Source organism: Podarcis vaucheri, assembly GCF_965113315.1.
Source record: "Podarcis vaucheri genome assembly, chromosome: 6".
Taxonomy (NCBI): Eukaryota; Metazoa; Chordata; class Lepidosauria; order Squamata; family Lacertidae; genus Podarcis; species Podarcis vaucheri.
This window is the reverse complement of record NC_138764.1, coordinates 102,132,450-102,204,229: the sequence shown is the minus strand read 5'-3', so window position 1 is coordinate 102,204,229 and position 71,780 is coordinate 102,132,450. Positions and strand designations below refer to the sequence as shown.

Here is a 71,780-nt window from a genome sequence, read left to right as displayed (position 1 = left end):
TCTTTCCTTCATGCCACAAAAGAACAGTGACATCAGGGCCATTTTCAACTTGAAAATGGGTTAAACAAAGGGGTCACCAAGAAGCACTTCAAAATACAAGATTTTGAGACGGTGGGTAGAGAAAAGCTTTCCTCTCCCTCTCAACACTAGACCTCGACCTCCAATGAAGGTGAATGTTGGGAGAACCAGGACAGATAAAAAGAAAGGACTTCTTCAAGCAGCACATAGTTAAACCATGGAACTTGCTCCCACAGGAGGCAGTGATGGCCACTGTGACGTTTGCCCTCCTATGTGCGTGACGACATACTAGGTTCATAGGGAAAGGGTTAACTAATTGTAAAATAACTAACCCATGGGAACCCAGGGGGCAGAGTTAACTGTGTATAAGGTTTAAGCACAGAGGTTTTTTAGAGGGTTAGAGTTGTTGAGAAGACAGTCTGGGGTTAGAAGAGACAGAGAAGATAAGTCTCTGGGTTGGGCTAGTCTGGTGTGAGAGAGGGAGAGAATTTGTTAAGAGGAGTCAGTCAAACAGTTGAGACAATCAGTCAGAAGGTATTAGGAAGGTAAGGTAAAGGGGACCCTTGACCATTAGGTCCAGTCGTGGCCTACTATGGGGTTGCGGCGCTCATCTCACTTTATTGGCCAAGGGAGCCGGCGTACAGCTTCCGGGTCATGTGGCCAGCATGACTAAGCCGCTTCGGGCAAACCAGAGCAGCGCACGGAAACGCTGTTTACCTTCCCGCCGGAGCGGTACCTATTTATCTACTTGCACTTTGATGTGCTTTCGAACTGCTAGGTTGGCAGGAGCAGGGACCGAGCAATGGGAGCTCACCCTGTTGCAGGGATTCGAACCATGACCTTCTGATTGGCAAGTCCTAGGCTCTGTGGTTTAACCCACAGTGCCACCCACATTCTTATTAGGAAGGTATAGGCCGGTAAAGAAATTAAAGTTAAGATACTGACAGGAATATTATCCGAGAAACCATAAACTTGTTATTGTTTGTAAAATAAACTTGGTTTTTTTGGTTCACTTTTAACAACTGACTGGACTCAGTGTTTTACCAGAGAGTAACTGGTTGGTTGCAGCGGGGAAGCGATCACAGTGGTGGCACAGGGATCAATAGACCGTTAAACGTCCGGGGACCCTGTGTGATCGCCACAGCCACCAACTCGGATGGCTTTAAAAGAGGATGACAAAATTCATGGAGGAGACGGATGGCGGCTAGCTAGGATGGCTATGCTCTGCCCTCCACAGTTGGATGCATTGATGCTTCTGAATGCCAGTTGAGAAGAGAGTGGTACTGTGCTCAAACTTTTCTTGCGGGTTTTCTGCAGGCATCTGGCTGGCCACTGTGAGAACAGGACTAGATACTTCTGGCTTTTCTTATGCTCCTACAGGAGACCCTAACGTCCATAATCGTGGTGCAAAGGAAAGTGGCCGTGGGCACATCTAGCTCTGTATAGCCTGGGCTGTCTTAAGTACTGTATTTTTCGCTCTATAAGACACACCAGACCACAAGACGCACCTAGTTTTTGGAGGAGGAAAATAAGAAAAAAAATATTCTGAATCTCAGAAGCCAGAACAGCAAGAGGGATCGCTGCACAGTGAAAGCAGCAATCCCTCTTGCTGTTCTGGCTTCTGGGATAGCTGTGCAGCTTGCATTCGTTCCATAAGAGGCACACACATTTCCCCTTACTTTTTAGGAGGGAAAAAGTGAGTCTTATAGAGCAAAAATTACGGTATATCCGGCACCGTGGTGCAAAGATCCCTCTGGCGTCCCCCCCCCCAGAGTTGCTGACCTTTTTACAGTGCTGCCAGCAGCTTTGTGGGGCTGGAGGAGGCAGCAAGCGGATGGAGGGCAGCTCCTCTGGTGGGGAAGAGGTGGAAGCTCCAGGCGTGGCACTGCTTCAGTGAGGCGGGCGAGGGCAGCGAGCTGAAATTGGGAGGCACCATGCCCAGCCTCCGCCTCTTCCCTGGCGCCCGTGCCGAGGTGCCCATGGCAGGCAGAGGCTCCTGGTGCTGCACTGCTTCGGCATGGCATGGCGAGGGCAGCGAGCTGATGCCGGGAGCCTCCGCCTCTTCCCTGGCACCCTCCAGAACTTGGTGCCCTGGCGCCCCGCACCACTTGCCTCTATGGGCAAGGCGTCCCTGTGTATAGCTGAGCCATTGGTTTGTAGCTAACAATTCTGACTCAGAGCCTCTACGTGCTTCCTGCTCATTGTGCACCAGAACAGTTAATGCCCTGCTCATTTGATGCTGGCTCATTAAAATACCATACTTGTTTTTCGGAATTTAATCCCCCCGCCTGCTGTGTAATGGAAATAAACATGAGGGCAAAATACCTCCTGAGCCAGGGACAGGCTAAAATTGGGGTTTTGTTCTATGTAATACTGGAAATCTGTTTTAGAGTAATGTGCTTCTGACTGGCTTCCTCTTTGGGTTGTCTTTCACAGAATCATAGAGTCATAGAGTGGTAGAGTTGGAAAGACCCCAAGGGGCATCTAGTCCAACTCCCTGCAATGCAGGAATTTCAGCTAAAGCATCTAAGACAGATGGCCATCCAATCTCTGCTTAAAAACCTCCAAGGAAGGAGAGTCCACAACCTCCTAAAATGCAGAGTTCACACAGATTGTATGGGCTACATGCCTGCATGTTGTCGTCGTTATATTTATTTATATCCTGCCTTTTCCCTGTACATCCCTGTTTTATACTGGGACGCGGGTGGCGCTGTGGGTAAAAGCCTCAGCGCCTAGGACTTGCCGATCGAAAGGTCGGTGGTTCGAATCCCCGCGGCGGGGTGCGCTCCCATCGCTCGGTCCCAGCGCCTGCCAACCTAGCAGTTCGAAAGCACCCTTAAGTGCAAGTAGATAAATAGGGACCGCTTACCAGCGGGAAGGTAAACGGCGTTTCTTTGTGCTGCTCTGGTGCTGGCTCGCCAGAGCAGCTTCGTCACGCTGGCCACATGACCCGGAAGTGTCTGTGGACAGTGCTGGCTCCCGGCCTCTAGAGTGAGATGAGCGCACAACCCTAGAGTCTGGCAAGACTGGCCCGTACGGGCAGGGGTACCTTTACCTTTACCCTGTTTTATGGGATTTTTAAAATAGTCTACATTCCTTAGTAAGAATGGACAAAAGAGAGAAAAAGTGGTGGGATAGGTTTTGCAGGCTTCCCACCCTTATTACTACTTATTCCTGCTTCCATTCTGGATCTTAAGTGTGCTCACTGAGTGCTCACATATGTAGCTTTAAGATCAGCCACAAACAAGTTGGTTGGTTCACTTGCTGTTAAAATAAAAGGCTGCTTATTGGACTCCAGCAGTAATAACCACTTGTATCAAGAGATTATCTAGCAAATTTGCCCTGGAACAGTGTGTGTGTGTCTGTGTGTAGAGAAATGTCTGGCTTTTGTGTGGCTGGAATATTAAAGGTAAAGGACCCCTGGATGGTTAAGTCCAGTCAAAGGCGACTATGGGGTTGTGGCGCTCATCTTGCTTTCAGGCTGAGGGAACTGGCGTTTGTCCACAAACAGCTTTCCAAGTCATGTGGCCAGTAGGACTAAACCGCTTCTGGCGCAACAGGACACCATGACAGAAGCCAGAGCTCATGGAAACACCATTTACCTTTTTATCTACTTGCACTGGTGTGCTTTCGAACTGCCAGGCTTGCGGGAGCTGGGACAGAGCAACAGGAGCTCACCCCATCATGCGGGTTCGAACCACCAACCTTCTGATTGGCAAGCCCAAGAAGCTCAGTGGTTTAGACCACAGCGCCACCCACTTGACAGAGGTATACACTGCACCTGTTGCTCTGCCCACCTTTGCATCTGGAAAGTTGCCCATGAAAGAATTTAAACTGCAAGTTGGGAAAATTCCTGGCTCCTGGTGTGAACTGACTGCTGGTGGCTCTGTCTGAAGATGCTAGAGATTGAACCCTGGGATCTGCTGTGTGTCACCCAAGTGTGGAAACCAGGCAGGATACAGCCAATTAGAGACTTCTGAAGATGTGCAGGTGTGTTTTGTTGTAGTTGGTGAGCTGTGGCAAAAAATGCCGTCTTGTGCATGCACCAGCCCTTGGGGAGAACCAGAGTGGTCCAGCAGAAAGGAAAATTGGGCAAGTTAACTTGAGTACATCTTTAATATGGCTCCAGGTGAGCAACAGAAATGAAAGCTAAACATTCCACAGGGCTCTTGACTTTTGGGATTTTACATACCATGAAATCTAGGCAAACAATATTCATTTAGTTACACCTAAACCACAGAGCCTAGGGCTTGCCGATCAGAAGGTCGGCGGTTCGAATCCCCGCAACGGGGTGAGCTCCCGTTGCTCGGTCCCTGCTCCTGCCAACCTAGCAGTTCAAAAGCACGTCAAAGGTCAAGTAGATAAATAGGTACCACTCCGGCGGGAAGGTAAACGGCATTTCCATGCGCTGCTCTGGTTCGCCAGAAGCAGCTTAGTCATGCTGGCCACATGACCCGGAAGCTGTATGCCGGCTCCCTTGGCCTGTAAAGCGAGATGAGCGCTGCAACCCCAGAGTTGTCCACGACTGGACCTATTGGTCAGGGGTCCCTTTACCTTTAATGAAAAATACCATGAAATATATGGGACGCGGGTGGCGCTGTGGGTAAAAGCCTCAGCGCCTAGGACTTGCCAATCGAAAGGTCGGCGGTTCGAATCCCCGCGGCGGGGTGCGCTCCCGTTGTTCGGTCCCAGCGCCTGCCAACCTAGCAGTTCGAAAGCACCCCCGGGTGCAAGTAGATAAATAGGTACCGCTTTATAGCGGGAAGGTAAACGGCGTTTCCGTGTGCTGCGCTGGTGCAGGCTCGTCAGAGCAGCGATGTCACGCTGGCCACCTGACCCGGAAGTGTCTCCGGACAGCGCTGGCCCCTGGCCTCTTGAGTGAGATGGGCGCACAACCCAAGAGTCTGTCAAGACTGGCCCGTACAGGCAGGGGTACCTTTTGTTGTTGTTGTTTAGTCGTTTAGTCGTGTCCGACTCTTCGTGACCCCATGGACCAGAGCACGCCAGGCACTTCTGTCCTCCACTGCCTCCCGCAGTTTGATCAAACTCATGCTAGTAGCTTCAAGAACACCATCCAACCATCTCATTCTCTGTCGTCCTCTTCTCCTTGTGCCCTCCATCTTTCCCAACATCAGGGTCTTTTCCAGGGAGTCTTCTCTTCTCATGAGGTGGCCAAAGTATTGGAGCCTCAGCTTCACGATCTGTCCTTCCAGTGAGCACTCAGGGCTGATTTCCTTCAGAATGGAGAGGTTTGATCTTCTTGCAGTCCATGGGACTCTCAAGAGTCTCCTCCAGCACCATAATTCAAAAGCATCAATTCTTCGGCGATCAGCCTTCTTTATGGTCCAGCTCTCACTTCCATACATCACTACTGGGAAAACCATGGCTTTTACTATACGGACCTTTGTTGGCAAGGTGATGTCTGTGATGTCTCTGCTTTTTAAGATGTTGTCTAGGTTTGCCATCGCCTTTCTCCCAAGGAGCAGGCGTCTTTTAATTTCGTGACTGCTGTCACCATCTGCACTGATCATGGAGCCCAAGAAAGTAAAATCTCTCACTGCCTCCATTTCTTCCCCATCTATTTGCCAGGAGTTGATGGGCCCAGTGGCCATGATCTTCGTTTTTTTGATGTTGAGCTTCAGACCATATTTTGCGCTCTCCTCTTTCACCCTCATTAAAAGGTTCTTTAATTCCTCTTCACTTTCTGCCATCAAGGTTGTGTCATCTGCATATCTGAGGTTGTTGATATTTCTTCCGGCAATCTTAATTCCGGCTTGGGATTCATCCAGCCCAGCCTTTCGCATGATGAATTCTGCATATAAGTTAAATAAGCAGGGAGACAATATACAGCCTTGCCGTACTCCTTTCCCAATTTGGAACCAATCAGTTGTTCCATATCCAGTTCTAACTGTAGCTTCTTGTCCCACATAGGGATTTCGCAGGAGACAGATGAGGTGATCAGGCACTCCCATTTCTTTAAGAACTTGCCATAGTTTGCTGTGGTCAACACAGTCAAAGGCTTTTGCATAGTCAATGAAGCAGAAGTAGATGTCTTTCTGGAACTCTCTGGCTTTCTCCATAATCCAGCGCATGTTTGCAATTTGGTCTCTGGTTCCTCTGCCTCTTCTAAATCCAGCTTGCACTTCTGGGAGTTCTCGGTCCACATACTGCTTGAGCCTTCCTTGTAGAATTTTAAGCATAACCTTGCTAGCATGTGAAATGAGTGAAATTGTGCGGTAGTTGGAGCATTCTTTGGCACTGCCTTTCTTTGGGATTGGAATGTAGACTGATCTTCTCCAATCCTCTGGCCACTGCTGAGTTTTCCAAACTTGCTGGCATATTGAGTGTAGCACCTTAACAGCATCATCTTTTAAAATTTTAAACAGTTCAGCTGGAATACCATCACTTCCACTGGCCTTGTTATTTGCAGTGCTTTCTAAGGCCCATTTGACTTCACTCTCCAGGATGTCTGGCTCAAGGTCAGCAACCACACTACCTGGGGTGTACGAGACATCCATATCTTTCTGGTATAATTCCTCTGTGTATTCTTGCCACCTCTTCTTGATGTCTTCTGCTTCAGTTAGATCTTTACCACTTTTGTCCTTTATTATGGTAATCTTTGTACGAAATGTTCCTTTCATATTTCCGATTTTCTTGAACAGATCTCTGGTTCTTCCCATTCTGTTGCTTTCCTCTATTTCTTTGCATTGCTCGTTTAAGAAGGCCTTCTTGTCTCTCCTTGCTGTTCTTTGGAAATCTGCATTCAATTTCCTGTATCTTTCACTATCTCCCTCGCATTTTGCTTGCCTTCTCTCCTCCGCTATTTGTAAGGCCTCGTTGGACAGCCACTTTGCTTTCTTGCATTTCTTTTTCATTGGGATGGTTTTAGTTGCTGCCTCCTGTATAATGTTGCGAGCCTCCATCCATAGTTCTTCAGGCACTCTGTCCAGCAAATCTAAATCCTTAAACCTGTTCCTCACTTCCACTGTGTATTCATAAGGGATTTGGTTTAGATTGTATCTTACCTGTCCAGTGGTTTTTCCTACTTTCTTCAGTTTAAGCTTGAATTTTGCTATAAGGAGCTGATGATCTGAGCCACAGTCAGCTCCAGGTCTTGTTTTTGCTGACTGTATAGAGCTTCTCCATCTTTGGCTGCAGAGAATATAATCAATCTGATTTCGATGTTGCCCATCTGGGGATGTCCATGTGTAGAGTCGTCTCTTGTGTTGTTGGAAAAGCGTGTTTGTGATGACCAGCTTGTTCTCTTGACAGAACTCTATTAGCCTTTGCCCTGCTTCGTTTTGATCTCCAAGGCCAAACTTGCCAGTTGTTCCTTTTATCTCTTGATTCCCTACTTTAGCATTCCAATCCCCTATAATGAGCAGAACATCCTTCTTTGGTGTCACTTCGATAAGGTTTTGTAAGTCTTCATAGAACTGGTCAATTTCAGTTTCTTCAGCACCAGTAGTTGGTGCATAAACTTGGATTACTGTGATGTTAAAAGGTCTGCCTTGGATTCGTATCGAGATCATTCTATCATTTTTGAGACTGCATCCCAGTACAGCTTTCGCCACTCTTTTGTTGACTATGAGGGCCACTCCATTTCTCTTACGGGTTTCTTGCCCACAGTAGTAGATATGGTAGTCATCCGAACTGAATTCGCCCATTCCCGTCCATTTTAGCTCACTGATGCCCAGGATGTCAATATTTATTCTTGCCATCTCATTTTTGACCACATCCAACTTGCCCAGGTTCATGGTTCTTACATTCCAGGTTCCTATGCAATATTTTTCTTTACAGCATTGGACTTTCCTTTCGCTTCCATGCATATCCACAACTGAGCGTCCTTTCGGCTTTGGCCCAGCCGCTTCATCAGCTCTGGATCTACTTGTACTTGTCCTCCGCTCTTCCCCAGTAGCATGTTGGACACCTTCCGACCTGAGGGGCTCATCTTCCATCTTTCATCTGAGGGGCTCATCTTCCCTTCATGGATCACTGCCTTGCCGTGGCGAAGGGGCTTGAAGAACTCAGAGAAGCTATGAACTACGCCGAGCAGGGCACACAAGATGAACAGGTCATAGTGGAGAGTTTTGACCAAACGTGATCCACCTGGAGTAGGAATCGGCAAGCCACTCCAGTATCCCTGCCAAGAAAACTCCATGGACAAAGACAACAGGGGTACCTTTACCATGAAATAATTACCTGTTCTAGGACAGATTATGACAAGGCACATGATGGTGATTCGCAAATTCTTTTCTTCCTATTTCAAGTGTTCCTTATCTCTCTCCATCCTGCTGTGCTAAAAAATTGTCAGGAAACGATCTCTTAATTTTGTATTTCAGGAAAAACCAACACTAGATTAGTGTTTAACAATTGTTATACAAAGGTGGATGGAGGAGGCTGGGGGCTCCCACAACTAACATTACACCATGACAAATTTCAGTTGAGTCAACTCAGTTTTATTCTAGGAAGGCTGATAAAAATTGGATTTCCATTAAACAGGAAATGTTGCCACACAGAGAGCTACAGTAGTTTTCCATTTTTTCAAATGATCTCCTTCAGGTGTACATCTAATTTACTACCCATATACTCCAAACCCATTCAGGATTTGGAAGAAATGGCAGCATTGCCTTTCTCTCCTCTGTTTGCCACTGCTTCCTCTTGGGTCACTGACTTGACTTTACATAAAGTTGTCGTATCGTGGGTGGAGGGGGAATCTTTTTAGATTGTGTGATATTTATGTTATTGACAATCTTATCTCTGTGGAACAAATTAAACATAAGTGTCCCGTGATTAAATTGGCTACATTTCTACCTGCTTTGACACGACATTGACGGATCAGGCTTTTAAAGCCCTGGCTGCTACAGCTCTAACCAAATTCAAAACACTTTGGGGCCACAGAGGACAGGCATTGGTATCCCTTGTTTAAGCCGAGCTCATAGGATTTACTAAATGTGGGAATAGAGAGACTTTTTCCTACTCATGGTGGGATTCTACCATGCTTCATCATGTTGGTGTGGAGTTTATTAAAAAATAAAGTCCAATATAATAAAATATTCTGTCCCCAACCCTCTTGCTGAAGCTGTGGGATGATCAGATGAAAACTTTTCATTCTGAAGAACCTTTGACATGGACGCTGGCTGCGACCAGGATTTCCGTAGCTCAACAATGGAAAATGCAACAATATATTCATCTTTATTTATGGTGCATAAAGTTTGTGGACTTTGGCTGTTGCAGAAAAAGTAACATAGAAATTGCTGGTTTCTGGAGGGATGGGAGACCCAAAGTGCTTCTACCGCATCAGGTGGGACTTTAGTTCTTAGATTTTGGACTTGGGTGCACAATACTCACTAATTGCTCCATCTCAGGAAATATGACTCTCTTGAGCTATTCTTGTAGCTAACCTTTCTATATGCCCTGTCCAGCTCTTGTAATTTCATTTAATTTCCCAGTATTCTTGATTTGCATTTGTTGCTATATTTCAATAAGTTGCCCCCCAAAAAAAACACACTGAACCAGTCTATTTCCCTCCCATATGCCACATTAGTCAATCTTTTAATATCCAATGTATACCTTTTAACTCTCTCTCTTTTTTAATGTAGCTTGATCTCGTTTTTATTTACTAAATTGGATTTGTTGTTGTTGTTTAGTCGTTTAGTCGTGTCCGACTCTTCATGATCCCATGGACCAGGGCACACCAATAATAGTATTTATATACCTCTAAATCACAAAACATATCAATGTGGTTTACATTAAAAAGATGGAAATCATGCAATAAAAGCATTAAAAAGACCACTTTCAATGAAGAGAGAGAGAGAGAATTAAAAACAAGCATCAATAAACCGTTTTGGGGAGATGTACTCTTAATTGACTGCATAGGCCTGGCGGAATAAATAAATAAATAAATAAAAGCTTTCAGCAGGCATTTAAAAGTTGGCATAGAAGGCTGCTGCTGAATTTCTGTTGGCAGAGCCAATGTGGTGTAGTAGAGTGTCAGACTACGCCTTGGAAGACCAGGATTCGAATCCTCACCCAGCCCTGACTCTAACTGGGTCACCTTGGGCCACTCACTCTCAGCCTAACTAACCACACAGGGTTGTTCTGAGGATAAAATGAGAAAACTATGTGCACCACTTTGAGGTCCTTGGAGGAAAGGTGGGTTATAAATGCAGTAAATGAGACTGTTATAAGAAAACCCCCACTCCTTTCCCCTTATGGGGCACCCAAGAGCCCATATAGAGTCCTTTTGTGGGTTCTCTATCGGCAGGAGAAAATAACAGAGGCCAACCAGAGATTATTGAGAAGCAAAGCGGCTAGTAAGCCTGATCTTTATTAAACTGTTGCAACAGGGTCCCCACTCACCCCACGCAGGAGGGAGGAGAAACCCAGAACAATGGTTCACAAGCCCTTATATAGACTTTTGAAATTGTGGCTTAGTCCTGCTGGCCACATGACCCGGAAGCTGTATGCCGGCTCCCTCGGCCAATCAAGTGAGATGAGCGCCGCAACCCCAGAGTCGGCCATGACTGGACCTAATGGTCAGGGATCCCTTTACTTTTACCTTTAGCCCAAGACCACCCCCCCAATACATCACTGAAGGGGCAGTCTACAGCAGAAATCCTGTCTGGCAGGAAACCTGTTGATGGGTTTACCTGGAGAGCCTGGCCATTCTTTTGTGACGATAAATACTTAATTCCTGAGTCCAGGTCACGGGCTCACCCTATTCATGCACAGATGGGCCCTTAAGACAGGATTTGTGAGCAAAGAGACAATGGTTGAGGTTTTCCCATTTCCTTTGACCTTACAGAGAAACATTTGAGGTCAATTTGGGAGAGACAAAATGGTTCCAGGACTTTTTTCCTGTACTGTTTCAGACATGCGATTTATGTATGTGTTTGCCTGGTACATTAATTTCATAGCTTATAATTCTCATAACAGAGATGAAATAAAATATTTCACAGGGCTGGGCTGATGACACTAAAAGCTCAGGCTGACATCTAATTTCCCAGCTAATGCAGAACAGCTGGGTTTGTAAAAAGTCCCTTGCTATCAGCCCTCTCAGCCACTTGACTTCCTCATCATCACCACCAGAGTTATATATCAGCTCTTTCGGATGACAAAGCGGTTTTTTAAAGGAAGTTGCATATAAGGGCCTCTAAATCAGAACGTCTCAGTCATGTATTCTAAACGGAAAGCCTATGAAACCAGTTATAATCATTCTGACATGTGTGGCCCCTTTCGAGACAGCGTCTCTTTTTATTTTTAGACCTCTGACAGGATTGTCACGGTGGCCTAGTTCTCATGAAGTGGTAAATCTGTGTCGCCTTGCCTGCAATGCATCTGGTGGTCCACATGATTTAATGTGGTTGGAGGTTGGATGGCGGCTAACAGATTGAGGTTGAATCCTGACAAGACAGAAGTACTGTTTTTGGGGGACAGGAGGCGGGCAGGTGTGGAGGACTCCCTGGTCCTGAATGGGATAACTGTGCCCCTGAAGGACCAGGTGCGTAGCCTGGGAGTCATTTTGGACTCATAGCTGTCCATGGAGGCACAGGTTAAATCCGTGTCCAGGGCAGCCGTGTACCAGCTCCATCTGGTACGCAGGCTGAGACCCTATCTGCCTGCGGACTGTCTCACCAGTGTGGTGCATGCTCTGGTTATCTCCCGCTTGGACTACTGCAATGCGCTCTACGTGGGGCTACCTTTGAAGGTGACCCGGAAACTGCAATTAATCCAGAATGCGGCAGCTAGACTGGTGACTGGGAGAGGCCACTGGGACCATATAACACCGGTCCTGAAAGACCTACATTGGCTCCCAGTACATTTCCGAGCACAATTCAAAATGTTGGTGCTGACCTTTAAAGCCCTAAACGGCCTCGGTCCAGTATATCTGAAGGAGCGTCTCCCCCCCCCATCGTTCTACCCGGACACTGAGGTCCAGCACTGAGGGCCTTCTGGCAGTTCCCTCACTGCGAGAAGCCAAGTTACAGGGAACCAGGCAGAGGGCCTTCTCGGTGGTGGTGCCTGCCCTGTGGAACACCCTCCCACCAGATGTCAAAGAGAACAACAACTACCAGGCTTTTAGAAGACATCTGAAGGCAGCCCTGTTTAGGGAAGCTTTTAATGTTTGATGTATTATAGTATTTTAATATTCTTTTGGAAGCCGCCCAGAGTGGCTGGGGAAGCCCAGCCAGATGGGCAGGGTATAAATAATAAATTATTATTATTATTATTATTATTATTATTATTATTATTATTATTATTATTAAAATGAAAATGATCTTTAAAAATAAAACATGCTTGCACGTAGATAACCAGTGTGTCAGTGGGAGAAGACAAGCTAGAACCCTTCTCCTAGAAATCCTTGTTTTCTTTGCAAAAGGACATGGGCAATTATGGAAGAGCATTCCACCACACACAGCCTCACTACGATCTGACGTTGGAGAGCCTTGCCAACACAGGTTGACAGGAAGAACTAGGATTATGAAGGGGTTCCGTTCCGTCTGTCTCAACAGAAATCAATAGGAGTCATGGACTTCTATGAGGAAGGAAGCAAAAAGGCTGCAATCCAGTTGATGGAGGTAGCAAACCTACAGCTGGGAATGGTGTCTGAGCAAGTGATGTGTTTATTCATTTTTGCAAATAACTTCAGAAGAGCAATTCAGATTGGGGGGAATTGCATAGCAAGGGAAGCATGTGTTTGCGTGTGCGTGTACACGCTAAAATAAAAAAAGGCACTTCTGCCGTGATCCAGTTTGTGTCACCCCACATTTAACTAACAGTGGAAAACATCAGGAGACAGATCGATGGGATCTTACCATACTTTGCCCTTCCTAATGGTTACACTATGGAAATTTTAAAAATCCTTCAAGTATCACTTTAAAAGCTAAAGGGTAAAGGGACCCCTGACCATTAGGTCCAGTCGCGGACGACTCTGGGGTTGCGGTGCTCATCTCGCTTTATTGGCCGAGGGAGCCGGCGTTCAGCTTCTGGGTCACGTGGCCAGCATGAATAAGCCGCTTCTGGCAAACCAGAACAGCGCACGGAAATACCGTTTACCTTCCCACTGGAGCGGTACCTATTTATCTACTTGCACTTTGATGTGCTTTCAAGCTGCTAGGTTGGCAGGACCAAGCAACGGGAGCTCACCCCATCGTGGGGATTCGAACCACCGACCTTCTGATTGGCAAGTCCTAGGTTCTGTGGTTTAACCCACTGCGCCACCCGCATCCCAAGTAAGTAGCACCTTAGAGACCAACTAAGTTTGTTATTGATATGAGCTTTCATGTGCATGCACACTTCTTCAGATACACTGAAACAGAAGTCCCCAGACCCTTATATATAGTGAGAGGGTGGGGAGGGGTATTACTTAGAAGGGTGGTGGGAACCTAATCTTAAACAACTCCTCACCCATAATAATACAACAACCAGACTTAACATGGACACTGGTACCAGAGCCTGCAATAAACCTAGATGCCAACTTTGCTGCCACACACACCTGGACAACACCATTACTGGCCCCAAGAACATCAAACATACCATCTCAGAACTATTTCATTGCTCATCTTCTAACTGTGTATGCCATAAAATGCCAACAGTGCCCTTCAGCTCTGTATATTGGACAAACAGGCCAAACCCTATGCCAAAGGATAAATGGACATAAATCTGATATCAGGAATCACAAGACAGAGAAACCAGTAGGAGTAAACTCTTTTTCTCCAAAGAAGATTTTGATTTCCTGGTACTTTTTGTTCCCTCCGAGGTCCAGGGGATGGCGTGGCTAATGGATCCCTAGGGGAGAACACTCCAATCTCCCAGGACATTCTATACAAGATCTCAAAGTAGCTGTCTTATTACAAAAGAATTTCAGAAATAGACTGGAAAGAGAAGTTGCTGAATTGCAACTTACTACCAAACATAAAACCATGGAGAGAACTGATCTAACAAAGACATTGGATTCTTATCTCATTATACATGATAAAGCTATTTTTAGCCATCTCACCCCTTGCTTTTTCCTTTAAGACCAATTGCAGTCGTTAACAGGTTTACCACACCTATCAGTTAATCACCCATTCCCACCCCCCTTCAGAGTAATATTTCTTCCCACCCTTTCACTATATATGAGGGTCTGGTGACTTCTGTTTCAGTGTATCTGAAGAAGTGTGCATGCACACGAAAGCTCATGCCAATAACACTCTTAGTTGGCCTCTAAGGTTCTACTGGAAGGAATTTTTTTATTTTGTTTTGACTATGGCAGACCAACACAGCTGCCTACCTGTAACTAGAACTATGGAAATACACGGCTTCAATTGTTACACTATTTCTATGCAATCATTTCTGAAATATACTCGGAGTCGAGTGTGAATTTCATGCTCTTTATTCAGCTCGTAGGAGCAATGAATGAAACTTTCCCCAAAACATCTAGCTATATATACATTGTTTACACAATGGGCCCCATGTAATTGGCTAATTCCGGGCTGCTCCTGTAGGCCAATCAGGTTGTGGATTCACTTCCTCCAGAAACCTGATTGGCTGCTCCTGCAGACTAATCAGGTTGCTGATTCAATTCATCCAGGAGCCTGATTGGCTGCTCCTGCAGGCCAATCAGGTCACTGATTCACTTCCACCTGGAGCTGGATTGGGTGGCTCCTGCGGACCAATCAGACTGCTGCATTCTGGATCCTATTGTTCTAGGATTCAGCTCAGTACATAACACCTATTCTGTGGAAATGTAAAGGTTTCAGGGTGGAACAGTCTCTGCCCTCTAAAGAACCACCTTCCAGTAGACTGACTGAAGGGGCTTCCGATGACAATGGTCTCAATGGAAGGGCTTGCCTTCAGCCCTGCCTAGCTAGGAGGCAGAAGGCTGCTGCCCAACTTCTGGAATCCCAGCTGTTGCAACACCGCTTGACCTTTAACTTCAGCAGCTGGTTTCTTTTTCAACAGAGGTGCTCTTTTGGGCAACGACTTCATTCTGCCCCACCTCAGAGTCTGAGGGACGCCGTGTTGTGGAGGATGACAGAGCATTCCTGCAGAGCCACTGCTCCCTTGCAAGATGGGAAAGCAGCCATTGAAACAAGAAGCATGTGGGCACTGGGCATGAATCTTCTAGCTGTGCACCATCCCCTGAAGGTGGGTAGGGAACTTTGTGGCAGAGCAGAGTTGGTCGGGTCAGAGGGTGGCAGGGCCCAATGGCAGCATTAAGGCCTAGCGTTGGAGAAAGAACAAAATGGAGAGGGATGGTAGCTTCTGGGCTTACCTCTCCTAAGCAGCCACCTATCAACACTGTTCCGGGGGAAAGCTGTAGCCCTGTTGCCCAGAAGCCAAGGCAAATATTGGAAATGGATCTGCACTTAGATAAATTCAAGCATGTGGGCTTTAAAGGTAAAGGTAAAGTTAAGTCCAGTCGTGAACGACTCTGGGGTTGCAGCGCTCATCTCGCTTTACTGGCCGAGGGAGCCAACGTTTGCCCGCAGACAATTTTTCCAGGTCATGTGGCCAGCATGACTAAGCCGCTTCTGGCAAAACCAGAGCAGCGCACGGAAATGCCGTTTACCTTTCCGCCAGAGCAGTACCTATTTATCTACTTGCACTTTGACCTGCTTTCAAACTGCTAGGTTGGCAGGAGCTGGGACTGTGCAACGGGAGCTCACCCTGTCGTGGGGATTCAAACTGCTGACCTTCTGATCGGCAAGCCCTAGGCTCTGTGGTTTAGACCACAGCTTCATGCAAAAAGGTTTCTCTGACTTTTCAGGGTTTTTTTTAAAAAAAAAACTAGGGGATTTTTGCATGCAAATAAAGAGTGTGTTCTAATCAAAGTGTGGGCACTTTATCCTTCTTCCTTGACATAGACCTTTCTTTTCATTAATTTACTGTAAAAGGAGGACCAGTCAGAAGCCTGAAGAATTCATGAATTTTTAGACCAGATATAGGACTGGCAAGAAAGGAAAGCTGTCATGTAAAATCAAAACATTTGGGCTATTTGCCCTCAGAGAATGGTGGATGGCAAGCTCTCCAAATCCAGAAGTTATTCCAGATGAAACAAATTCCACAAGGTGCAGAGCCCTGCTTGCTTTTGAATCTACCCAAGGTGAGGGTTGAAAGTCATCTCACCACTGAACTCTCAGTGACAACACTGGGCAAAGTTCTTCCCTCTTCTCCTTCTGCCTGAATATACCTGTTCTTGGAAGAAGTTTACTTTCTTGGTTGTCCCTGGGTTTTAAGCCAGAAAGAGTTCCCTCTTGCTTCCTGCTGCGTCTCCTACATTGAGGAAATGCTTCACTTTCTCTACTTTTCGCACCTATGCTGCTACTGCAGCTTCTCTCTCCTCACAAACTTATCCTCTTCTTTGTAATTTGCAGAGGAAGTAAATGCATCCAACACAACTGTGAGGCTCAGCCAAAAAAAAAAAAAAAAAATCTTCTGAAAATCACCATGGGTCATCTAAGGATACATACCCAGATTTCTCCGTTAAAAAAACCAGAGCGCACTAAATCCACAGTTTCCCTCTGTAGCATGAGGGTAGATTTGTCACAGCAATGTACATTTTGGCCACTCAGCCCAAAATCAGTTCCCCAGATCAACCAGAAAGCCTTTTTCGCGTTTGTGGTGGATTTCCAGAAAACCAGGAACATTGTTTGGTTCCAGCAATTCCAGCCCTAAGGTTCTGCTCACTTAAATCTAAATGCTGTGTCAGAGGCTGTCTACAGCTGGGAAAGGTCAGAGGCTTGGCATAGCTAACCTTGTTTCTCTCAGCCTGATTAAATTCCGAGTTGCAAGGGCACATGTACTTTAAAAAAACCCACATAATCCTGAAAAACAATTTCCCATGAATTTCCATCTTCAGGGTTTCCAGTGTAGGTGCGGTCTTTCTGCTCATATTTTAAAAGTGAAAACCTGATATTCAGGGGTGCATGCCTGTGGCCTGTGGTTTGTCCTTTACCTGAAGATCATAGAATCATAGAATTGTAGAGTTGGGAGGGACACCCAGAGTCATCCAGTCCAACCCCCTTCAATGCAGGAATCTCAGCGAAAGCAGCCGTGGCAGATGGCCATCCAACTTCTGCTTAAAAGCCTCCAAGGAAGGGAGGTCCACAACCTCCCAAAGGAGACCGTTCCACTGCCAAACAGCTCTTACTGTCAGAAAGTTTTGGTGATGGGTGATATTCCCCATGAGGATGACATGAGGAAGGAAGAGGCAGAGGTCCACTAAAGTCTTTGGCCACCTCTCCTGGAGGAGAACTGATCCCTCTCACTAGATCAACCCTGCCTGTGGTTGGGGATGATTTGGTCTTTGTGTTCCTCTCATGCTAGTTTTCCTCAGCCCCAAATTTCCTTGGATTCCTTTGCCTTCTTCATCCATCTATGTATCCTGCGTGTTTGGGATAGAAACACTCAGAAGAGCCCTGGTGGATCAGGCCCATCCAACACAGCATCCTGTTCTTACAGAGACCAGCCAATGCCTGCAGACCCTCCAAGTGTCCCTACTTTCCAGGGACAGTCCTGGATTTACAGAGGCTGCCCTGGTTTCAGATTTGATCCCGGAATGTCCCAGTTTTCCTTTTTCCTCTCCTCCACGTCTCAGAGAACAAGGAGATTAGTAACTGTACAACCTTTAGAAGATATCTGAAGGCAGCCCTGTAGAGGGAAGTTTCTTAATGTTTTATTATGATTATATATGTGTTGGAAGCCACCCAGAGTGCCTGGGACAACCCAGTCAGAAGGGTGGGGTATAAATAATAAAATAATAATAATAATCACGATTATGATATCTTTACTGTCATTGTCCCTTGCAGAACAATGAAATTGAAAAACTACATAAAACTACATAAAAACTACATAAAACTACCACAAAACTACATAAAAACTACATAAAAACTATATAAAACTACCACAAAAATACAAAAAACTACATAAAAACTACATAAAACTACATAAAACATTCATAATGGAATAGGACATCCCTATTTTCATAGGATAAATGTTGGAGGGTATGTGCGCAAGAGTACTCTCATCTTCTTTTGTCTTCTGGTATTCAGATGCGTTGCTACATCTAACCATGGAGGCAGAACAGGACCATCATGGCTGGTAGCCATCGATGGCAGCACCCTCCATAAATTTGTCTCATCCTCTTGTAAAGCCATCCAAGTTCCATGGGAGGGAGTTCCATAATTTAACTATGCGCCACATGATGAAGTGCTTTCTCTTCTCTGTCCTGAGCCTTCCAACACTCTGCTTCACGGGACGCCCATGTGTCCAGGAGCGCCGTTTTATTTATTGCCCATCCTCAAATAGCACCAGCCTTTCGTTTCACACAGAAACTGGCGCTTGAGCACTTATGTCCCATGGCCCTTATCTCCCCTTCCCTTTCCATTTCAGAGGTGGTTTCAATTAGTGCTCAGCTCTTCTTACATTACCTAACCCACTAAGAATGCAAGCATGTGGCGGTTGAGAGAAGTCCTGACAGAAGGGAGTTCCTGCTGTTTCCCGCTCTTTTCCACTGTGCAAGCTCCATTTTAACTTCATGGCTTCTTCGTCCATCATCGTTGCTCTCACCAAGGTGGCAGCCTTGAAGGGAAACTTGCTAGGTTCCCTGCCTATGGTTAGGAGCAGGATGAGTTCATCTAGCTCTCTTTAGAGGCTTGTCTTTTGTGACCCCTCACATCCTCTTATTTGTGGGTCTGACCATTCTGACTCTGCGTTTTGAATTTTCCCACACACATTATATGCCGCCATGTTTTTCTGCCTGCCTCTCTGTGTGTGTTCGTCCTTTTTCTAGGAGGCTATTTGAATGCTTGCAGCTTCTCTTTCTTCAGGGTGTCTTTGAAAGTCACAGTTGAGGTGTGGAGCTTTGTCAGGTCCTGTCAATACACTTGCTAAACAGGAATGCCATGGGCATAGCCGGGGGGGGGCATGGGGGTGAAGGAGGTGAGGACAGGTGCCCCACCGAGGCCCGAAGTCACACACCCCCCCCCGGCCTCAAAGCCTCAAGCACTTTTCTTTTTTTTAAAAAAAATTCTTTATTAAATTTTAACAATGCAGAATATAAAGAAAAATGCAAAGACAAAGACAAAAAGAATATAAAGACACAAAATACATACTACATAATACAACAATACAAACATTCAACACAAAAATACAAAATACAAAAATACATACATTAAAGCACATATAAGAAAAACACAAAAATTCCCTCTTTCTTAATTTTACATCTTAAATTCACATATTTTCCTGACTTCCTCACGTCCCCTGTTCTTGTATCCCTTTTAAAAGTTGGTTCAGCAAATTCATAGCCCATTAATTTATCTGTTGTTGGATTAATCTTAGATTTTACCTTGTTGCTAGAACCCCAGCATTTCATTTCAATGTCATCAACATTCAGAGAGTTTACAATATTTCTGCAGATAGGTTTTAAATTTCCCCCAATCTTCTTCCACCACCTCTTCTCCCTGGTCTCGGATTCTGCCAGTCATTTCCGCCAGTTCCATGTAGTCCATCACCTTCACCTGCCAGTCTTCCAGGGTGGGTAGATCTTGTGTCTTCCAATGTTTTGCAATAAGAATTCTTGCTGCTGCTGTAGTGTACATAAAGAAAGTTCTATCCTTCTTTAACACCGATTGGTCGACTATGCCCAGGAGGAAGGCCTCTGGTTTCTTTGGGAAGGTATATTTAAATACCTTTTTCAGTTCATTATATATCGTTTCCCCGAAAGCCTTAATCCTTGGGCACGTCCACCAAAGGTGAAAGAATGTACCTTCAATTTCTTTACACTTCCAACATTTATTATCGGGCAAATGGTATACCTTTGCTAGCTTGACTGGGGTCATGTACCACCCAAAGCTTCAAGCACTTTTCAAATTGCACTTTTCAAATTATTTTCTCTAAGGCTAAAAAGCATTTAGCTAAGCATCTTGCTCTCTTGCTCTGCTGTAGCGAAACGGTATGTTTCCCAGGCTTGTTGACCTTGCTAACCAGATTGCAACTTTCTTTCCGGGAACTGGGCCAATAGAGCAAGAGAAAAGAAACGTATCTTGGACACGCTGAACGCAAGGCTCGGCGACCCCCCTTGGCTTCTCACCCCCCTTTCCCAAAGACAGGAGCTTTCTGTTCATGCTCAGGAAACTCAACATGGGGCAGGACTCCAGAGGAGTCCCACCCGAGGGCAAAGCCTCATAAGGCTACAGGGGCAGTTGCCCCCCAAATCAATCAAAATCAATACAAATCAATAGAAATCTGAGGTTCTGCCCCCTAACGAAAGCCTGTCCCCCTTCCCAACAAAAATCCTGGTTACGCCCATGAGAAATGCCGTTTTTTGCTTGGCCAGTGAGGCCCATGGCACATAATACTAGTGTTTTCCTTCTGCCCCATTTTGCACTGGTGTGTCCAGCATGCCTGATCTCCCCTGCTCTGTGGCAAGAGCTTCAAGGAGGGACTGTTTGAGCAATGGAGGGTTGGTGCTGAATCTTACCAATAAATTGGCTCAGCAGGAACATCATGTAACACCACCGCTGGTGTCTAGAGTTTTGCTCAAGTCAAGAGTGATCTTGCCTTCTCTGCTCCATTTATTTTGGCAAGTTCCATGCTAATAAACCTGCGGGATCGCCTGTTTCCCCTCTCACTGTTGTGTGAGAGACACTTTCTAATGTGCCAGTCTCCTTCCTGGGAGAAGGTGATTTTCCTAAGTTTCTATTCTAGCTTGGAAGCTTCATTTCCCAGAAGGTTATTTCCTCCTCATTCATTTAAGTCTGACAGGGGGAGATTTTCTATGCACAAAGCAAAAGGAAACTGAGATCCAAAAGGCACCAGAGCTCTCACAGATTGCCTTCAAGCTCTGTGGATTCTCTTCTTTTAATTTCCTCCAGGAGTTTCCGTATTTATGCGAATCTAATGCGCGCCTCGGTTTTCAAAACTTTGAAACCCAAAAAGTATTTGCTATGTCAGCGGTGTTTTTCAACAATCAAAACTAACATGCTATCAAATCTAATACACACCCTAATTTTCATGACAGAATTCGGCCAAAACAGGTGCACATTACATTCGAGTAAATAAAGTACCGTATTTTTTGCACCATAACACTCACTTTTTTCCTCCTAAAAAGTAAGGGGAAATGTCTGTGCGTGTTATGGAGGGAATGCCTATGGGTGGCATGCCTACGGATTTTCCTCCTTTAAAAACTATGTGCGTGTTATGGTCGGGTGTGTGTTATAGAGCGAAAAATACGGTATCTTCCAGTTTATGAGGAACCAACTAATAAGGCCGTTTGGACTGCTTCTGCTATGAGCTTACAGAGGAGCAGTTGAAATCTGCTCTTTCTCAAGGCAGACTTTCACCTTAAGTTTTTTCCTGGCTCTCTGGCAAAGGCCAGATGGATTTTGCAGCTGACAAACAGCCTGTGGCGTCTGAGCTCACATCATAATCCCTGGCTACACATCTAAAAGTTTCCCCCTTTTGCTCCCACCTAGCCACCTACAGTGTTTTTCCCGCAAAACATCAGTAATGTTTTGGAAGGCTGAGTGGACTCTTTCCAAGACGTCTGAGTGGTCTTGTTTTGCTTTGTTCTTGCCTTGATGGCTGATGTTAGGGGTTTTTGCTCAGAGTTTCTCTGCCAGGGCAAAGGGAGCCCACTGGGAGATTATGCATGAAGGATAATCATGGAGGATTACCGGTAATATAAAGTCAGAATGCACTGACAAAGTATCGCCATCCTCTTTGTCATCATCCCCCCAAAACACCAGGGGGACAGGTTCAAGGAGGGGGACTATGGATTTATGTGGAATAATCACTGAGGAAAGGCCACATGGTATATGTTGTATTGCAGCTATATGGATTTCCAGTGTGTTCTCAACTTGTCTTCACAACTTGTCAGCCTTTAAGTCAGGGGTGCCCAAACCTTTTTCAAATTGATGAAGTGAACATGCGTGAGGGCTGACCAAAGTTGTGGGTTTTTTAGGTTTGAAGTTGTTGAGCTTTTTTTTTTGCAATTTTACCTCAAAATTGTTGAGATTTTTAAAGGATTTGACCCCAATAAATCAACTGCCAGATAAAACCGGCCCCCAGAATGGACTTTGGACATGCCTGCTTTAAGTGATCTGTGTCGCTTATCGCCCTCCTCAGAAAGGCATAAGACCTTTGGTGAGGAATCTCCTTGAAGTGGCACTTTTGTGGGATCTCCTCTGGAGTTCCATGTTTATTTCTGCAGAGAAAAGTGAGACACTTTTCTCCTCAGAATAGACAAGGATGTGAGCAATCGTGTGGGCAGAGACATGGCAGTTGCCCTCCAGCTGAGGAGTTTCCCACTCTTTTTCTCCCTGAAGGTGCCAGAATATAAGGATTAAATTGCCTCCCTTTAGAGATCCGACTCTCTTTCTTTCTCCCCACAAGTCCTGAAAGGGTCAGAGGGGCATTTCCAAGGGCAATACTCCTCAGAAAGCCACAGTCCAACAGACAAACAGACAAATATTCCCTCAGGAATTCCCCCTGAGGATTCAAAAGGGCTTTGTTCTAAGGGAAGACCCCGTAATATATCAATGTGGAAGCATTTATAAAAGCAGTTAACTCTTCTACATAGCAGCAGTTTAAAATAAATTATAGAATTATGTCATGAGTCTGTGATGAGTTTGAAGACTTTCCCTGGAGGATGAGTTGAGTTACTGGGTGGATGAAACTGAAAGATGGGCTTATCCCTTTTCAATTTTCGTGAGGCTTTGACCATAGCCTCTTAAGAAGACATATCTGCCTGTGTTTTATCAGGTTTTCAATTAATTGGCATAAGAAACTCCTGAATTATGCAGCTTCAGCAGAGTTTAGTTTTCTGTAGAAAAGTGTAACTTGGCTAAGGCTTGCATATGGTGCTACCCTGTTTTTCTGTCAACATCTCACCAGTCCAGAATTAAATTACATGTTTACTTGTAAGCAGCCCTGTGGTCTTTTGATGAAGGGTGGTATATAAATTTAAATAATAATAATAATAATAATAATAATAATAATAATAATAATAATAATGAAAAGACACTCCCAAACCTTCTAATAGTGCATTCTGTCCCCTTTTAAACATTAGTTTAAGTGTGAGGATGGCTGGAATATGTCTTACAATAAATTTCCGTTTACTGGGGATTATGGATGGCATTCTACCTAGCTCTCCTTTTAGCTTTGGATTATGAAATTTATAAAAAGATTTGCATACATTTATTTTTTCTAAAGATAGAATCCAATGTGTTGACATAGTATGATTCTGCGGGTCAAATACCAGAATTCAGTTAAGTTCCTGGTAGGCCTGGCCTATACATGACTTCTGATCAGGTAGACATGTCTTGGTGCAATATGTTTTACTGGGAAGGCGTAGTCGGGCAGAGAAATATTGGAGCAGTTCTGCTTTGTGGCAGGACTGACAGCTGAATTTCCCCAGCCAAGTCCCTCAGGGAGGACTTTCACACACATCTTTTGGTCTTCTGAGGTTTGTGCATGGACAAAAACAAAGATTCTGGCATGGAAACTCCCAAGCTTAATGACTGTGATGGAGAACTAGAAGTCTTTGTCTTCCTCTTCTGCATCCCTGTTGACCCAAGTGGAACAAGAACAGGCGAAATAATAAATTCACCGAGTCTTGCTGGGAAATATACAAATGAACCAAACTGCCGGGAACTGACTAATTTCAAAAGCTGCACCCTTAATTTCTGCGGTGACCTCATTATGTTGCAAAGGCCTCATACCTTAGTGGCAAATCAAATGTTTTGCATACAGTGCATGTCCCAGGTTGAACTCCACCATCTCCAATTAAATGGCTCTAAAGTAGCAAGGGTCAAAGAGACTCTTCTGCCCGTGAGCTGTAAGAAATAAAGCCAGTTGGAGGACTAGCAGGCCAATGGTTTGACTTGGGGGTCGACTTGCATAAGGCCTAGCTAGGTTCAGATCCTGACCTTTCTAGGTTGCACAGTTCTAGGGAACGGCTGTGAAAGACCACTCCCCTATACACCAGAGAGCTCATTATAAGGGGCTTTGTATAGCGTGCTGAACAGCTTTCTACTGTGTGTCATTCCCATTTTGCAATACCCACCTTACAAAGGGATTAGAGTTCTTTACAATTCTGTGAGGTAGGGCTAATTTGAGAGTGACTCACAAGGAAAAGGAAGACTGCAGCAGAGGTTTAAATGAAAAAGAGTTTGGGTGAATCCCAAAACTTGCTATTGTGCCTCTTTCATTTTTAAAGAACTTCTTACACCTGACAAGACCCTGTTGCAATGTGCAGCTCTTTATCAGAAGAGATGACAGGCAGTATGTAAAAGAACGTTATTATAGTGCTATTTTTCTAGTAAAAGTGGTGCCAGAACTCCCCATGAACGCCTCCCTTGTTCTCTTACAATGGCAATGGCACCCACCTGAGAGGTGCTGGAACTGAGTTACGGCTGGGGAAAAAACCCTGATTATTATTATGAAAACAATAACCATAAGATAACTGTGGAGCCTGGAGACAATCAGTTAGGTCACATATCCATAGCAGTGACCAGAGAAGGAATGACCGCTGGGAGGAGCGCAGAGAGAAGAAAGGCCATGTTGCAGACATCTTCAGCTGCCCAGCAAAACATCTCTCCCTTGCATTTCTCTCTACAGCCACAGCAGGCGCTGTAACTCTCCAACAGTTTGACTTCACCCCAAAGGCGCACTCTTCCATTGTCTCCTGATACAGATGAATGCCAACCAAACCTAAGATTAAGCCCCCTGGAGATCATCATATGCCACCTAGCTCTCAAGCAGCTTTGGAGGCAAGTCCTAGAAGTATCACTGCTAAAGTCACCTGGCAACTGCCATTCCGCTCCTCCTTTCCATGACTATCAAAGTGGCACAGCTTTCTTCTGGAGAGCCTAACCTCTAGCGGGCAAGCACAGCCGCAGCAGTGAGACCAGTCATAGTCTGATTCAGCTTTGGAAACTGGGAAAAGTTATCCCTTCCAAAACAAAAGACAGGTTATAGTATTCATTTGCAGGCTCAAGTCAAGGGGCTGTTCCTCATTTTTAAAAGCTCTAAAGCAAGGGTTGTCAAACCTAGATAGCACCTTTCTGACAAAGGTCTGTATAGTTACAGCTATAGTTTTCCCAGTAGTGGTGTATGGATGGACCATAAAGAAGGCTGATCGCCGAAGAATGGATGCTTTTGAATTCTAGTGCTGGAGGAGACTCTTGAGAGTCCCATGGACTGCAAGAAGATCAAACCTCTCCATTCTTAAGGAAATCAGCCCTGAGTGCTCACTGGAAGGACAGATCGTGTAGCTGAGGCTCCAATACTTTGGCCAACTCATGAGAAGAGAAGACTCCCTGGAAAAGACCCTGATGCTGGGAAAGATAGAGGGCGCAAGGAGAAGGGACAACAGAGGACGAGATGGTTGGACAGTGTTCTCGAAGCTACCAGCATGAGTTTGTCCAAACTGCGGGAGGCAGTGGAAGACAGGAGTGCCTGGCGTGCTCTGGTCCAGGGAGTCATGAAGAGTCGGACACAACTAAACGACTAAACAACAACAAAGCAAGGGTTGCGAATCTTTCTTGGACACATGGCCATATCTACAAACCAGAGAAACTGGGCAGGATCTTTTCACTTGTGGCACCAACCTTGTAGAACATTCCCCTGCCTCCTGTGGCCCCATCCTTAGCTGTATTTTGCCATGTGGCTCTTCCAAGAGGTTGCTGAGCACCTGACTGCTGCTTCACCTTCTCTGCTGTTCTGATGCAGAATGTGTCCCTCATTCCCTGCTCTTTGGCCTCATCTAATTTATTTTGTTCTATTGGCTTATTGATGCTTTTAGTCATCCTTTTTTTTTAAGGTACCTGAGGGAAAGCAGGATACAATGTTTATTTAAAAGCAATAAACTACAAATAAGGAAATTAGTAGGCAATTGTATTATTGTATTTATTTATAACCCACCTTGTTCCCTGACGGAGACTCAAAGTGGCCTCCAGATAAAATAGGAACAGTTTAAAATATTGGAGAGTCCATTTAAAATCCATTAAACACAATCCAGTAAACCGCATGTGTGTGTGTGGTCAATTAAAACATACAGATAACAAACAGAACAGCACCAACCCTTCCATTAAAAGCAGTCAGTTCCCCCAAACCTGTTGGAACAATCAAGTCTTCAACTGCTGGCAGAAGGACAAGGAGGGAGCCAGTCTGGCTTCTCCAGGGAGGGAGTTCCAAAATCTGGGGGAGCAGCCACCAAGAAGGCCCTATTCTGCATACCCACCAAGAGTGGGGAATGCTCCTCTGCCCCTGGTTGTAGGAAGAGACCTCGTTTGGAATGCTAATTACTACCCTACTCCTATTATTAATTACATTTGTATCCCACTTGTCCTGCAAGGAGTCCAAGGAGGATTGCATAGTTCCCATTTCATCCTCACAACTAGGCTGAGTAACTGGTCCAAGGTTGAACTGGTCCAGTGAGCTTCATGGCCAAGTGGGGGATTTGAACCCTGGTCTGCCCGGTCGTAGTCTGACACTAATCACCACACCGCAGTGGCTCTCACAGGTTGTCACAAGAGTCCAAGGATTTCTAAAGCAGGTTGCCACAAGGATTTGTGCTGTGTCTTTGTGTAAGAATCCTTCCCGATAAAGAGCTGGAGATTAGTGGCAGAGGGCCTGGTTTGCATGCCAATGGTCCCAGGGTTCAATTGCTCACATTTCTTAGAATCGTAGGGTTGCAGAGTTGGAAGGGATCCAGAGTGCTGGACAAGATCCACCTGAAACTGGGGAGTCACTTACCAGTTTCAGTAGCGCCGAACTAGATGAACCAGTGACCCAACAATGTTCTAAGGCCTTTTCCAAGGAAGAGGAAGCTGGGTCAATGGCTGCGCGGCTCCCACTCACAAGGGCACGTACTGGGTTGCCTTAGAAGCGACAGCACAACTGGCTGGCAAGGAAGCACAGCACAGCACAGCACAAATTATTAATATCTGCATTGTGCTATTCTGTACATGTTCCCAATTGGGGTTCCGCTTCTCTTCCTTGTAAGGAAGAAAGCTATCACAGATACTTTCCCGGTTCTGGTGGCAAAGTTCACTGATAGGCTATCCTGGTTTTGTAGAGAGAGATTTCTGGGGAAAGTATTTAAAGTGCTGGGTGGGGAGATAGATTGGCCCCTGGGGTTTTTTGTTTTTGTTTGTGGGGAGGCATAGAGTTCAAGCATTACTTAGTCCCAAGAGAGGCAGAACTGAGTTCCCAAGTCTTCCTTTGGGTGGTAACAAGTAATTTCTGATGGCGGAGAGCAGGGCCAGATTTAGGTTTGATGAGGCCCTAAGCTACTGAAGGTAATGGGGCCCTTTATATGTCCAGCTGTCCTTTGTCAACAACAAATTGTCGCTGTTTTTGTGTGTTGAATATATGCTAAATGGTAATTTATGGACCTGATAGGTATCTAAAGCCATTTGCACGTGTTGCCGTGCAACCAGTCCATGCAGAATGTAGGCACCCTATATATAGAAATGAGCAAACCAGGGATATTTTAGGGAGCAGGCTAGCAGGCGGAGCCCATGACTTACATCATAGGAGCCTACACAACACACAAACACTGTTGCTGGGTGTAGGTTTTATTTATTTATTTATTTATTTATTCGATCTTATATTTTTGAAAAGTACCGTACATCCAGGGGGCCCCTAAAGTATAGCTTGTTTAGCTTATACTACATAAATCCAGCACTGGCAGAGAGCCCAAGCTACTTAGTTACTGGTTTGATCAGCAGAATTGGCACTTTTGCACGTGCCGCAGAATACCTGCACCACATCTGTAAGAATGCACTCATTTAGTGTGGCAGCATCGACACTTTGGAACTCCCCGCCTCTTGAGACCGGGCTGGCACCTTCACTGTATTCTTTTTGGCACCTGCTGAAGACATTCTTATTTAGACAAGCCTACCCACATGTTAGGGACGTGGGTGGCGCTGTGGGTTAAACCACAGAGCCTAGGACTTGCCGATCAGAAGGTTGGCAGTTTGAATCCCCATGACAGGGTGAGCTTGTTAAATATGATTAGAAGGGACCAATTGGTAAAAGGTATACAAGTGGGAGCGAAACAGTACAAATTGAAAGCATTTGCTGATGATTTAGTATTGACTCTACAGGAGCCAGAATCTAGCACTAAAAGAGTATTAGAATTAATCCAAGAATTTGGCCAGGTGGCAGGTTTTAAGTTGAATAAGATGAAAACTAAGGTATTAGAAAAGAACTTAACAGAGATTGAGAGAGAGAAGTTTCAGGAGACAGGACTGACACTGGTCAAGAAAGTGAAATATTTAGGGGTTAATATGACTGCTAAGAATGTGAATTTATTTAAGGATAATTATGAAAAATGTTGGACTGAAGTGAAAAAAGATCTAGAAATATGGTCAAATTTGAAGTTATCTGTGCTGGTCCCGGGGGGGGGGGGGAGGAGGTACTAATACCGTGTCCGAAGTTCAGTCCAGAGTCACTAGCAGGGTAGACGATCACTAGATGAGACGCGAGGTCCGAAACAGGAAGCCGGGCGGGGGAGCAGGAACGCTGGTAGGGCAGCAGCAGGAAGCCAGGCAGGTAACAGGAACACTGGTAGAGCAGAAGCAGGGAGCCAGGCGGGGAACATGAACACTGGGGGGTCAGCAGCGGGCAGCCGGGCGAGGAACAGGCACACCGGGAGTGCAGATCTAGGTCTGGGTAAAGCAGGTACTCCACAATGACGTTGCTCCCGCAACCTGGGACCGGGCTGCCTGACCTTTATCTTCTTCTAAGGCCGGGGGCGGTCCCGGCCCCCAGGAGCCCCGCCTCTCCTGGCCTTAAGGCGAGCACTCCTCCTGGGAGAGACCAGTTCCCTTCGCCTCTCTGCCCTAAGCCTCTGCAGTTCAGGAGAGGCCGAAGGGTTACTGGGCCCCGGGGGAGGCTCACCTGTAGCCACTGAGTCCTCCAGCACCTCTGGGGCCAGAATGGTCTCACCTGGTGCCTGCCCCTGAGGATCTGGCACAGGTGCAGGCTCCTCAGCATCTAGGCCTTGCCCCAGTTCAGCCGGCCCTGGAGGCGGGGACTCCTGTGCCCACTGGGATTCCTCCGGTTCACTCTCAGACTCGGAATCCCAGGCCATCACATTATCGTTGTTAGGCCGAATTGCTGTGATAAAAATGAATGTATTGCCAAGAATGCTGTTTTTGTTTCAAACACTGCAAATTTTGGACAAAATGGACTGTTTCAAGAAGTGGCAGAGAGATATCTCTAGATTTGTCTGGCAGGGCAAGAAGCCTCGTATAAAATTTAAGATATTAACTGATGCTAAAGAAAGAGGTGGATTTGCCCTGCCAGACTTAAAACTTTATTATGAATCAGCCGCTTTTTGTTGGCTGAGAGAATGGATGCTTCTTGAAAACACGGATGTTTTGGATTTGGAAAGTTTCAATAATGTATTTGGTTGGCATGCATATTTGTGGTATGATAAGGTTAAAGCACATAAAGCGTTCAAAAACCATATTGTAAGAAAAGCACTGTTTAATGTCTGGATAAGATATAAGGATTTGTTAGAAAATAAAACTCCAAAGATGGCTGTCACCAATGGAAGCAAAGGCTCAGAAAAAAACTCAATATGGAGGCCAAATGGCCGAAGTATTGGGAAATTTTGGAACAAGAGGGTGACAGATTAAAATTGCAGAGTTTTGAAAAATTAAAAAACAGAGTACGAGATTGGCTCCATTATTATCAAATAAGGGAGGCGTATAATTTGGATAAAAAAAATGGCTTCCAGATGGAAAAATCAAAGTTGGAAACAGAATTGTTAGACCCTAAAGTTAAGAATTTGTCAAGAATGTATAACTTGCTGTTGAAATGGAATACTCAAGATGAAATGGTGAAATCTGCTATGATTAAATGGGCACAAGATGTTGGACATAATATTATGATGGCTGACTGGGAACAGTTATGGACCACTGGTATGAAGTTTACGGCATGCAATGCCTTAAAAGAGAATTTAATGAAAATGATTTACAGGTGGTACATAACACCAGTCAAGCTTGCAAACATTTATCATTTGCCCGATAATAAATGTTGGAAATGTAATGAAACTGAAGGTACATTCTTTCACCTTTGGTGGACATGACCAAAGATTAAGGCATTCTGGGAGATGATCTATAATGAAATGAAAAAGGTATATAAATATACCTTCCGGAAGAAACCAGAGGCCTTTCTCCTGGGCATGGTCGGCCAATTGGTGAAAAGAAAGATAGAACTGCTACAACAGCAGCAAGAATACTCATTGCAAAGTATTGGAAGACACAAGACCTACCCACCAGGGAAGAATGGCAGATGAAGCTGATGGACTACATGGAACTGGCGGAAATGACTGGCAGAATTCGAGACCAGGGAGAAGTGTTGGTGGAAGAAGATTTGAAAAAATTTAAAGTATATTTACAGAAACAATGTAAAATTAATGAGTGTTAGAAGGATGCGGGAATGAAGTTACATGGTTTTAGTAGAAATGCAACAAAGAATTAAGTAAAAGTTGATTGATAATGGGTTAAATTGAAAAAATTCAAGGTTAGACCGTTAAGAAAAACTATAGAATAAAAATTGAGAAAGATGGGAAGAACTTGCTGAAATAGTGAATTGAACTAGAATACAAAAAAGGGAGGTGTGAGGAGGTCGATGAAACAAGTAAAGGAAAGGTAAAGACATGGAATACTGGATGTGTGTTTTAGTTTCTTTTTTGTTGTATTGATATGTTTTGTTATTGTTCTTTTTCTTTATTATTGTTCTTTTTTCTTTCTTCTTTTCTTCTTCTTCTTTCTTCTTTTTTCTGTAATTCTTAAACTTTTAATAAATATTACACACACACACATATATATATATGTGTATATCAACATCATATGCGGAGTACGAAAGCAAATATATATATATATATATATATATATATATATATTTGCTTTCGTAGATTTTCACGGGTACAGGAATGTAGGTTTTGGTGTCTTCGGGTGTCTTCCCGTGTAAGAGTCGGGGTGTCTGGGCGACGTTTCGACGAGGTCTCACTCGTCATCTTCAGGCTGGTGCTTTCGGCTTCTTGTTACTGGAACAGAGCAGAATCTGGTGTTTGAGTTCCTATAAATACTGTTGAGGGGTGTGGTGTATAGCCTCCAACGTTCTGGGCAGAGAGGAAGTTCCTAGATTAGTGTGCCTTTTCTTCTTTTGTTCCTTAATTACTTGAGGGATATCTTGAGTGATTTCATGAGTGATATTCTGAATACCACTGGGTGGGTCATTAAGTGTAGATTAGTGGTAAAGCTTTCGTGTCTTGACCTCTTGAGCTTGTGAAGAGTTTTTCTGAGAAGATGGCTGTGCTGCATTTAGTTGTGCTCTGGCTTGGCTTCGTGTATAGGGGCGAGCTGTAATTTTGTGCCTTGTGCCAGCCAGATCTGTGTAGGGATTGCAGGGGGGTGCAGCATCCGGAGGTGCCACTATAGTTTGGCTACTGGATGGAGTCTGTAGTATGTCTGTGGAGAGGGTCTGGGTTTGGGTCTGGTGTGGTTGATTGGTGACGGCGTTCTGTGTGCCTCTGGTTCTGGTGTCGGTTTTTGTGGGGAGGGCTAATTTCCAGATGTCAGGCAGGCGGGACGTGTCGTCACGCTTGTTCATGTTGTGAGGGTGTTTCTCTATCTCGATGGCTTCCATGATTATTCTCTTGTGGTGATGTTCCATGTTAAAGAGCAATTTGGAATCTGCAAAATTAATTTCGTGTCCTGTTTCTTTCATGTGTTGGAAAAGAGAGGAAGTTTTTTCTTCTTTTTTGACGGCATTCTTGTGTTCTGCGATACGTGCATTTATTCGTCTGTTTGTTTGTCCAATGTACGTGGCTGGGCAGACTTTGCAGGGTATTTCATAGACCCCTTGGTTTTCGAGCTGGATTTTGTCTTTTGGGTTTCTGAGGATATTGGCTATTTTTTGGTTGGTGCAGAAGGCTGTTTTGATACACCACACCCCTCAACAGTATTTATAGGAACTCAAACACCAGATTCTGCTCTGTTCCAGTAACAAGAAGCCGAAAGCACCAGCCTGAAGATGACGAGTGAGACCTCGTCGAAACGTCGCCCAGACACCCCGACTCTTACACGGGAAGACACCCGAAGACACCAAAACCTACATATATATATATATATATATATATATATATATATATATATATATATACACAGGGTGAGCTCCCATTGCTCGGTCCCTGCTCCTACCAACCTAGCAGTTCAAAAGCACGTCAAAGTGCAAGTAGATAAATAGGTACCACTCTGGCGGGAAGGTAAACTGTTGTTTCTGTGCACTGCTCTGGTTTGCCAGAAGCGGCTTAGTCACGCTGGCCACATGACCCGGAAGCTGTACGCCGGCTCCCTCGGCCAAAAAAGCGAGATGAGCGCCGCAACCGCAGTGTCTGCCACGACTGGACCTAATGGTCAGGGGTCCCTTTACCTTTTTACCCACATGTTTAGGAAGCTTGAAGGAGTTTCAATTTGTTTTAGTCTGTTCTACTGTGGTTTTAACCTTCTGTATGATTCAAACTGCAACTGTAATTTTTTAAGTGGTCATTTTATTGTTGTTGTTGTTTTGTAAACCACCTTGAGGTTTCCCCCCCTACCACCAAGCAGTATATTCATTTAATGGAACGAATATAAATCAATAGATAAAACTCACTTGAGCTTGATATTTGTCTGTTGCCATCAGAGCAAATGTAAATTCCTTGCCCAGAGTATCTTACAACCTAAACTGGAAACATTTGAATAAAAGCTCAAAATAAAGCAGGGGAGTGGGGAATCAATGATATAAATGAATGGATAAATTTTCAACAGTGATATGAGCTGAAAAGGGACAGGAGATGCAAGGATTTCAAATGGAGAGAGCAAGGGGTGAGCTGTAAGTGATGAGCATGAACAAAACCTTGGGTACTTGTCACAGGGGTTGGACTAGCTAATAACACACACTGGGGATTTTGGATAAAGGGTTTTTGAATTTCAAACAAGGGTGCTCGCCTGACGCTTTTGTGCATGCTTCAGGGCAGGCACAATGATTATAAAGTTGTGGTATGTTCCGTTCACCAATCAAACTGAAACACCAGAACAAGACTGCAAACTAACAATATATTTAGCTTGATGTGTTCTTAATTTGCAAGGGACGCGGGTGGCGCTGTGGGTAAAACCTCAGCGCCTAGGACTTGCCGATTGCATGGTCGGCGGTTCGAATCCCCGCGGCGGGCTGAGCTCCCGTCTTTCAGTCCCAGCTCCTGCCCACCTAGCAGTTCGAAAGCACCCCTAAGTGCAAGTAGATAAATAGGTACCGCTTTATAGCGGGAAGGTAAATGGCGTTTCCGTGTGCTGCGCTGGTGCTGGCTCGCCAGAGCAGCTTTGTCACGCTGGCCACGTGACCCGGAAGTGTCTGCGGACAGCGCTGGCTCCCGGCCTATAGAGTGAGATGAGCGCACAACCCTAGAGTCTGTCGAGACTGGCCCGTACGGGCAGGGGTACCTTTACCTTTACCTTTACCGTTCTTAATTTGCAGCCTCTGGGTGCAATTCTACATCACGACCTTCCAATTCTTTGGCCTGTGCAAGCATTTCAGCTTGCCAGATGGAAGGAGCCCCACGCCCTGAAAGGGACTGGCTGGATACTGAGGAGTGGTGGCCAGATAATGACGGGTAGGCACCTGGAGAAAGGAGGCTTGGAGACTTGACTTGGAAGAAGAAGCCAGTAATCTAGGGGAGCCTGTGACAGCCAGAGGTGAGACTTAGAGGCAAGAGAAGCTGCAGGTTTGGACAGTGAAGAACAGGTGCAGGAGGAAGGAGAGATGGGTCAGGCTGGTGTTGAGTCAAGGGCTTCCACACCTCCTCCTTCAGCCCCCCACTCTCCTCCTCCACTGTCTCCCAGGACCAAGAGCGAATGGAAGAAGGAGGAGTAGAAACAGGTTTCATGCAGGCATAGTCTTCACCTGCTTGCACACAGTTCAGGTGGGAGAGATAGATAACTGCCTCATTAAGTGCTCAACTAGGAGTAACTAAGAGACGTGTGACTGATGGGCATGCCTTTCCCTAAGTATAAAGGTAAAGGGACCCCTGACAATTAAGTCCAGTTGCGAACAACTTTGGGGTTGTGGCGCTCATCTTGCTTTACAGGCCGAGGGAGCCGGCGTTTGTCTGCTTCCGCAGACAGTTTTTCCGGGTCATGTGGCCAACATGGCGAAATCAGAGCAGCACACGGAAACGCCGTTTACCTTCCCGCCGGAGCGGTACCTATTTATCTACTTGCACTTTGACGTGCTTTCAAACTGCTAGGTTGGCAGGAGCAGGGGGAACTCACCCCGTCACGGGGATTCGACCCACCGACCTTTCAGTCTGCAGGCCCAAGCGGCAGAGTGGTTTAACCCACAGCGCCACCCGCGTCCCTTCCCTAAGTATACTCTTGGTAATTAATAGTTAATTCCTCACTCTGGACACTTTTTTGTATGACAGTGACATGGCACTCCCACTTTGCACTATTCCGGGAGTTCTGCCAGAGCCACTTGTAAGGGGGCACAGGGGAAGGAAGTGGGGAAGAACCATTGTGTAAGCAGCAGTCCTTGTGCAGGGCGTAAGAACATAAGATAGCCCTGCTGGATCAGGCCAGTGGTGCGTGTAGCCCAGCGTCCTGTTCTCACAGCGGCCAGGCAGATACCTGTGGGAAACCCGCAAGCAGGATTCGATCACAAGATCACTCTCCCTTCCTGTGATTTCTAGAAACTGGTACAATGGTACCTCGGGATGAGAACGAGATCCGTTCCGGAGCCCCGAACGCAACCCACGATCTGCGTGCACATGGGTCGCGATTCGCCGCTTCTGTACATGTGCATGACGTCATTTTGAGCGTCTGCACATGCGCAAGCAGCGAAACCCAGAAGTAATGTGCTCCATTACTTCTCGGTCGCCGCGGAGCGTAACCTGAAAATGCTCAACCTGAAGCACATTTAACTCGAGGTATGACTGTATTACGAAGCAATAATGCCTCCAGACTGTGGTGACAGAGCACAGCCGTCAGGATTAATAGCCATTGATAGCCACCTCATCCATGAATTTGTCTAATCCTCTTTACAAGTCGTCCAAGTTGATGGCCTGGGAGAGTGAGCTCCATAGATAAACGATGCACTCTGTGAATGAGTATCTGCCCTGAATCTTCCATCAATCAGCTTCACTGGATGTCCAGGAATTCTAGTATTCCAAGGGAAAAGATTTCCCCCCATCCACTTTCTTCATGCTATTCATAATTTAATAAACTTATATTGGTAATCCTCCTTTGGTAATCCCCACAGAACTCTAGCCCAATGGTTGCCATTAATTTGATTTTCAACTCATTTTAAAATGAATTGATTTTGGAATGTTGTGTTACTTTTATTGTTGTTAGTCGCTCTGGGCCCGGCTGGGGAGGGCAGGATTAATAATAATAATAATAATAATAATAATAATAATAATAATAATAATAATTTTGCCTCTTACTCCCCTTTTCTCCAAAGCATCTCAAACACTGCAACCATTCTTCATAGAAGAGTTGCTCCATTATTATTTTTTGAGGTGAGGCTGCCAGAACTGCACACACTATTCCAAAACACAGTCACATGATAGCTTTTTGCAACAGCATTATGATATTGGTGGTTTTATTTGCAATTCTTTCTCTAATCCTGGTGGGGCTTCTTACGTGAATCCCAGCCTCTGAAGCTACAATTTGGCCAGGCTAGTAAAAACGAGTTAGCTAACAAAAGCTGTAAAACAACTGAAAGTTTGCAGGTGAGGTTAATTTGCATATTTTGCTTTTATATTACCAAATAAGACGGAGGATGTTTTAAGGGGAAACCACCACTATTTCAAATGATGATGATGATGATGATTGTGCGGGGGTGGGGGTGGGGGAACTGCTCAAATTCTCTGGCAATACGAAACAAAGGGGGTGGGGAGAAATTCCACCCCAGGAAGAAAACACTCCTACAGATTCCTGAATATATTCACACCCTTTCCCAACCCGCCTGCGCCCAAAGCTGACTCAATTTTATTTACATGATGTGTCTCAAATACACTGCTGAGGGCAAGTAATTTGAACACTTTACAACCAAAGAAAGTTCCCCAAGTTCCCCCAATCCATCCCTAGCAATAAACGTTACATCTGCCAGCATTTACACAACAAAAGGCACAGGATGATGTTCTGCTGGATCTCCTCCAGGTGAGCAGGCAATGTTTCGAGATCAGTAGGCTAACTTATGCGAAGGGTGGCGCTGTGGGTTAAACCACAGAGCCTAGGGCTTGCCAATCAGAAGGTCGGTGGTTTGAATCCCAGCAACGGGGTGAGCTCCCGTTGTTCAGTCCCAGCTCCTGCCAACCTAGCAGTTCGAAAGCACGTCAAAGTGCAAGTAGATAAATAGGTACCGCTCCGGCAGGAAGGTAAACGCTGTTTCCATGCACTGCTCTGGTTCACCAGAAGCAGCTTAGTCATGCTGGCCACATGACCTGGAAGCTGTACGCCGGCTCCCTCGGCCAATAAAGTGAGATTAGCGCCACAACCCCAGAGTCAGCCACGACTGGGCCTAATGGTCAGGGGTCCCTTTACTTTTACCTTATACTAACTTAATGCTGATCTAGTAAATTTTCTGCTTTCGTATTTCTCAACGGCACATTCTGGAGGTCCTGCAGTAAGGATTGGTGACCACGGAATGCCCCGTTATAAAAGTACTGTGTGATGTTATCTCTGGAGCAGCACTGGCTGTTCAGACATGGGGAAGTGAGCGTTTCCCGTTATTGTCCTCTGAACAGCCACAATCGCGTCGGATTTTTTAAAATCTATTATGTTCCTGAATTTACTCGGGTTTCCTGCTTCTCCAAACCAACCTTTCATTTTGTACGATCCCTCTTAAACTGGGGAGCTAGGGTTGGGTGTGTTTTTTCAGCCCAAGGTCCATGTTCTCTTGTGGGCAACCTTCCAGAGGCCACATGTCCAGCCATGGGCAGGACCAGAGAGGAAAGTAGGCACTCTAAGGAAGGCGACCTTCTAACAAAACTTAAGCCAGAGGTTTCTGCAAACACACAGAGATGCAATGTTCCCACCTGCGAAGCCAAAGACATTCTGACAGTTCAAGGACATGGTCCAGCCAGACTAGCTGAAATATACTCAGAGTCAAGTGTAGATTCCATGCTCTTTATTCAGCTCATAGTAGTGATGAATGAAAGTTCCCCCAAAATATCTGCTTTATATACATTATTTACACAATGGGCCGCACGTGATTGGCTAATTCTGGGATTCTCCTGTAGGCCAATCAGACTGCGGATTCATTTCCACCTGGAGCTGGATTGGGTGGCTCCTGCGGACCAATCATACTGCTGCATTGTTCTAGGACCAATCAGACTGCTGCATTCTGGACCCTATTGTTCTAGGACCAATCAGACTGCTGCATTCTGAATCCTATTGTTCTAGGACCAATCAGACTGCTGCCTTTTGGATCCTATTCAACTCAGTACATAACACTAGCACACTCAAGGACAGCTCAGAAGAGGGCTGGCAATGGGGGGGGGTGACCTGGGGAATGTACCCTGGGCTGGACAGAGAGACCTAGAAGACCACATTCAACCCCTGGGTCTCAGGTTTCCCACACAAGAGATTGCACCACCTGAGCTGCCGCCCCCACTTCTCCTCTCTCCCCCCCCCCAACTCCTGTCCACTTTCCCCTCTTTTGCTGCCAGTTCAGCAGTGGCAATAGTGATGCATCTCCTCCGCCTCCCTACCTATTTTTAGAAAGGGCCAAGTGGGCCCTTCCTCAGGTGATGAGGAGAGTGCCTGTACTGCCACAAGTAGAAATGTGTTTTCAACACTTTCACTCTATTTGGGGCAACCTTTGAAGGTAACCCGGAAACTACGACTAATCCAGAATGTGGCAGCTAGACTGGGGACTGGGAGTGGCTGCCGAGACCACACAACATTGGTCTTGAAAGACCAACATTGGCTCCCAGTACGTTTCCGAACACAATTCAAAGTGTTGGTGCTGATCTTGAAAGCCCTAAACGGCCTCGGCCCAGTAGACCTGAAGGAGCGTCTCCACCCTCATTGTTCTGCCCGGACTCTGAGGTCCAGCTCTGAGGGCCTTCTGGCGGTTCCCTTCCTGTGAGAAGTGAGGTTGCAGGGAACCAGGCAGAGGGCTTTCTTGGTAGTGGCACCCACCCTGCAGAACGCCCTCCCATCAGATGTCAAGGAAATAAACAACTATCTGACTTGTAGAAGACATCTGAAGGCAGCCCTGTTTAGGGAAGCTTTTAATGTTTGATGTTTTACTGTGTTTTTAATATTCTGTTGGAAGCCACCCAGAGTGGCTGGGGAAACCCAGCCAGATGGGCGGAATATAATTAATATATTATTATTATTATTATATAGAAGAAAAGCTTAAAAGTAACAAGTAACATGTGAGGTTGGTAACAGGCGAGCGGGTAGCAGAGGGCCTTGCTGGGTGTGCAGCTGGGAGCAGCAGCAGGAACAAGGCAGGGAGAAAATGAAGCAAGTACACCAGAGTCCTGGGATGGTGGCGTTGCCAATTTTCTGCTGCCTGAGGGAATAGTCTCCACATGCTTCATGGAAGAGATGGTTCTGTTCTGGTATTAAACTGAAAGCCTGCTTGGAAGGGCTGTGTTGTTTAGTCTTTGCTCATAGCTGCCAGAAAACTTTAGAGATGCTTATTAAATGTACGTGCATCACAAAGAGCCAGTGTGACATTGTGGTTGGACAGCTGGACAATTGTTCCAGAAACCTGGCTTCAAGTTTTCACCCTTACGGAACACGCTTACTCAGAAGTTTCATTGGAAGTGAAGTAACCAGGTGTTTGTGTAATGCTAATGTTGGAAGATCCAGCAATAGAAGTAGTTTGACCCGGCTAAGCCAGATGGAAGGACCGCCTCCTTTAGCATCTTGCATTGTTAGCCAGTTCCGAGTAATTCCAAGGATCCTGTGAAACAGAGTTGGAAGGGACAGAAGTTCAGAAGATTTGGAGTAGATTTGGAGTAGTCATCAAGGATTATTTAATGGTGACTAAAACTCCTGAGGCAAAACAGCTCACAGCTAAAGCATGATACATGTGTACACCTATTGCTTAGGGCACGGGTCGGCAAACTAAGGCCCGGGGGCCTGGATCAGGCCCAAATTGCCTTCAGGATCCAGCCCCTGGACTGTCTGTGGATCGGCATGGGGATTCTGTTCATTCGGGCTGCACCATTTTCCCCCCACATCATTCCATTCCTCCCCCCCACACACACCGTGGCAGCGCCTCCTCCCTCCCTCCTTTGCAGGGCATCAGTTGAAGAAGGAGCAAAAAGGGTTTTCTTGTGTGTGTGTGTTTCTTGGTGGCTGATTAGCTGTTTTCCCTGTGTAAAGGTCAGAGGGGGCAGTTAAATCCATCTTTTAGATTTAGGGGAGCTAGTCTCAAACGTTTGTTGGGGGAGATCTAGGTGTTTTTTTTGTGTTATTTGTCCTGTCTTCAAGCTTTTTATGATGGAGGACCTCTGTAGCCAACCCCAACGACACGATCTCAAGATGGAAGGGGAGGGAACAGCTGCAGTCGCCTGCAATTCCTGCGCAATGTTTGCCATCTTGCCAAAGGTTGCAGGCAGCTTTACCTGCAGCAATTGCATGTTGATTGCCCTCTTAAAAGACAAAGTCCAGCAACTGGAGGAATGTGTAGCTACGTTCCAAAGAATTAGAGAGCTGGAGCTCTTCTTGGAAGCAACAGAGCACACCGTCTCCACCAAGGAGGAGACAGGGGACTCCCCTGAGAAGGAGTCTAGTTCACCAACACAGGAGCCAGATATATGGAGAAACGTGACTCAAAGAAGTAGGAGGCCCAGGGTTCACTCTGATTGCTTAGAAATACACAATCGCTTTGAGGTCCTCTCCCCTAGCATGGAAGACGAAGAGCAGACTCCATTTGAGGATCTCTCCCTCATTACAGTCGATCAGGTATATGAAGACGAGCAGCAAAGTCAGTCCTCAGGGAATGTGCAGGCGACCTTGGAACGGACAGCGCACGGAAGAACCCCGACCAAACCCAAGAGGAGGCGTGTAGTGGTGATAGGGGATTCCCTACTGAGGGGAACAGAAGCAGTGATCTGTGGGCCTGACAAGATGTTTCGGGAAGTGTGCTGTCTCCCCGGGGCTAAGATCCAAGATGTAACTGAACGACTGCAAGGAATCATAAAACCCACTGACAAATACCCCTTCCTCTTGGTTCATGTGGGAACCAATGACACTGCAAGCAATAGCCTCCAGAAGATCAAAAGAGACTACGAGGCTCTCGGCAGGAAATTGAAGCAACTAAATGCACAAATTGTCATCTCATCTGTCCTCCCAGTTGAACGACGTGGCCCAGGGAGAGAGGGGAAAATAGTGGAAGTGAACAGCTGGCTTCGCAAATGGTGTAAACAGGAACGGTTTGGATTCTTAGATCACGGACTGCAGTTTCTTGAAGATGGACTTCTGGCAAGTGATGGGCTGCACCTCACAACGGTTGGGAGAAATGTTTTTGCCAAAAATCTCAGAAACCTCATCAGGAGGGCTTTAAACTGACTAATGTGGGGGAGGGAGACAGTGCTCCTGAAGGTAGGAGTCTATCAATTAATGAAGATGATCATCCAAATGTCATAGACCAAATGGAGCAAACAGCACGCGGACCTAGTGGTGGGAGGAAAAAATCCTTAAATAAGAGACACGGGGGAATGATTAATGGACTTCAATGTCTGTACACTAATGCGCAAAGCATGGGAAATAAACAAGATGAGCTTGAGCTCTTGGTACAGCAAACTAAATATGACATAATAGGCATCACTGAAACCTGGTGGGATAAGTCCCACGATTGGAATGTAATAATGGGGGGATACAATCTATTTCAGAGAAACAGACCAGACAAGAAAGGAGGAGGAGTGGCGTTATATGTCAGGGATGTGTATACCTGTGAAGAGATCCAAGATTTAGATCCTCAAAGCCAAAGTGAGAGCATTTGGGTCAAAATTAAGGGAGAGAAGAATAACAGAGACCTCATTGTGGGAGTTTACTATAGATCCCCAAGCCAAACGGAGGACATAGATGATGCCTTCCTGGAACAGATGGCCAAGCATGCAAAAGGAAGGGAGATAGTAGTAATGGGGGACTTCAATTACCCGGATATTTGTTGGATGTCAAACTCAGCCAAGAGCATAAGGTCAAACAGATTCCTCACTGGCCTTGCAGACAACTTCATTGTCCAGAAAGTGGGAGAAGCAACAAGAGGAACAGCCATTTTAGATCTGGTCCTAACCAATGTTGATGACCTGGTTAGTGGGGTAGAAGTGGAAGGATCATTAGGCGCGAGTGATCATGCTCTTCTGAAGTTTACTATACAGCGGAAAGGAGCAGCCAAGCATACTAGGACTCAATTTCTTGACTTTAAGAAAGCCGACTTCATAAAACTTAGGGAAGTGCTGGGTGAGATCCCATGGACAACAATACTAAAAGGAAAGGGAGTTCATGGTGGCTGGGAGTTTGTTAAGAGGGAGATACTAAAAGCACAACGTCAGGCAATACCAATGAGACGGAAACATGGAAGGTGCCTAAAGAAGCCAGGGTGGCTATCTAAAGAACTTTTAACTGAATTAAGATTAAAAAAGGATGTGTACAAAAAATGGAAAAGGGGGGAAACCACCAAAGAGGAATTCAAACAAATAGCCAGCACGTGTAGACACAAAGTCAGAAAAGCTAAAGCACAGAATGAACTCAGGCTTGCTAGAGAGGTTAAAAGCAACAAAAAAGGCTTTTATGGGTATGTTCGTAGCAAAAGGAAGAACAAAGAAACAATGGGGTCACTCAGAGGAGAAGATGGTGAAATGCAAACAGGGGACACAGAAAGGGCTGAACTACTCAATGCCTTCTTTGCCTCAGTCTTCTCCGATAAAGAAAACAATGCCCGACCTGAAGAATTTGGAGCAAATGATTCAGCAAAGGAAACACAGCCCAGAATAACTAAGGAGATAGTACAAGAATATTTGGCTAGTTTAGATGTATTCAAGTCTCCAGGGCCAGATGAACTGCATCCAAGAGTATTAAAAGAACTGGCAGATGTGATCTCAGAACCACTGGCAGTCATCTTTGAGAATTCCTGGAGAACAGGCGAAGTCCCGGCAGACTGGAGGAGGGCAAATGTTGTCCCTATTTTCAAAAAGGGGAAAAGAGAGGACCCAAATAATTACCGCCCAGTCAGTCTGACATCAATACCAGGGAAGATTCTGGAGCAGATCATTAAGCAAACAGTCTGTGAGCACCTAGAAAGGAATGCTGTGATCACCAATAGTCAGCATGGATTTCTGAAAAATAAGTCATGTCAGACTAACCTGATCTCGTTTTTTGACAGAATTACAAGCCTGGTAGATGAAGGGAACGCAGTGGATGTAGCCTACCTTGATTTCAGCAAGGCATTTGACAAGGTGCCCCATGATATTCTTGTAAAGAAGCTGGTAAAATGCGGTCTTGACTATGCTACCACTCAGTGGATTTGTAACTGGCTGACTGACCGAACCCAAAGGGTGCTCATCAATGGTTCCTCTTCATCCTGGAGAAGAGTGACTAGTGGGGTGCCACAGGGTTCTGTCTTGGGCCCGGTCTTATTCAACATCTTTATCAACGACTTGGATGATGGACTCAAGGGCATCCTGATCAAATTTGCAGATGACACCAAACTGGGAGAGGTGGCTAACACCCCAGAGGACAGGATCACACTTCAAAACGACCTTGACAGATTAGAGAACTGGGCAAAAATAAACAAGATGAATTTTAACAGGGAGAAATGTAAAGTATTGCACTTGGGCAAAAAAAATGAGAGGCACAAATACAAGATGGGTGACACCTGGCTTGAGAGCAGTACATGTGAAAAGGATCTAGGAGTCTTGGTTGACCACAAACTTGACATGAGCCAACAGTGTGACGCGGCAGCTAAAAAAGCCAATGCAATTCTGGGCTGCATCAATAGGAGTATAGCATCTAGATCAAGGGAAGTAATAGTGCCACTGTATTCTGCTCTGGTCAGACCACACCTGGAGTACTGTGTCCAGTTCTGGGCACCACAATTCAAGAAGGACACTGACAAACTGGAACGTGTCCAGAGGAGGGCAACCAAAATGGTCAAAGGCCTGGAAACGATGCCTTATGAGGAACGGCTAAGGGAGCTGGGCATGTTTAGCCTGGAGAAGAGGAGGTTAAGGGGTGATATGATAGCCATGTTCAAATATATAAAAGGATGTCACATGGAGGAGGGAGAAAGGTTGTTTTCTGCTGCTCCGGAGAAGCGGACACGGAGCAATGGATCCAAACTACAAGAAAGAAGATTCCACCTAAACATTAGGAAGAACTTCCTGACAGTAAGAGCTGTTTGACAGTGGAATTTGCTGCCAAGGAGTGTGGTGGAGTCTCCTACTTTGGAGGTCTTTAAGCAGAGGCTTGACAACCATATGTCAGGAGTGCTCTGATGGTGTTTCCTGCTTGGCAGGGGGTTGGACTCGATGGCCCTTGTGGTCTCTTCCAACTCTATGATTCTATGATTCTATGATTCCTCCTGGCTCCTCCCTGCCCTGCCTAGAGGAGGAAGGGGGCTGGGCTGAGCTGGCTGAACGTCATTTTAAGCAGCCCCTCTCTGGAGCCAGCCCTTTCGCGCTGCTCATCTTCCCGCCACCCCCGCCGTCCTGCTGCTTCTATGGGCCAGAGAGCGGAGCGGACGAGCTTGCTCAGGCTACCCACAAGCAGCAGCAGCCATAGTGGTGGTAGTGGTGGCGGCGGCAGCCCCTGGGGGGTAAGCACAGTGGCTGGGGCTGGGGGGTGGGGAGGAGGACTCCTTGCCCCCCTCACATCTTCTTCCAGCTCCCCTCCCCACGTGCCGCCACAAGATCTGAGGGACAGTGGACCAGCCCACTATATGGAATTGGCTGAGATGACTGGCAGAATCCGGGACCAAGGAGAAGAGTCGGTGGAAGAAGATTGGAAAAAATTTAAAGTATATCTTCAAAATTATTGTAAAATTAAGGACTGTTAGAAAGGTGTTGGAAAAAGAAAATTAGGTAGTTTTGGTAGATATGAGATAAAGGATTAAGCTAAAATGAGTTGATGATGAAAGAGAGGACGTTAAACTATATTATTTTAAAATAAATTACTTAAATGAAAATAAGGTTGGAAGGATTTGCTGAAAAAACGATTTGAATTAGAATACAAAATTGGGAGGTGTGAGGAGGTCAAGGAAATAAGTAAAGGAAGAAAGCTATGTAAAGGTTTAATCTGTTCTTTTTTATGTATTTTTTTTTTAATTGAATGTATTTTTATACCTTCTTTTTCTTTTTTTCTGTTACTGTTGGATTCCTTTTTATATTTTGTATTGTTCTTTTCTCTTTTTGAAATCTTAAACTTTGAATAAATATCATATATATATGACAGTGGACCGGCCCGCAGCTAAAAAAATTTGCCGACCCTGTCTTAGGGGGACAGCAGCCTGATGTCTCATGACACACACACACACGAACTATTGTTGTTTAGTCGTGTCCGACTCTTCGGGACCCCCTGGACCAGAGCACACCAGGCACTCCTGTTTTCCACTGCCTCCCGCAGTTTGGTCAAACTCATGCTGGTAGCTTCAAGAACACTGTCCCACCATCTCATCCTCCGTCGTCCCCTTCTCCTTGTGCCCTCCATCTTTCCCAACATCAGGGTCTTTTCCAGGGAGTCTTCTCTTCTCACGCACAAGAACTATCATGGATTAATCACCATACTGTCCAATATCTTAATACTCTTTCAGGAGAGACAGTTCACACATTCCGCTTGTAGTGGAGCAGCCCATACAAACCAAACTTATGATACTTACTAATGGGATTGACTGAGTAAAGCAAAATCTCTGCAAAGTGCTTTAGGTAAAGCTGAAGATGGATTTCAGCACGAGAGAATTGAGGGCATGCCTAATTTGATGTGGGCATATTTATTTATGCATATTTATTTGGGAATATGTTCCACAGAGCACAGTTCTGAATGAACAGGCATAGCATTGACCTGCAACTCCTACGCCTGTTTATTGACATATATGCAAGTTGTTATCCTGAGCCTTAAGGGACGCGGGTGGCACTGTGGGTTAAACCACAGAGCCTAGGGCTTGCCGATCAGAAGGTCGCGTTTCGAATCCCTGTGACGGGGTGAGCTCCCGTTACTCGGTCCCTGCTTCTGCCAACCTAGCAGTTCGAAAGCACCCTTAAGTGCAAGTAGATAAATAGGTACCGCTCTGGCGGGAAGGTAAACGGCGTTTCCGTGCGCTGCTCTGGTTCGCCAGAAGCGGCTCAGTCATGCTGGCCACATGACCCGGAAGCTGTACGCCGGCTCCCTCGGCCAGTAAAGCGAGATGAGCGCTGCAACCCCAGAGTCGGCCACGACTGGACCTAATGGTCAGGGGTCCCTTTACCCTTTACCTTTATCCTGACCCTTTGAATTAGAGATGCTGCCATGGATTAAATCCTAGTACAGTGGTAGAACTGTCCTGTTTATGAACGATTCGATTTATGAACTCCACAAAACTGGAAGTAGTGTCTAAGAACGGAATCCACACGGTGGAAGGGCACCGCCGGCGGCAGGCCTCATTAGGGAAAGCGCACCTCGGTTTAAGAACAGACTTCCAGAACGGATTAAGTTCATAAACCGAGGTACCACTGTACTTTGTTCTATCTAGCATGAAGCTTATACTCCCTCTTGTGGCTCTTTAGACAGCAAGAAACTGGTGTGGGTTGGAGCCAAATTCACCAGGAAGGAGTTCGATGTTTAATAAGCAGTCTGGCTACATGCAGTGATTCCACGACTTTCACAGACCATCTGAAAATTGCTGAGGGTTTTGGCAGATCACTTAATAGTTTTTGTGCCTGTGGTAGCAATCATAAACTGCTGTGCTAGATGCCGCATGGTTGTTAATTGTGTTTTTATTGCTTTTGGAAATTTCTTATGTTGTATTCTTTTGCATTCAACAGAATTCAAATTGGAAACACAATAGAAACACAATGTAAGAAATAAAAGCCACAATTTAAATGCAACATTGATATTTAATGTGACAGATGTGCCGCCTCTCGTCTTCAATCAAGTATCCACAGATACACTGCAGAACACTTAAACAAAGCAATGGTGGTCCACAGACCAGTTTGGGAATCTCTGCCTTTGGTAAAAATCACTCTTGCAAAAGGCTTCAGTATTTCTTCTTATTAAAAGGAAATTGATATCTTCCTACCCGCTCCCCCCGTCACCTTCCATGAATCATAACTGAGGTTAGTATCACTTAAGAACCTAGCCTTGTGAAATCAACCCCGTTGGTCCATCCAGGTCAGTACTGCCTACACTGATTGACAGCATCACTCCAGGGTTTCAGCCAGGTGACATTCTCCGCTCCACCTGGAGGCGCTGGCAATAGAACCCAGGAACTTCTCAATGCAAGCTAGATGCTCCCAGCCACAACCTTACGTTAGCACTTGCTGCTTCCCTGGGATTTATTATTTTTAAGGTGCCTGAACAAAAGTTCAAACATGCCTGCACATATGCCAGAATCAAGGCGGGGAGCAGAGAACCGGCGATTTAGGGAAGGGAGAATAAGCGCCATCCAGATGAATTTTGCGGACAGAGAGTGGCAGCAGAGCCATCCAGATCCACGGCGGAAGAAACCGCAGAATGGGACCTAAACACACACGACCCTCTAGGGGGTCGTCAGCTGCCCCTTGGGCGATCGATTACCCAATTGCCGCTGTTTCGAGCGGGTCGCTGCGCTTCGGATCCTCGAACCGAATTGAAGCTGTCAACGTTTCCCTCTTTAAAAGGGAAATCCCCTTATTCGGAATAGGATTCCTCGCAAGGAAAGGGAAAAGTTGACAGCTATGAACCCAATCACCCCCCATTTGTCCTCATCGCTTTTCCAGGAAGCGCGCAAATTTGGAAACGCGTTTGGGGATTTCCCTTGGGGTGGAGCCACCTGGAAAGAAGCGGCGGAGAGTCACCATATAAGCGGCGGGGAGCCAAGGCCGCGCCAAGGCGAGCCCACCAACGAAACCGCAGCGAGCCGAGGTAAAGGGCAGGCAGGGGCGGAGCGCGGCGCCGGCCGAGTCAGCCCCGGCGGCGGAAGAGGCGCGCCAGGCTCGGCGGGGTCCGCCAGCCCGCGTGCGCCTCGCCGTGCGCCTTTACGCGCCGTGGCGAAGCGCTTCTGGCGTTGCCGCGAATAGAAAGCCGAGTGCGCGCGGAGATGCGCCTTCCGAGGGAACGCGTGGCGATGATTCGTGTCTCAGGTAGGGTCATCTGCGCTGCTTTCCTAGCGGAGATGACCCTTTCTTGAGGGTTCGCGTGGTCGCGCCGGCTGCATGTGGGTCTGGGTCTGGTATGTGTGCAGATACAGGTATGGACATGATGCTGGGGCGGACTTTGGTACTACTGCGCCCTGAGCGAGGACAAAGTTTGGCGCCGCCCCTGAATATTTATTATTTCCACATTTTGGTACAGTTGCTTTTTAGCGGCTCTTCTCGTAGGGTACCCTTATAAACATAGTTGGTCATCATCATCATCACCAGGTCTTCTCTGCGGTGGCGCCCTCCCATCAGATGTCAAGGTGATAAAGACCGACACAACCTTTAGAAGACATCTGAAGGCAGCCCTGTATCAGGAGGTTTTTAATGTTTGACGTTTTGTTATGTTTTTAGATGTGCTGGAAGCCACCCAGAGTGGCTGGGGGAACCCAGCCAGATGAGCAGGGCATAAATAATAAAATTGTTATTATTATTATTATTATTGGCCTCTTCGGCGCGGTGCCTGTGCTGATGTGCATTCCGAGGCAACGTAGGGGTCGTCAGTGCTGTTTTCCTGGCAGAGATGATGATTTCCTGTGTGTTCATGTGCGACTGGTGCATGTGTGTCTGTGTCTGGTGGGAGGTATGAGACATGCATGTGTCTGTGCTGGTGTACATATGATGCTGTCATGAGGACATGTTTTTGTCAGGTGTGTGTGTGTGTGTGTGTGTGCAGATGAGGCTGTTGTTAAATGTTCATCTGGTGTACAAAAGAGACTGTTCTTTGTTGAGCAGAATTCTTCCACTATATTATAGGGTTTATTTAAAGTGCTATAATACTGCAAATCCACATGCATTCTAAAGCACATTCAACGCATGGTTCCCCCCAAAGAACTGTAGTTAAGGGTGCTGGCATTGTAGCTCTGTGATGGGAGGTTACAGTTTCCAGGATCCTTTGAGAGAAGTGCTTCAAATTTGTGTTCAATGCGTGCTGTGGATCCACCCAAATTGGCTGATTTGACCACTTCATCAAGTCTCTTTTTCGAAAGAATCCTTTCTTACGGATATAAATGCCTTTCTGTTTAAGCTACCCACCCAAATTAATCATGTAACTTTATACATTTAAATTGGGAAGTATATAAGCTAGGGAGAAAAGCAGTGTTTGCATGCATAGCGGTGTTAGAAATTCCCCAGGCACATTTTGCAACCATGTGGAGATGTCTTGATGCCGGATTGCCGACTGACATCTCTGTCTGGTTGGGCCCTACAGCTTTCTTAAGCAGATAAGGAGAAGAGCTTATTTATTGCATTCACATCTCAACTTTTTCTCCAAAGAGTACATGGTTCACCCCCTACCACTCCGCAGTTAATCCTTACAATGACCCACAGTGAGCTTCATAACTGAGTGCAGATTTGAACCCTGATCTCCCAGGTCCTGGCCTGACACTCTAACCACTACACCACACTGGCTTCTTAGAGCACTTCTGCTGTGGGGCAGCTCTATAAATTAAGTATGGGGAAATAAATGTGGGGAAAGCAAAATGTCACTTAGAGAAAGGATCTGAAATATTTTCCTTGAAGCTTGAATTTATTTTCTTTGGATTGTTTTATTTGATGTGTTAATGTGTTGTAAACTGCTTTGAGATTTTTTTCTTTAAAATATAAAGTGGTATATTAATAATAATAATAATAATCCACTGCAAAAGGTGCCTTGGTATTCCATTGTGGCGACTATGTTCTTTTTGCTCAAAAGGAGTGAGGTTTTCTTCATTCTCTTAAGCCAGCCTTCCGCATTATGCAACCCTGCTCTGGTTTTATATCTCTTACTAACCCTGTGCTGGCTGGGGCTGTTGGGAGTCATAACCCAAAACATCTGGAGGGTGTCTGAGATGACTTCAGTTGGGCTACTGTGTTTAATTCTTTTGGTCCTAGCAGAGATCTCTGGGATCCCCACAGAGTTTATTTAAGTAATAAACTTTTATTGGGTAAAGATTTATTCTTAATTGAAAAGATTTGTGTGGCTGGATGCTTCCCAGATCCTTGCACTATTAGGATATGAGGTCTGTGTCTTGTTTCACATAAGCATAATACACACTTTTCATCTTATATCTTGCTTGGCTTAGCATGTGTTTGGAGAAGGGCTGTGGCTGAGGGTCAGAGCATGCCAGCTCCTTGGGATCTCTAGGTAGGACATGGGAAGACTGCCTGGCAAAGAGCCACTGCCAGTCCGTGTAGACATTATTGAGGGTATTGAGCTGCTCTTACTGTCAGAATGTTCTTCCTGAAGTTTAATTGGAACCTCATTTCTTGTCATTTGAGAGAGAAGAGAGAAGAGAATAAGAATATCTTTATTGTCATTGCCCCCTTCGGGGACAACGAAATTACTTGACTGCTCCATAAAAACACTAATTAAACAATACAATATAATACAGCAAGGGAGATTCGATGACTTTCAAAGTCCGGGCTTCCCATTCAGGGCCGAGATCACTCTGGAGAAGAAGCTGTTCTTAAGACGACTCGTTCTTGTCTTCATCGTCCTGTATCTCCGTCCCGACGGCAAGAGCTTGAAGAGACAGTGACCAGGATGCGATGGGTCTCTTACTATGTCCAGTGCCTTCCTATGGCACCTTGTGGCATAAATCTGCTCTAATGTGGAGAGTAGGCAGCCAACAATGCTCTCTGCTGCCTTAACAACCCTGCACAACCCCATCCTGTCCTGGGCAGTACAGCTTCCGTACCACACACATAAGCCATAAGTGAGCACGCTCTCAATGGCACAGTGATAGAAGACAAGCAGCAGTTTCTGCAGAAGATGGTTTTTCCTTAGTATTCTCAAAAAGTACAGTCTCTGCTGCGCCTTCTTCACAAGCCCCTTTGAAGCCATTGGTTTGGGTCCCTTGATAGATAGATAGATGGCTGGTTCCTATTTAACATTGTGTACGAGTCGTATGTCAGCTCCAGTCTCTTTGTGCGTCTTCTACTTAATGCACCTGTCTTCAAAGAAACCTCATTCTAAGATAAGACATTGGGCTATGATCCAAGGCTAGGTGGTGTAATTCTTAGGTAGCAAGAAGTTACACGTTTCTTGGGGCAGGGGGATGTAGACTAGGGAGCTCAGAGGGAAATGAATTGAACTGGCCGTGGACAGATTCACACCAGAGATGGTTTGGATTGTGTGGAACTAGTTGATGGTTAAGGGACGCGGGTGGCGCTGTGGGTAAAACCTCAGCGCCTAGGACTTGCTGATCGCATGGTTGGTGGTTCGAATACCCGCGTCGGGGTGCGCGCCAGTCGTTCGGTCCCAGCGCCTGCCAACCTAGCAGTTTGAAAGCACCCCCGGGTGCAAGTAGATAAATAGGGGCCGCTTACCAGCGGGAAGGTAAACGGCATTCCGTGTGCTGCGCTGGCTCGCCAGATGCAGCTTGTCACGCTGGCCACGTGACCCGGAAGTGTCTGCGGACAGCGCTGGCTCCCGGCCTATAGAGTGAGATGAGCGCACAACCCTAGAGTCTGTCAAGACTGGCCCATACGGGCAGGGGTACCTTTACCTTTACCTTTACCTTAGTTGATGGTTGCTTGAAAGTCCCCAAAAACCCCAGCCATGCCATAATCCTGAAATCCTCAAATGTGTTGTCAGAAATAGCAGATAAACAGTTGTCTCGACAGCTTCTGTGTGCATGAGTTCATCTATTTAGCAAATAGTATAAGTGAGACTACAGCTGTTGTCAGTATAAGGGTGTCTGGTCCAATTAAAGACCTTCCTGGTAGTAGTGCCACCTCCCATTGCTCTTACCAGATACTGGGAACAAAATGCAAGCTCTCTGGGAAATCTCAGAGATTTGTGCATCTCTAAGCAAGGGTCTCTATGCCTGAGGCTTCTGTTAGAATTCCTGATCTATGATTGCAGTAATGGGATTTTTGTCTGTCACATGATGGTGTTTGTTTTGACTCCACAGAGTGGGAAGTGACGGAGACAGGATGTTTGTGTTACTGTGCTCCCTGAAGTGGGACTATTGTCCTTTGTTCTTTTCCTTTGCTGTCTGATGCTAGAGAGAGAGGGACCCATGTTGCAGTGCTCTGTGTGTGTTTATATGTAAATAGAGAGAGAGAGAGTGGCTGCCTGCCCTGTGCTTTTCTCATTACCTGCACAGGTGAGGCCACACCCATCTGGTCACATGCGGAGGAAGTCTGTCCCCAGGAAGTTTACCTGCTTGCTGGACAGACATCCCTCCCCATGTTCTAACATGTACACTCTAGGAATGTTGTCATTGACTGCTCCTGTGTTTACATCCCACAAGTAGATTAGCCAAAATGCTGAGTTGCTGAGGTCTGTCACGCAAGTTGCGCAAACTCTGCGGATCCCTAAGTGTGCTGGTGTCGGTTGGCATCGGTCGCTGTGATGTTCGGGCAGAAGAAAGCTTTTGAAGCTCCCGAACGATCGAGGGAGGGAGGGAACATGCTAGTTGGGCATGTGTCTCTACCAGGGTCCTACTCGAGTGTAGGCTGAACTCCTGACAGCTTCATCAGCTAGCACAAAATGATAAAAACTTCTTCCCCAGCCTACTCAGTGGCCAAAAGTCTGGGCACTGGACTTAGAAATTGGACCTCCTTCTCAAGAACTTATGCCAGTGCTTTTAAAGCAACAAACTTTTATTTGGAATAAGAACATGGAGCGGATCCTAGGACCCAGTGGGATATAAAGTGACTAACAGCATAAATCAACAGTTTAAAAGTATTGGGAGTACAGAATGTGAAAATAAAAAAGGACTATCCTTGCCAGATGCTCATGAGCGTGGACTACCCTACTTTTCCAGCAAAAGCTGGTTCATGTGCCTTCAATGTAAAAAATAAAAAATAAATAAGTCTGGAACAAGAGTGGAACAAGAGGGATAGGACATAGGAGAAAAGAAGAGGGAGATGCTGAGAGCATGAGGTAGATGCTATCTTAGACCCTTATTCTCATACCAGAAAAGAAGAAGAAGAAAAAAGATTAAAATAAAATTAGATTCTGATTATTCTCGTTGTCCTATTTCTCATTTCGTTATTCTACATGCAGCACCTTATTATTAATTTTGCTTTCCCAGTTCTTGTCAAGAGTACTTTGTTATTTATCACCTTAGTTTTGCAAGAATCATTCAAGGTCGGCCAGGAGATTTTTTTGGTTACAGTAATTTTGCAAACCTAGACAACATCTTAAAAAGCAGAGACATCACCTTGCCAACAAAGGTCCGTATAGTAAAAGCCATGGTTTTCCCAGTAGTGATGTATGGAAGTGAGAGCTGGACCATAAAGAAGGCTGATCGCCGAAGAATTGATGCTTTTGAATTATGGTGCTGGAGGAGACTCTTGAGAGTCCCATGGACTGCAAGAAGATCAAACCTCTCCATTCTTAAGGAAATCAGCCCTGAGTGCTCACTGCAAGGACAGATCGTGAAGCTGAGGCTCCAATACTTTGGCCACCTCATGAGAAGAGAGGACTCCCTGGAAAAGACCCTGATGTTGGGAAAGATGGAGGGCACAAGGAGAAGGGGACGACAGAGGATGAGATGGTTGGACAGTGTTCTCGAAGCTACCAGCATGAGTTTGATCAAACTGCGGGAGGCAGTGGAGGACAGAAGTGCCTGGCGTGCTCTGGTCCAGGGGGTCACGAAGAGTCGGACACGACTAAACAACAACAACAACAATTTTTCAGATAGTCTTTAAATATTCTCCATTCTTTATGTACCTTCTGCATTCTTCTACTTTTTTCTAATTGCAAAGCCTTTGATCAGATCCTCAAAACTAACCTGACGTAACGCATCTGCTTCTATGCTTAGTCGAGGTGAGCAACCCAGCTTGCCTTGTTGCATCATTGTTCTCTTGGGATTTTTAACATACTTCAACTGAGAAAATGAATGCTCAACTGAGCAATTTACGTGGTGCAGCCTCCTTCCCCAGATGCCCTAAGCACACGCTTATTTTGCTTAATGGTTAATCCAGCCCTGACACTAATTACATTGTGGATGGATGGATGGATGGATGGATGGATGGATGGATGGGATGCTACTAGGCCTGAGATGAGGGAGTAACATTCCCAGGGGCTCAGCTCACCCTCCCAGACCACACAACCCTCCAGGTACTCAATCAGCTCAACACAAGACATGGATACCATCTCTTCACATGATCCTCCACTTGTCTAATCCTCACACCTGTCTGTGGTTTTGAGGAAGGGTCAGGGCAGCTCTGAAAACTAGCCCCCTGTCCTGTATATTCCTCCCCGCCCCCCCAAAAGGGAAACAGCCAATATTGGACAAATTAAGAAGGTTCATTCTACTCTCCAAAGAACAGAACATTCCGTCCCTCCGCATTCCTGCGCATTGTGTTCTTTACGGTCTCTTAACACTCTGTTTCCTTTCGCTTTTTCTTTCCCAGAACTACATCATCTGCAAACACAAGAGAAGGGCGCTTTCCGTAAGCTGAGTCCGTGCTGCAGCAGACCCCACTTGATTCCAAGAGAGCGAGCAGGACTGTCAAGACTCTCGGAAGTAGCATGCAACTCTACAGCAAGCGGAACCCTTTCAGGACGCTCTCGGAGGTAGAGTTCCCAGCTCCCTTTTGCTTTCAGAGGTCTAGGTTTGCAAGCATAAATACGCTTGAACAGGGTAGAGTTGGAGGGTCCAACATGGGAGTTGTAGTCACCTGGAAGGCACCACATTGGCTACCCTTGGTGTAGAGCAGGGTTTGCCAAACGTGGGTCTCCAGCTGTTGTTGGACTACAACTCCCATCATCCCTGACCACTGGTCCTGCTAGCTAGGGATGATGGGAGTTGTAGTCCAACAACAGCCAGAGACCCAAGTTTGGGAAACCCTGGTGCAGAGAGAATGGAAGAAGTCTCTCTCTCTCTCTCTCTCTCTCTCTCTCTCTCTCTCTCTCTCTCTCTCTCTCTTTCTCTCTCTCATGACTCTATGGCTTGGCCAAGGGTTGGGGCATCAAGGCCTATTAGCCATGACAGCTAATGTTCAGAAGCAGCCTGCCTTTGACTGCTGGGGAGGGTGCAGGGGGTTGCGAAGTGCAAGGAAGGAGGGCTGTCTTCCTACTCGTCGTATGGACTTCTTGGAAGCAGTTGAACTGGGATGTTGCCAAGTCAAGCAGAGTTTGCATATGTTAAAGAGAAATAGGGAACACAGGAGGTGGCAGAGGGCAGGTGACTCAATATCCTAAGCGAGGGTTGCATGCATTGCTTTAGGGAAAGGCAGCCTGTTCCTATTCTCAGGGCTGTTGTCTCTGCAGGGGAAGGAGGACTTGGAGCCTGCACTGGCTTTTTGGTCACAGAGGTGGGGATGAACAGTAGAAGAAGACTTTTGTGCTCATGCCACGCTTGTGGGCTTCCCAGAGGCATGTGGAAAAGAGGGTGGTGGACTGGCCTTCTTATGCTAATAATAATAATAATAATAATAATAATAATACCCCACCCATCTGGCTGGGTTTCCCCAGCCACTCTGGGCGGCATCCAACAAAATATTAAAATACAGTAGTCTGTTAAACATTAAAAGCTTCCCTTTATAGGAACCTAAGAAGTGTGGGTGGCACTGTGGTCTAAACCACTGAGCCTAGGGCTTGCCGATCAGAAGGTCGGCGGTTCGAATCCCCGCGATGGGGTGAGCTCCCATTGCTCAGTCCCAGCTCCTGCCAACCTAGCAGTTCAAAAGCACGTCAAAGCGCAAGTAGATAAATAGGTACCGCTCTGGCGGGAAGGTAAACGGTGTTTCCATGCGCTTAGAAGCGGCTTAGTCATGCTGGCCACATGACCCGGAAAAACTGTCTGTGGACAAACGTCGGTTCCCTTGGCCTACAAAGTGAGATGAGCACCACAACCCCAGAGTTGTCCGCGACTGGACTTACCATATTTTTTGCTCTATAAGACTCACTTTTTCCCTCCTAAAAAGTAAGGGGAAATGTGTGTGCGTCTTATGGAGCGAATGCAGGCTGCGCAGCTATCCCAGAAGCCAGAACAGCAAGAGGGATTGCTGCTTTCACTGCACAGCGATCCTTCTTGCTGTTCTGGCTTCTGAGATTCAGAATTTTTTCCCCTTTGTTTTCCTCCTCCAAAAACTAGGTGCGTCTTGTGGTCTGGTGCGTCTTATAGAGCGAAAAATACAGTAACTGTCAGGGGTCCTTTACCCTTTTTCAGAAGAGACTGGTGGGTCAGGCCAGTGGCCCATCTAATCCTGCGTCCCATTCTCACAGTGGCCAACCAGATACTTGGGAGAAAACTCCTCAAGCAGGATCTGACCACGAGGATACTAGCAAAATGTTAGAAATCTCACCCAATGGCAGAAACCTTTGCCAAGGACAGTTACTGGGAAAGGAACACAGTTGCTGCATCCAGCTCACTTGTGCTCTCTCCCTTTGCCTTCTAGTGGGTGGTGCTCTACATCCTGCTCTTGGCCCCCCCATGTTCCGGCAGCTACCCCACCTACAGCAGGCGAGATCGCCGGACCAATGAGGTGTTTGTGTGCAAGCAGTGCCCGCCGGGGACGTACGTGGCTGAAGAGTGCACCAATGATAAGGACACCGTTTGCCAGCCCTGCCCCGCTCTCCACTACACGCAATACTGGAACTACCTCAAGAAGTGCCTGTACTGCAACGTCTTCTGCAACAGCCTGGAAGAAGAGGTGCGGCCGTGCAACGGCACACACAACCGGGCGTGCCAGTGCAAGGCGGGCTACCACTCGGATTTGGATTTCTGCATAAAGCACTCCAGCTGCCCCTTGGGAACCGGAGTTGCTCAGCTTGGTACGTATTGCAAGCGGCACCCTCACTCTTGAACCCAACAGGCACCGCTCTACTGGGGACAGCCCTCGGTTTGGGCTGGCTGTCCCTGGTAAATCACAGAGGTTAGAATCATAGAATTGTAGAGTTGGAAGGGGCTCACCAGGATCATCTAGTCCAGGCATAGGCAAACTTGGCCCTCCAGATGTTTTGGGACTACAATTCCCATCATCCCTGACTGCTGGTCCTGTTAGCTGTGGATGATGGGAGCTGTAGTCCAAAAACATCTGGAGGGCCGAGTTTGCCTATGCCTGATTTAGTCCAACCCCATGAAATGCAGGACTCACCTAAAGCATCCCTGACAGATGGCCATCCAACATCTGCTTAAAAGCATCCACTCAGGGAGAGTCCACCTTCTGAGTGAGTCCATTCCGCTGTTGGAAGAACCCTTCTCATCAGAAAGTTCTTCCTGATGGTTAGTCAGAATCTCCTTTCTTGTCATTTGAGTCCATTGGTTAGAGTCCTACCCTCCGGATCAGCGGAAAACAAGCTTGCTCTCTCTTCCATGTGACAGACATCTCACATCCCTCTTCAGACATCTGAAGATGACTACCGTATCACCTCTCAGTCTGCTCTTTTTCAGGCTAAACATACCCAGCTCCTTCAACTGTTCCTCTGTTTCCAGAGCCTTGTTCATCCTGGTTGCCTGCTTCTGCACACATGCCAGCTTGTCAATACCTTTCATATACAGTGGTACCTCGGGTTACAGACGCTTCAGGTTACAGGCGCTTCAGGTTACAGGCTCTTCAGGTTACAGGCGCTTGAGGTTACAGACACTTCAGGTTACAGGCGCTTCGGGTTACACTCCGCTAACCCAGAAATAGTACCTCGGGTTAAGAACTTTGCTTCAGGATGAGAACAGAAATCGCGTGGTGGCGGCAGCGGGAGGCCCCATTAGCTAAAGTGGTGCTTCAGGTTAAGAACAGTTTCAGGTTAAGAACGGACCTCCAGAACGAATTAAGATCTTAACCCGAGGTACCACTGTATTGTGGCACCCAGATGTCTGGGAATCCAACTAGGCTGCTGTGAAGAACGGGCTTCTTCTGAGATGTGACTGCTGTGAAATCTCTCCCCATTCAAAGCTTCCAATTTTAATATGTGTAAATAAATCATATTTACATATATATAAAGCTTGGTTTCCAGCTTAGTTTTGCAGTGTGATGTTATAACATTCTTAAACTTGCATCTCTTCCGGAGGAACAACAACTTGTTGGCGTTGCCTTTTCCTTCAGGGCGCAGCTGTAGAAACACCTTTGCCAACCTGGTTGGCGCAGCCCGTCTTGCTACAGTCTAACGAGGCTCGTTTTGAGCCGTGGCGCCTACTGAATCGTAGGGCGATGCTGGGATTCCCCTCCTAGCATAAAGAGCACACTCTATTCTTGGCTTTTGAAACAGGATGGGAGAGAGTTGGGCAGTGGCTGGAAGCTGCAGGAGGCAAGAGGGCTCTTGTGGTCAGATCCTGCTTTTGGACTTCCCATAAGGGGCATCTGGTTGAGAACAAGATGCTGGACTAAATGGGCCATTGACCTGATCCAGCAAGCTATTCTTACGTCCTTACATGTGCTGCGATTACTCTGTAGGGAGGGAGAAATGTGAGTGTGCTCAAAGTCCCCTCTTCCAGCTGCTTTTGGTTTTGCAGGGCTGAGGCTGCGTTCCAAACAGGTTCCCATCCCAGGCGGAGCTCTCTGCATTCCTAACAGCAAGTGCCCCGGCCATGATCTAAGTGGTGCCTGAGGTCATGTCTGTCGCTGGATCACCAAGTGACTTGGCAGGAGACCAGCGCTGTTCTGCTTTCTCTTTTCTTTCTTAGACAGGGGGATCCCCTGGCATCATATTTCAGCGAAGGCAAAAGTTGCATATCTTGGAAAGGCAGCCTGGCTTTCATAAACACAGGGCTGGTCTCAGCTTTCAAGGACAGCTCATCTCCCCTCGTCCTTGGTTCTCACTGAAATGGCTTTGCAGGGGGAATTATGACTGATAAAATGTGACGCTCTGTACTCCATGAACAGTGGGGAATTCTGGCAAGGCTCTGCAAAATAGACAGTTGCCATCAGGGCTTTGCATGGGTTTGAAACCAGATGTGTGCCACCTGTTTAGGGAAGCTTTTAATGTTTGATGCATTACTGTATTTTAGTATTTTGTTGGAAGCTGCCCAGAGTGTCTGGGAAAGCCCATCCAGATGGGTGGGGTATAAATAATAAATATTTGTTATTTGTTATTTGTTATTTATTATTTATTATTTATGGAGGTGCAGAAGCAAGCATACCGGCCAGAAATTCTCCCTGCATTGCAACATCAGTCTGCCAGCCCTTATTCATTTGCCTTCCTCTCACCAGTGCCTCTAGCAAACATCTATGTTTTCTGGAGTACAGTTCTGGTCATAGACCACATGGCTCAAGTCCTCTGTTCTGCCCAATGGGAGATGGTATCAAGTCACAAGTCTGGATGAGGCCTTTGTCTCTGCGTTGGACTGGGTGTGCTCAATGGGTGGACTCAGTTCAGAGAAGTTTTGTGGTTCAGTGGTGTTTTGCTGAGTTTCTTTTCTATATGTTCTGTAATAAACTGGATTTTGGACTTTGAACAAGTTATATTATTAACATACTTTGTGGCAACCTATACCTGACTTAGAATTCTGCCTTTTACTGAATCAGGCTAGCGTAGTGGATTTTCTTCAATTAACTCCTCCAGTTGTGAAGTTTAAGACCACTTTTGTTTTGGTCGCAACAACTGCGGCCACTGGGGAACACACAAAAGTGAAGTCCATAAGTTACACGGGTTCACCTTAGCTTTACGTGTAGAAATGGTGGGAGGAAATGAAACCTTGTGGACCCATGTGTGTGGTTTGATCTTCTTGCAGTCCACGGGACTCTCAAGAGTCTCCTCCAGCACCATAATTCAAAATTCTTTGGCATAATTCAATTCTTTGGCAATCAGCCTTCTTTATGTTCCAGCTCTCACTTCCATACATCTGGGAAAACCATAGCTGTAACTATACGGACCTTTGTTGGCAAGGTGATGTCTCTGCTTTTTAAGATGCTGTCTAGGTTTGTCATTGCTTTTCTCCCAAGAAGCAGGCGTCTTTTAATTTCGTGACTGCTGTCACCATCTGCAGTGATCATATTCTGCAAATAATAGATACACTGATAATATGCTATACTACGCTGAAATGTTTAAATGTTTGATTGTCCTTGAATTTTCCCAATACACTTGCCATCCTCTCCTGCCACACCCTTAGAGAACCCCAGTACCAAGTGGTCCTACAAGAACCTCAGCAATTTTTTAAGTGCTACGGGGGGGGGGTAAGACATTTGGGAGCCACTGTTCTTAGACAATGCCCAGCTCCATTCGGAATTTGCATGCAGTGCTTGCTCACAGCTTCTTCTTCTTTTGCCATGGCTGCATCTTACAGGCAACCCGCAGGAGGACACTACATGTATCCCGTGTCCTCAGGGGACCTTTTCCGACTCTGTTTCCAGCACTGAGGTGTGCCAACCTCACCGGGACTGTTCTAAGCAAGGCCTGGCGGTCAACGTCCCTGGGAACCAGTTCCATGACACCTTCTGCACCGCTTGCAAGATGAGCAAAGCCAACAGCACCAAGGACAAAGCAGATGAAGCACCAGGTGAGAAGCTCCATGGAAGCACAGTTACCCCCCCCCCCGCCCATTTCAAATGGACATCAAGCACTTGTGACTTTTGTTGTTGTTGTTGTTGTTTAGTCGTTTAGTTGTGTCCGACTCTTCGTGACCCCATGGACCAGAGCACACCAGGCACTTCTGTCCTCCACTGCCTCCCGCAGTTTGATCAAACTCATGCTAGTAGCTTCAAGAACACCATCCAACCATCTCATTCTCTGTCGTCCCCTTCTCCTTGTGCCCTCCATCTTTCCCAACATCAGGGTCTTTTCCAGGGAGTCCTCTCTTCTCATGAGGTGGCCAAAGTATTGGAGCCTCAGCTTCACGATCTGTCCTTCCAGTGAGCACTCAGGGCTGATTTCCTTCAGAATGGAGAGGTTTGATCTTCTTGCAGTCCATGGGACTCTCAAGAGTCTCCTCCAGCACCATAATTCAAAAGCATCAATTCTTCGGCGATCAGCCTTCTTTATGGTCCAGCTCTCACTTCCATACATCACTACTGGGAAAACCATGGCTTTTACTATACGGACCTTTGTTGGCAAGGTGATGTCTCTGCTTTTTAAGATGTTGTCTAGGCTTGCCATCGCCTTTCTCCCAAGGAGCAGGCGTCTTTTAATTTCGTGACTGCTGTCACCATCTGCACTGATCATGGAGCCCAAGAAAGTAAAATCTCTCACTGCCTCCATTTCTTCCCCATCTATTTGCCAGGAGGTGATGGGCCCAGTGGCCATGATCTTCGTTTTTTTGATGTTGAGCTTCAGACCATATTTTGCGCTCTCCTCTTTCACCCTCATTAAAAGGTTCTTTAATTCCTCTTCACTTTCTGCCATCAAGGTTGTGTCATCTGCATATCTGAGGTTGTGACTTACCTTCAGCAAAATCCTGGGCCCTGTAATTTAGGAGTTCTTTTGTGCCCTTTCCAGAACTCCCACTCTTGCCGGCTTATGGTCCGTCCACCCCATGCTTTTAGAGCACTCTTATTCCACTTAAATAATCATTGAGAATCCTGGGAACCGTAGTTTGCTAAGGGTGCTGAGAACTGTAGCTCTGTGAAGTCAGCACCCTTAACGAACTGCAGTTCCCAGAATACTCCATGACTGCTGTAACGTATGGTGTGTGGCAGCCCCGTTCTGGGTCTGCTGTAGTTTCTGAGTCATGCACATAGAGCACATTGCAGCATAGCTGTCAACCTTCCCTTTTTTGCGGGAAATTCCCTTATTCCAGCACCGTTTCCCGCTGCTTCCCTGGATTGTTAGATATCCCAAAGACTGTCCCCAGGACAGGCGAAGCTGCTGATCCCTTATTTCCGAGGCTGCTGATCCCTTATTTTCAAATCTGAAAGTTGGCAGCTATGCATTGCAGTAGTCATGGCAAGTTTCATACGCAACACTTTAAAGCTGGGTCAGAGAGCCTGGAAATTTCAAAAACATCACTCTAATGCTGGTCTATTGAGTTGCCAGTGGATTCTATTTTCTGCCCTTGTAACCTGCTCCACAAATCCCTTTTTGGATTGAAGCATGGCTTATCAGGTGCCTAAAACAACATGTAGAAGTCTACTGAATAGTAAAAGGTAAAGGGACCCCTGACCATAAGGTCCAGTCGTGCCCGACTCTGGGGTTGCGGCGCTCATCTCGCTTTCTTGGCTGAGGGAGCTGGCGTACAGCTTCCAGGTCATGTGGCCAGCATGACTAAGCCGCTTCTGGCAAACCAGAGCAGCGCACGGAAACGCCGTTTACCTTCCTGCTGGAGCGGTACCTATTTATCTACTTGCACTTTGACGTGCTTTCGAACTGCTAGGTTGGCAGGAGCTGGGACCAAGCAACGGGAGCTCACCCCATCGTGGGGATTCGAACCGTCGACCTTCTGATCGGCAACTCCTAGGCTCTGTGGTTTAGACCACAGCGCCACCCACCCACTGTAATATGAGCCTGGCACTAGAGGCCTTATTCACACCACCTAATACCGAGACCTGTTTTGTTCCCCGCCCTGCCTTCTCCAGGAATCGGGAGTGATTGTCAAGACGCCATAATAGACTTTGTGCCTTACCAAGTCGGATCGCAGAGACGGCTGGAGAGACTGCTTCACAGAATCAACGGAAGTGCACCTGCTGCAGGTTGCGATGAGAAGAGCCCATTAGTGCTCCAGGTGGAACTCCATGCCTTCCTCATCCAGCTCAAGGACACTCTGGGGCAACAGGTCGTGGTGCAGAAGCTCTGGAAAGCGCTGGATCACATGAAATTGCAGAATATACAAAAGAAGATCCAAAAGCATTTCTTGAGCTCATGAGATTGGACGTGGGTTCAAGTTATAAAAAGTATATGCACAAGCGCCTCTGAGAAAAATAACCAGTACCATTTTGGTCTGCGACTGGGACTTTATCTAAGAGGACATTGTCTTCCCTTGGGCTTTGTTTATTAAAAAAAATTCCCCTCTTTGAAAAGAAGCAAAAATTAATGGACACAATTTTTAACGAGTCTGATTTCCCCTCAAGCAGGGAAAATGTATTCCCTGATGTATTCCTGCAATGTATTCCCTGATGAAATCGTGCACCCTGGGGGTCCTGAACTTCCAAGGAATTGGTTTTTTTAAAAGCATTTAACTCAGTATTAGGGTGTTTTTTTAAAAATGTGCTACTTATTCTCCCCTGCCACCCAAACAGAAGACGCAAAACAAGCATAAATATATCAATAATAACTGATTTATCCTTTCCACAATCCTATAACTGCAGCCCATTTGTTCCAGGGGAAGAGATGGTTTATGTTGGATTGGTTACACTTGCATATTGTTTTTTTATATTTTAATTTATCTTGCCATTCATAACTCTGGTTTTCTTAGTTGTTAGCGTTTTTATACTGCCCCAACAAAAAAAGAGGTTGGTGACCAGACAGGATTATCAAGAGGCTAAATCTGTTTGGAAGGCCAGTGCGTGCGTTTAAGTTTCTAAAATATATAAGCCTAATATTGCCAGATATATCAACAGCATGTTCCACATGAATGAAACATGGGGAAGGGAGAAACAAGGAACAGTCTATGCAGACAAACTTTCACAAGTCAAAATTAGTTGAAAGCGTTACCCTGGCATGGGGCCCAGGAATTGTTCCCACCCAGGGAAGAGCCCAAAGCGCTGGGCGCTGGTTCTTCAAACAACAGCTGAAATTCTCAGGAAGTTCAACATGACCTCGGGATGAGAGTACATCCAACATATTTTAAAATCCAGCATCATTTTCCAAAGCTTTATTCCATTTGCTGGAAACCACAGGTGGGGAGAGGGATCTTGTGTTCGAATCCTGATTGTGGATCTGGGGTGGGGGCACTGTGAGAGTAGAATGTTGGACTAGATGGGTCACTGATCCAGCAGATCCTCTTTTTAATATTCTTAACACCGTAATTTTAATCTTTTTTTTTAAAAAAAAAATCCATTGTAATTTCATTTCAAGTGGTCGAAAAGGCTCTGGAGGCCTGGGTCCAGATTGACAGCCAGTGTGGCCTAGCGGTTAGAGTGCTAGACTAAGATCTGGGTTCGAATCCCTACTCTGCCATTAAGCTCACTGAGTGACCTTCGACCAGTCCCTGTCTCTCCGCCTAACCTACAGTACTTCACAGGGTTGTCGTGAAGATAAGAAGGGAAGGCGAGAACGATGTACGCCACCTTGAGCTCCTTGGTATATAAAGGTGATGAATGCATGAATGGATTGTGGAGGTAAGGACTCCCTTAAATGGTCCTGGGTTGGTGCTTCCAGGTCCAGCCTGCCCCAGGTAGTGGCTCTTGGATCTGAATGCTTGCCTTGTGTGTCACACCAATCTGTTAGCTGTAAGCAATAAAAGTTGTGGGCATTTTTATCCCATCTCTCATGTGGTTTGATTCTTGCTTTTCTGCTCTGCTCCATTGCGGAGCCTCAGTGGATTAAACGTGACCGGCAAAAGTAGCATATTGAGCCAAGTGCTTTGCAAAAGTAGAATGGTGATTTCCACGTGGCATTGTTTGGAATTTACTGCAAGAATGCCTGTCTGGTTGTGGAAATTCTAAGGTTTTCTTAGCACATGGGTTGGTAAGGCAAGTTAAGAGAAGGAAACAGGAACTTCCCTTGAGAGTAAAGTTTGCTGCCTTGGATAATAATTACAGTATTATTGATTTATTAATTCCTCCTAGATAAAGGTCTCAACACAATGTATGACAGAGACAATTAAAAACATAAAAGAGCTAATACGTTTAAAACAAAACTAAAACCCTAAGAAGTGGACACTCGTTACAATGACCCACTTCACCAGCTGGGAAAGCCCCTTGGAGCAAAAATGCCTCCTGTTGTTTCTGGAAAATGCAGATAGTGGACTCCTGTCGTATCCCAGCATAACAAGGGCAGCCACACAAATGCAATCTCCATTGTTTATAAACCACAGGACACAGAATGAATTGTGTGCATTTCCTCCTTTTGACTAGTGCAGGAGATTCCAGATAGACTGGAATCTCAGATTGTTAAAAGTCTCGGTGAGTTAAAAGAATGGTGTTCTTGCTGGTCCCAGCGTGGAAAGTGCCAATGATTTTATGCCAAGGCACATTTTGCTACCTCTTCATAGAGCTTGTAGTGCCCCAGATTCCTCCCTCAGATGGGCCAGAGTTTTGAAGTCTCTGTGTTTTCTTTGCTGGACAGAAATAGCAGTAGGAAAGGAGATGTGCATCTTCTCCTCTTTTGCAGCAGCATAGCAAGCAAGCATAAGAATTGTTAGAAAAGACCAAGAAAAATAAAAATGCATCCTGTGGATTAAAAAAAACCAAAATAAAATTTTACTGTGTCCATGCTTATACTAAGACTGCAAAAAGGAGTGCAAGACAAGAAGGGTTGCAATTCACAAACCTGTGGGCAAAGACAGAATAGCAAATCTGGAGCAAGCATTGGCAGTTGTCGCTTTGCAAAACTTTGCAAAAAATATCCTAGAGATTGACAGCCGCCTACCACAGTGTTTTTGACTTCCTGCTGGTGCCTCAGGTGGTGAAGTGGCAGGATGGGTAGTGGCTTTCCAAGCTTTACCTGGGGGTATTGTCGACTTTCTGCGTGCTCAGTAGAGGTACACACACACACACACACATGGAATAGACCACAAGGGCCATCGAGTCCAACCCCCTGCCAAGCAGGAAACACCATCAGAGCACTCCTGACATATGGTTGTCAAGCCTCTGCTTAAAGACCTCCAAAGTAGGAGACTCCACCACACTCCTGGGCAGCAAATTCCACTGTCGAACAGCTCTTACTGTCAGGAAGTTCTTCCTAATGTTTAGGTGGAATCTTCTTTCTTGTAGTTTGGATCCATTGCTCCGTGTCCGCTTCTCTGGAGCAGCAGAAAACAACCTTTCTCCCTCCTCTATGTGACATCCTTTTATATATTTGAACATGGCTATCATATCACCCCTTAACCTCCTCTTCTCCAGGCTAAACATGCCCAGCTCCCTTAGCCGTTCCTCATAAGGCATCGTTTCCAGGCCTTTGACCATTTTGGTTGCCCTCCTCTGGACACGTTCCAGTTTGTCAGTGTCCTTCTTGAATTGTGGTGCCCAGAACTGGACACAGTACTCCAGGTGAGGTCTGACCAGAGCAGAATACAGTGGCACTATTATCTTGGGGGAAATCCTTCCTTTGAAGCTAGTATTTGCGTTAAGAAAAGTCCTCCACTGGTACCACTAGGAAAGTTTTATTCCAAAGCAAGTAGACTATGTTGGTATTGCAGCTGGAATGTGCCTTCGAGTGAACTTGCCCCAGAGCACAGTCCAAACACAAAGTCTGTGTGTGCAAGATTTGTTTTCTTTGCAAAGTCTCCTCTTTATGCATTCTCCTGCTAAATATACACATACTGCTGTTCCGTTAATTGGAGCCTGTTATTAAAGGTGTTTTGCATTTTTAGACTTAATCATTCAAGCATTGCAAACTTATGGGTTTTTGAAAAAAAATTATTGATAATATTAAATCCAGTTGTAGCATTTCTGGATCGGTTCAAAGTTAAAATGTACTGCTCAGAAATATACTGCTCAATCAACAAAAGCTGCTGAGCAGTTCACATATAACAATATAACATATCCATTCAAAGTACCAACAATATCAAACATTAAATGCGTGCAATTTGTCAAGCCATAAATAAAACCAGCACTTTATGAACAAATATGCATAATAAAACTGCATGTCAGTAATTATTTGTCAGGGTCGATTTACCAGAACAAATTTTTTTAAACCAAAAACAATTCAGCGAAGAACCCGAATGAGCAGGAAGTTGCAGAGAATAGGCTCTGCTCACTGAAGGGACTGATTATTTGCAAGGAGGGTGTGGTTTTATGGGATTATTTCCATATGCATTGTTCTGCCAGCATTTTGGTATCAAAATTGCTACGTCGTTTGCTGGCTGGATTTCCAGGCAATGCGCCCACAGAAACACATGCTTTGAGATCTTGCTTTCAAGGCTTCACACTTCTCCATCCCAGCTGCCTTTGTATACATTTCAGCCTCAGACTGAAGCACTCTGGGCAGTTATGCTGAATCACTTGGAAGCTAGAGTTGGCAGGCGCAAGCAGGCACATGACGAGATGATCCCCGGTTGCACTGAGTGCATGACTAGACCACCCAGACATTAATGCCTCTCACTGCCATTAGCAGGTGCGTCAAGTACCCGCCACAGCGAGCAAACAAACGGGCTTAAATTAGAAAGCAAAATATCGGTTACGGGGATGCGTTGCCACAGAACGTCTCTCTCACTTGGAAAGAATTCTACCGTATCCCTGCCCGGAGATGACAGCAATGAACTTTTCACATCAGACAGCGGGGATTCCACAAGCTCTGTACGAGGGCTTGCTTCAGGACTTCGGCGAACAGAAGTTAGCCAGCTGTGACATATAAGTGTGCATTCACTTTCCAAAAGAAAAAATAGAAGCGAATATGTCCAATCTAGTTTATTTCCCTCCCTCCCAATTGTTAACAAATTGTTGTCACATACTAGCCAGGCTCATGTGTGGAATGGCCCATAGCTGCCAGTTTTCCGTTTCAATAACAACAATAATAATTTATTATTTGTATCCCCACCCATCTGGCTGGGTTTCCCCAGTCACTCTGGGCGGCTTCCAACAAAGACCAAAAATACACTAAAATGTCACACATTAAAAACTTCCCTGAACAGGGCTGCCTTCAGATGTCTTCTGAATGTCAGGTAGTTGTTTATCTCTTTGACATCTGATGGAAGGGCATTCCACAGGGCAGGTGCCACTGCCGAGAAGGACCTCTGCCTGGTTCCCTGTAACCTCACCTCACAGGGAGGGAACCGCCAGAAGGCCCTCGGCGCTGGACCTCAGCATCCGGGCAGAACGATCGGGGTGGAGATGCTCCTTCAGGTATACTGGACCAAGGCCGTTTAGGGCTTTCAAGGTCAGCACCAACACTTTGAATTGTGCTTGGAAACATACTAGGAGCCAATGTAGGTCTTTCAAGACCGGTGATATGTGGTCTCGGTGGCTGCTCCCAGTCCCCAGAATAGCTGCCGCATTCTGGATTAGCTGTAGTTTCTGGGTCACCTTCAAAGGTAGCCCCACATAGAGCACATTGCAGTAGTCCAAGCGGGAGATAACCAGAGCATGCACCACTCTGGCGAGACAGTCTGCGGGCAGGGAGGGTCTCATCCTGCGTACGAGATGGAGCTGGTAAACAGCTCCCCTGGACACAGAATTGACCTGTGCTTTCACGGACAACTGTGAGTCCAAAATGACTCCCAGGCTGCACACCTGGTCCTTCAGGGGCACAGTTACCCCATTCAGGATCAGGGAGTCCCCCACACCAGCCCGCCCTCTGTCCCCCAAGAACAGTACTTCTGTCTTGTCAGGATTCAACCTCAATCCATTAGCCACCATCCATCCTCCAACTGCCTCCAGACACTCACACAGGACATTCACCGCCTTCACTGGTTCTGATTTGAAAGAGAGGTAGAGCTGGGTATCATCTGCATATTGATGGACACCCATTCCAAACCCCCTGATGATCTCTCCCAGTGGCTTCATGTAGATGTTAAAAAGCACGGGGGAGAGTACAGAACCCTGAGGCACCCCACAAGTGAGAGCCCAGGGGTCTGAACACTCATCCCCCACCACCACTTTCTGAACACGGCCAAGGAGAAAGGAGCGTAACCACTGTGTAACAGTGCCCCCAGCTCCCAGCCCCTCAAGACGGTCCAGAAGGATGTTATAGTCAATTATATCAAAGGGAGAGATCCAGCAGAACTAGGAAACAGTTCCAATTTCAAGGGAGATTCCTTTCCCCATTCACAGCACATGGGATGAAATCCCCTATCTCATGGTCCTATCTGGTTGGGGATGGTTGATAAAAGTGCCTTCAGTGCTGGCACACAAAGGCTGCCACAGGCCACAAGAAAGAGGCAGGGGTAAAAGGTGTGGGATGTAACCCATCGGAGCAGTCAAATACAACATTCCTTGTTTGCCTAGAGTGGACACAGACGGGGGGCGTTGATCCAGCCAGTTGAACTTCCTGTTACACCTGGTCTGGAGCATCCTTCCCTTCCATGTGACCATTTAGTGTCCGTGATCCTTGCAGACCCCACAAAAGGTCCGGTCACGCAGCTACCTTCCTCTTTTGATGCCTTTTCTTCTCTTGGACTGCACTGCTGGCTCTCTGCCAGCAGCACATGGGTGCATCCTTATAAGGATGTAAGCCACACTGTAGCTGTAACTACAGTACAAGCTAAACCCTGCCTTCAGAGATCCAACCGTGAACTGAATGTGAGTAAACTTCTTATTACTTTTAAAAGAAGCTTCTTGTGTCTTTATTCTTTTTAGGAGGGATAAAAGGGGTCTTACCAGGAATATACTCCAACCTGAACAAAACAGATTGGATTGCTTAAGTAAAGAGATTCAAACGAATCTACCAACTAGCTTCCTGCTGTATACTGGGGAATGTCACTCTGCTGCCGACTCACAAGTGTGGGTTAGGAAGGATACTATTAAATCAATATATCCCCTCCTAGTATCTGCAATGTTCCCACAAAAGGCACCGGTGAGTAACATCACACACACGAAAAGTATTAGTCCTCATGAAAGCACCAAGTCCACTCCACTGTGCCATATTTTGGTCAGCCAATTAACCCATGTCATTAAACCTGCCCAGTTGACAAGTGACAGCGCTTGACTTCTTTGATGGCTGTCCAAGGTGGAAATTCATTCTCTACACAATCTACGCAGGCAACAGACAATACTGGGATTATCTAATACCCAGGGCTTGTGCTATTTAACAGGAGGGTGGGAATGGAAGTGAGACATGATTACATGCCTGTGAAATTCCCCTCTTTGGTTTCTTTCTAGATTAGTCAAGTTGTGGTTTGTTTATTGTTTCAGTCCTCCCCCCTCCCTCGAGAAACCTGAGTGATTTTGCAGGCAATATTGTAATTCCAGTGTCATAAGATTGCATCCCTACTCATAATGAAAGACATGGACCTTTCGAAGCTGGGTTTATAAAGCAGCACAGTGTGTTCTTCCTGTCGCTAGCAAAACCTAAGTGGGCTACATCGTTTCATGTAACTACATACGGCTTTCCTGAAATATCCCAAATCTCTCTCTCTCCCCTTCCCTTCCTTTTCTCGCATCAAGTTCTTGATTGGAAGCTGCCCAGAGTGGCTGGGGAAACTCAGCCAGATGGGCGGGGTATAAATAAATTTATTATAATTATTATTATTATTATTACTTTTATTATTATTATTGTTATTGTTATTCCCCTTCTCCCCCAACCCATAACGTGGTAGGAGGGTTATTTTTTTTGGGTGAAGGGTGAGTTACAATTTTTATTTTTTATTTTTTATTATATTTCAAGAACCATCTTGGCAAGTTGGCGGAAGGCAGCCTGGGAGAGAGACACAGAGATCATAGAATCATTGAATTGTAAGGTTGGAAGGGACCCCGAGGGTCATCTAGTGCAACCCCCTGCAATGCGGGAATCTCAAGTATCCAAGACAGATGACCATACAACCTCTCATTCTCCTCTGTCCCATGCGAAACACACTCAGCCATTCCTCAATAGGCTTGGTTTCCAGACCCTTGATCATCTTGTCACCCACCTCTGCACATGTTCCAGCTTGTCAACATCCTTCTTAAATTCTGGAGGCCAGATGTCTGGGAATCCAGTGTTGAACTGCCGCGAAGAACAGGCTCCTCCTGAGATGTGGATGCTGTGAAATCAATCTACATTGAAAGCTTCTGGTGTAAATATAGAGGTACCTCAGGTTAAGAACTTAATTCGTTCTGGAGGTCCATTCTTAACCTGAAACTGTTCTTAACCTGAGGTACCACTTTAGCTAATGGGGCCTCCTGCTGCTGCCACACAATTTCTGTTCTCATCCTGAAGCAAAGTTCTTAACCCAAGGTACTATTCTGGGTTAGTGGAGTCTGTAACCTGAAGCGCCTGTAACCTGAAGCGCCTGTAACCTGAGGTACCACTGTATATGAAAGGTATTGACAAGCTGGCATGTGTGCAGAAGCAGGCAACCAGGATGAACAATGCTCTGGAAACAGAGGAACAGTTGAAGGAGCTGGGTTTGTTTAGCCTGAAAAAGAGCAGATTGAGAGGAGATACAGTAGTCATCTTCAGATGTCTGAAGAGGGATGTCAGATGCCCGTCACATGGAAGAGTACTGTGTCCAGTTCTGGGCACCACAATTCAAGAAGGACACTGACAAACTGGAACGTGTCCAGAGGAGGGCAACCAAAATGGTCAAAGGCCTGGAAACGATGCCTTATGAGGAACGGCTAAGGGAGCTGGGCATGTTTAGCCTGGAGAAGAGGAGGTTAAGGGGTGATATGATAGCCATGTTCAAATATAGAAAAGGATGTCATATAGAGGAGGGAGAAAGATTGTTTTCTGCTGCTCCAGAGAAGCGGACACGGAGCAATGGATCCAAACTACAAGAAAGAAGATTCCACCTAAACATTAGGAAGAACTTCCTGACAGTAAGAGCTGTTCGACAGTGGAATTTGCTGCCCAGGAGTGTGGTGGAGTCTCCTTCTTTGGAGGTCTTTAAGCAGAGGCTTGACAACCATATGTCAGGAGTGCTCTGATGGTGTTTCCTGCTTGGCAGGGGGTTGGACTCGATGGCCCTTGTGGTCTCTTCCAACTCTATGATTCTAAGAGGGAGCAAGCTTGTTTTCCGCTCATCTGGAGGGTAGGACTCTAACCAATGGATTCAAGGGATAAGAAAAGAGATTCCGACTAAGCAGCAGGAAGAACTTTCTGATGAGAAGGACTCTTCAACAGCAGAACGGACTCATCAGAAGGGGGTGGACTCTCCCTGAGCAGAGGTTGGATGGCCATCTGTCAGGGATGCTTTAGGTGAGTTTCCTGCATTGCAGGGGACTCTACCACTGTATGTGAAATATATCACATTTCAAAGACACTGCAGACTCTGCCACACCATTTTTTCACTTGGTTCAGTTCCAAGGCCCCTTGGAATCTCGTCAGAGATTGGGGTGGCCAGTAGCAATATTTATCTGGCATTTTGATGTTTAGGACAGGCATAGGCAAACTCGGCCCGCCAGATGTTTTGGGCCTACAACTCCCATGATCCCTAGCCAGCAGGACCAGTGGTCAGGGGTGATGGGAACTGTAGTCCCAAAACATCTGGAGGGCTGAGTTTGCCTATGCCTGGTTTAGGAGAACCTACTATCTGGGCTGAGTCACAGACCTTCCCTCCAACAATCTTGGTGCAAATTCCTACATACACATTGCATGGGGCCAATCATCCTTGGAATGGCAGGGGAAGGAAGACTTTATCTGCTTGTCATCCGATACTCTGCAGGGGGAAAAGCAGGCTGGGAGATAAAGAGTATGAACTACATTGGATCAACGGTGTCTCCGAAAAATTTCACACATCACTTGGGAAGACAGGCAAACTACAGTAATATCAGTGTACTGGAAGAAGCAAAGATCACCAGTGTTGAAGCAATGATTCTTCAACATCAACTTTGTTGGACT

The 71,780-nt window shown here is 46.1% G+C and overlaps 1 protein-coding gene across 3 annotated transcripts; it reads left to right on the top strand.

The window, feature by feature from the left end:
- The first annotated feature begins 46,989 nt into the window (after positions 1-46,989).
- TNFRSF6B (TNF receptor superfamily member 6b) lies at positions 46,990-63,626 on the top strand. Of its 3 annotated transcripts, none has more exons than XM_082226436.1 (5): positions 46,990-47,123; positions 53,747-53,909; positions 55,736-56,111; positions 59,557-59,769; positions 61,781-63,626. In XM_082226436.1, exons 2-5 carry the CDS (start codon positions 53,865-53,867, stop codon positions 62,065-62,067), a joined length of 921 nt encoding a protein of 306 aa, XP_082082562.1. In that variant the 5' UTR covers positions 46,990-47,123; positions 53,747-53,864; the 3' UTR covers positions 62,068-63,626. The 3 variants fall into 3 exon arrangements, with proteins under 3 accessions (XP_082082562.1, XP_082082563.1, XP_082082564.1); XM_082226437.1 differs by lacking the exon at positions 46,990-47,123 and adding an exon at positions 47,182-47,341; XM_082226438.1 differs by lacking the exon at positions 46,990-47,123 and adding an exon at positions 47,599-47,715.
- The last annotated feature ends 8,154 nt before the right edge of the window (positions 63,627-71,780 follow it).

Coding starts and splice junctions, on each gene's coding strand:
- TNFRSF6B (XM_082226436.1), top strand. CDS start 53,865: ATGCAACTCTACAGCAAGCGGAACCCTTTCAGGACGCTCTCGGAG. Junction 53,910..55,735: donor CTTTCAGGACGCTCTCGGAG/GTAGAGTTCCCA, acceptor TTTGCCTTCTAG/TGGGTGGTGCTCTACATCCT. Junction 59,770..61,780: donor CAAAGCAGATGAAGCACCAG/GTGAGAAGCTCC, acceptor TGCCTTCTCCAG/GAATCGGGAGTGATTGTCAA.